The sequence below is a fragment of the Babylonia areolata genome, chromosome 18, assembly GCF_041734735.1.
Source record: "Babylonia areolata isolate BAREFJ2019XMU chromosome 18, ASM4173473v1, whole genome shotgun sequence".
Classification (NCBI taxonomy): domain Eukaryota; kingdom Metazoa; phylum Mollusca; class Gastropoda; order Neogastropoda; family Buccinidae; genus Babylonia; species Babylonia areolata.
Window position 1 is genome coordinate 35,169,681 of NC_134893.1, and position 72,089 is coordinate 35,241,769.

The 72,089-nt window shown below is 41.4% G+C and overlaps 3 protein-coding genes across 3 annotated transcripts in view; 1 reads left to right on the forward strand and 2 right to left on the reverse strand.

Moving 5' to 3' along the window:
* LOC143292710 (uncharacterized) overlaps nt 1-5,790 on the reverse strand; it is a 16,053-nt gene extending 10,263 nt beyond the window's left edge. The window contains exons 1-2 of the mRNA XM_076603229.1: nt 5,634-5,790; nt 1-3,425 (exon numbers count right to left, since the gene is read on the reverse strand). The exon at nt 1-3,425 is cut by the window's left edge and continues 10,263 nt beyond it. Of these exons, the coding sequence (XP_076459344.1) occupies nt 2,775-3,425; nt 5,634-5,657 (675 nt within the window). The 5' untranslated portion in view covers nt 5,658-5,790 and the 3' untranslated portion in view covers nt 1-2,774. The remainder of the gene's footprint in view (nt 3,426-5,633) is intronic.
* A 10,601-nt stretch (nt 5,791-16,391) lies between these two features.
* Nucleotides 16,392-48,472, reverse strand: LOC143292711 (uncharacterized). The gene is made up of 10 exons (XM_076603230.1): nt 48,388-48,472; nt 42,992-43,223; nt 39,908-39,991; nt 39,066-39,154; nt 36,012-36,194; nt 34,293-34,430; nt 32,496-32,551; nt 30,410-30,546; nt 21,149-21,276; nt 16,392-19,786 (listed from the first exon to the last, which is right to left on the reverse strand). The coding sequence occupies exons 2-10, from the start codon at nt 43,215-43,217 to the stop codon at nt 19,619-19,621; spliced, it is 1,209 nt and encodes a 402-aa protein (XP_076459345.1). The 5' UTR covers nt 43,218-43,223; nt 48,388-48,472; the 3' UTR covers nt 16,392-19,618.
* Nucleotides 48,473-62,112: 13,640 nt separating this feature from the next.
* The window catches only part of LOC143292225 (potassium voltage-gated channel protein Shaw-like), a 17,847-nt gene continuing 7,870 nt past the window's right edge, over nt 62,113-72,089 (forward strand). The window contains exons 1-3 of the mRNA XM_076602412.1: nt 62,113-62,592; nt 68,219-68,502; nt 70,631-70,841. Of these exons, the coding sequence (XP_076458527.1) occupies nt 62,113-62,592; nt 68,219-68,502; nt 70,631-70,841 (975 nt within the window). The remainder of the gene's footprint in view (nt 62,593-68,218; nt 68,503-70,630; nt 70,842-72,089) is intronic.

Sequence of the window (72,089 nt, forward strand, 5' to 3'; positions counted from 1 at the left end):
AAAAACCCAAGGAAAGTCCTGTAACTGTTGAGCAGAATCAAGTCTTTCTTTTCCCACCACTGATGGATCTGGCATTCAAAGTTGTAACTTGTATCATTTCTTTTGCTTTTCTTTGTTTCTTTGTTCCTTAAGTGACTGGTGCTGGTGAATCAGCAGACTATGCTCAGAGAATAAAACCCACATTTACTACAATCTGTTAACAAAAAGGGAGACAATAGCTACTGCTTCCTATTCTGCAAATATGTGCACCCCACCCTTCACCCAACACCGAGGGTCATGACTTTCAGCATGCAAGTCACATTACACGGTACTTGCATAACATTTAAAGAGAATCCAGCACATATGCTTGGCATGCAGTTTGCCAACTGTGTACTGTGACTGTAACAGCATGATGCCATGCTGAATGGATTATGGGCAGATACACAATCCCAAGCTTCTCAATGAAACTTTGAGACATTTTACCCTCATAATTGTCTTGGTAATTTTTTTGGTTGAACCACACAACATGGCAAAGCCCTGGCACTCACAAAGACCATGAGAGACTGTTTTTGAAGCTGTATAGATAAAGCTCGATTTGGTTTCAATTTGGTATCATTTTTCCATTCACAAAATTCTAGCAGGAAACATGTTTTACATTCATTAGTCTATGAAGCAGAGTGCACTGTATCATATCATGTTTGCATGCACCAAACTCAACATCACTGCAGAGCTGAAAGCATTTAAACATGTTTTCTTGCTGTGATGGAAAATCTTGTCTGCATCTGAACATCAACTCCCAGTCTTTTGCTGTTGTTCCTTGATGAACGAACCACCAGCTCAGTCTTGATTAGGCACCCATTCATCTGTGTTTCAGTTACGAATAAATAAACCGAACACCCATTACCAAAGCAAAAATGTTCACATGTATAGAACTGCCTGCATCTTTACTTCAACAAAAACACCTCACATAAACTTACACACATTCTAACTTCAACAACAGCAAACCTTCTGATTAATGACCATAACCATGAAACAAGAAATATTCTGATGTATACTCTTCAGAACCTGTGTGAACCTGGTAACACAAGCTTTCAACCTGATACTTTGGGATTGTGAGCTGACCTCTTGTCAGGAGCCTCCGGTCCAGAAATTTTCATTTTGGACTCGTGGAGACACAGCTGCTCTTGACCTTTTTGGTGCCAACTTCATGTGTAAATGGCAGCATAGAAGTACCAATGTTTATGCACCATGTGGTTTCTGGTGAAAATGGCCTTGCAATATCTTGTTTGTCAAAATTCAAAAACTTCACCTGTATTCTGACAGCCATTTCCTTTCTAACAGAGCCATTTTGGGGGATCTGAAACTTGTCTTTTTAAAATTTTTATTTCAAAAATTTATTTATTATTTCTTTTAGCTGCCCTATCATCTGCGCCGTTTCAGTGGTGATACTCCCACACCACTCATTACCAGTCCCCCCCCCCCCCTTACAAGGCCACTCCCGGGTTCGTCTGTCACAGTCACAGCATCAGCAGTCTGCTGGGAACCATTGATTTTAGGTTCCCAGTAGTGCCTGTGTTCAGTAGTGCCTGTTCTGATTTAACATACTAAGGACACCACCTACTAAGCCCCCTACTGACAATAATGGCTTAGTTGCAGAGCCAGACTGAGTGAACGTCCATCCCACAGTGGAGACCGCCACCATGTCCCTCCAACAACAGCCCCCCATCAATCTGCCGACACTGAAGACACTGACAGGACTCAACTCTAGCACGGAAGTGGAGGGGTATGGAAAATGAGGTCACCATGACAGCAGGGCATGAAAGGCCACAAAATATGGAACTTTTTAGTTTATACTGATGATGGAGGAGGAAGAGGAGGATGACGATGCTGCTGCTGCTGCTATGGAGGTCCATTTTGGTGTGGGACTTTGTGACACGGCTGTACTCTATGCTTCCTGTCATAACGATATCCCGGTGTCAACCAGGCCTGAGAGATACAGACACTTGCAGTGTTAGTCAGGTAATTAGAGCTACACTCCCAAAGACACATCTGTGAAAAAGATGATACTTGACTGTGTGGTCCCATTCTCCCCATTTAAGCCCATAGCACACTCAACTCTGGGTAGGAGCCGGCCGTGGGCTGAAAAACCCACCTCCATTGGGATTCAAATCCACGTCATCCGCAATGCTAACCACTTCACCACGGCAGCTGTTTCCTGAAATTTGTTTACCAGCCAATGGGTCTATCACTCCTCTGCTGTCAACATATTTTGCAGATCCCAGCAGCCATTGCTGTTTAAAATGACCAGCACTGTATGGGTTGATCTACCAATAAGTGTTTATAATCATGCCAGTCATCAGCAGGCAAACTTTTTTTCTGGCCTGTAAGCTTATGCGAACAACAAATATAGTAAAGCTTAAGTCCACAGTGCAGGTACAACTGCAAAAAGATAAAATGACAAATTCTGAAGCTGACTAAAAAGCCTGTGAAAGCAAGTCCACACATGTTATGAATGACACCTGAATGTTTTGTCTACAAGTGAATGAAACCATCAACCCACTTTCAAAAATAACACTTGATTTTTCTTCTAGATGTGAATGAAACCATCACCACACCTTTCAAAATTTTATTATGAAGAATCATATTATGTGAAATAACATTTTTATGTGGTGTGTGTGTGTGTGTGTGTGTGTGTGTGTGTGTGTGTTGTGGCATGTGGTGTTGTAGTGTGTTGCGTGGTGTTGTGTGTAGGCATAGCGTCGGCCATATCTGACGAACGACTGCTTAAAAAAAACTCAGGCCAGGAAAGTCCTGACGTCAGCGAGGATGGTCTTGCGGCAGATGGGACAGGCGCGGAACGTCTGGCCGCAGTCGTAGCAGTAGGAGAAGTGGCCGCAGGGGAGAAAGGTGATGGACACGGGGCGGCTGTGGCAGCTCCGGCACTGTTGCCTCGTCTTGAGCAGCTGGTTCTCCTGCCGCAGGGCCCGCAGCTTCTGCTGCAGAGTTGCCGTGTCCTCCGCTTTCTTTTTGACACCCCCCTCCTTCACCTTGTCCGCTGCTGGTGGCAGAACAACTGCCTTCACCTGGGGCAGTGTCAAAACCTGCTCCCCGTCCGTCTGAAGATCATTCTTCTCTGGAGGCATGCTGTCGGTACAGTCACTCTCTGAGTCACTGTTGTTGTCTTCGAGGCTGCCCGACCTCTGACGTTTAGGAGCCTTGCTCCTGTTTACAGACGGCAAAGTTCTGCCCCTTTCTTCCACCTTGAGAAGATGCTCCACTTCCTTCAGGAGCATGCCGCTCTCGAGGATTCCATCCTGGTTCTGGAGCAGCTTTACGGCGTGCACGATCAGGTCAGGTCTGTAGCCCATGAAGGACACCGCTGCTGCATAAGGTTGCTGCAGTATCAGCTTGTCCGCTGCCGACAGTCCCCCACTGCCTAGACTTTCCTGGCAGACAAGAGAGGAGAATTCTCACAATGCTCATTATGTGCACTTGGCCATCGCGACAAACATCACTTTTAAAAACATTTATTCAAAATTTGGAACAACTGTAATTGTAAAGCGCTTAGAGCAAAATCATTTGATTACGAACTAGATAGATAAACATATTATTATCATTATTTCTTATCATTATCAACAACACCAAATACAATAACTTAATGATAACAATAAGAGGTCCAGGGCTATGGCATGGAAAAGTGGCTGGGGAAAGTCCAAAGTCCAAACAAAATCATTTGATAAGTGCTGAATTTCAACATTTATAATTCTAACTTTAAAATACATTCATATATACAGAGAAAGTAATGTTCATGTACCCAAGCATGCACACACACACACACAAACACACACATATCTCACCAAGTCACAACAAGTCGCACAGTCTTTAGCATTATAAGCTACGTAAATAAGAATATTGTCACCATCTGAAAATGGCAGTCTCCTTGCCATCACAAAGTGACACAGCTTCTTATCCTGTCAAGGTGGATCTCATAATGTTTCAATCACAAACACTTTAAATTTCACCCTTGATTACATATTTTTTACTATATGCATATTCAACTATCACTTACATATACAACTTATCAAGTAGAATTCTGTGTATGGTTTGGCAGCCTGAGCTGCTGATGAACAAAAAGTGTAAAGATGATGTTTCAAGTACTATTAATAGTATTATTATTATTTCAAAGTACACTTTCAATTCACATTCCATAACAGTCACCAAGCCTCTTATCATTCTATGCAGAGTGAAATTAGTTCCTAAATCCAAGCCTGCCACACCACCTCCACACAAACCCCCCCCCCCACAAAATAGATAAATGAAAAGGAAACAGGAAACTACCCCCCCCCCCCCCCCGCCCCCCTCCGCCACCCCCCAGACACAAACAAAACCCCAGCCAAGAAAAAAGAAAGCGAGAAGTGCTCAGTGGCAAACAGCAGCAAAATAAAATTTAAAAACACACACCAGCACACACACACACACACACACACACACAGAGGGACAGACTGAATAAAAAATCACACCTCAATTTCCTTTTAAACAGTTAGTGGGATTCAATTTTTATTTTAAAAAAAGGAATCTTTTTACGCTATTCAAAACTTAAGTGGAACCTGTAATTAGCTCTTAGTCTGTTAGTATTCTGCAAGCAGTGGCTGATGTGACACTGTGTGACAAAGAATGCAAAAGTAACTAACATGTAAGCATCATCCCTTCCCCCACCTTCCTTGTTTGAAACATGTAATGAATAATTTATCATATTCATAACCTCTTAAAACTCATTTCTTGTATGTATAACTATAAGATTGAGATAACTTTGAGTGTTGTAAAGAAACCTGATCACCTTTTATCACTATTTCGTACTGCTGTGTCCACAATCTGCATTGTTATTGCATCACAAGGCCTAATCAATGAACTGCTAAATGGGAAGTAATCCAAATCGATACCTCATACTCTGCCTGAGCGAAGATTATTTCCCTTTACTGCTCCCACAGCTCATGTCACGTTTGTTTGTTTTCATGATGTGGAAACAATGTGTGACAAATGCACACAATTTCAAGCAGCAATTCATAAGCAGTTATCAGCAGTTCACATTTGAGGAAGTAACTGTGTAATATCGTTCTGCAGTACACAGATTTTTATTTCTATTTTTTAACTATACAACAGACGCGTATCAACACAAGGAGGAGAGGGGGGAGTCACGGCATTGTGAGTCTGATTAAGTTCCGTATGCCTTGTTTCGAGTTAGCATAACCTAAAATGGGCCACACTCGTGACATAAGTGAAAAAACCTTGGCTGACCCAGTCATAATGACATCGACAAGCACGACAACTCTATAATTAGTAACAATCGAGTAACCGATGACGTCGACAAGCAAAACTGCCACCAGTTTGTACACTAAAGGATAACTGCTATGTTTTCTCGCCTATTGACAAACAAGACTTTAAAAAATGTCACATAAAGACTGCTAGATCGAGTTTTGCTTACATACATCGCTATCACAAGATTTTTTCAGAGAGAGAGGGAGTGGAAAAGGCTCAAAATGGCGACATATTTTACTCGTTTCTTACTCACCCTCTCACAGACCTTAGCGCCCTTCCCCGACATTCATTGAAGGCCAGCTGATGAAGTTATTTTTGTATTTGCATCTTGAACTTACCTCATTTGCTGGTCCAGTTGCCATAACGCTGATAAATTTGAACGTCTCCGTCCAAAACCTTCAGCGAAAAGAATGTGTCTATTCAGATGACTAGTTGTCGGTTGCAGTGGACGCAGTTGTTGGGCACCTCAAACAGCGCAAGGATACACATTTCACGGTCTTGTCATCGGGAATTCCCACTCACTTGTCACCGCAGATCATCTGGGAAAATGCTGATTATCTTCTTCTGTTGGATGGGTAGCCAACATCGACTTGTCGATGAATCTGCTACACGTATTCTTTTCCGGGGGGATGGGGGGTTCCGAGTGGGCTGTTTTAGTTTGTTCTAGGTTTAACAGGATTAGGAGGATTTTGTGGGGAGGGGGCGTGGGGGTAGTTTGCTGTTGTTTGGAGCCCTCAAGGCCTGACTAAGCGCGTTGGGTTACGCTGCTGGTCAGGCATCTGCTTGGCAGATGTGGTGTAGCGTATATGGTTTGTCCGAACGCAGTGACGCCTCCTTGAGCAACTGAAACTGAAACTGAAACTGGAGCTGGTCAGAGGTTTGCCACCCTGCCAGAGATGCCATTATGAATGGACATATTCATCATTAATTGGTGAAGCTGTATGTGGCACCCACACCGGTCTTCCGAGAAAAACGGAACTCGAATCTTAAGCGTGCGCATACACACCGTCACACACACACACACACACACACACACACACAAGCGGTGAGTGGACCTTCATTTCAGCCCTTCTATTTTTACAGTCATTAGTGCTACTACTTTTGGTGCAAAAACTCAGTTTTAATTTTATTTTTTATCATTACTATTCTTCTTCTTTTTTTTCTTTTAAATTTTTATTTTTTACATTCAGTTTAGACTAATATGTCAGGGTCTGGTTTTCCCCTTTTCGTTTCTCTGACGGATGAGTCAGTTCAGTGATCGAGCCGTCAGTAGATTTCCATTCGTTTCAGTTGTTTATTGCCGATTTAGTTTTCAAGTCCTTGCCGGGGATTTTGATAACGCCATTGCCACATAAAAACGCAAGACGAAGGCTAATGATATAGTGTAAAAAGTACAGCCGAAAAAATTGTGCCGATAGTTTGCATGGACAAAGCCGTGAAATCCAGAAATTTAGACAGGTAGAAGGGATTCAAACAACTTAGTACGTCAGTGTTGTGTTAACGTGACTCCATCTCACAGTCCTGGCTTCTCAGTCTACCTCTTTTCTCTTTTTTTTCCTGGCCTCCACTGACATATTTGCAGCAGAACATCATCAGTGAAATCAGTCTTACACTGGTGACAATTCGATTTTGTTTTCAAAATGAAATAGTCGAAATGAATCAGTCAACTCCGTAGCATGGACACGTTTTGTTGTTTGTTGTAAGAAAAAAAAAGACAACAGCACTTTTTCTTGTTGTTAATATCTTCGTAACCAACACACACACACGGTCGATCAGGACTGACACACACACGGCACACACACACACACACACACACACACACACACACACACACACACGTCACCCCGTGAATACAGGCAGAACATTCGGGGTGTAGGCCGGTTTAAAGTGATCAGTTCTATTATCAATCTGTCTGCGACACTGACTTAATCTTTTTTTTCCTTTTTTTTTTTTTTTATCTATGAGGCCGTGGCTGCAGCCTCAGGTGGGTCAGCAGACTTCTTTCTTTCTTTCTTTTGCGTTCACTCGTATGCACACGAGTGGGCTTTTACGCGAATGACCGTTTTTACCCCGCCATGTAGGCAGCCATGCTGTTTTCGGGGGTGTGTATGCTGGGTATGTTCTTGTTTCCGTAACCCACCGAACGCTGACATGGATTACAGGAACTTTAACGTGCGTATTTGATCTTCTGCTTGCATATACACACGAAGGGGGTCCAGGCACTAGCAGGTCTGCACATATGTTAACCTGGGAAATCGTAAAAATCTCCACCCTTTACCCACCAGGCGCCGTCACCGTGATTCGAACGCGGGACCCTCAGATTGACAGTCCAACGCTTTAACCACTCGGCTATTGCGCCCGTCGGTCAGCAGACCGGTCGGTCAGCAGAATTTCCACTCGTGTGCTTTTAAAAAAAAAGTTTACATCCACACAGTCCCCGCCCAGAAGATGGTCCACACTACACAATAAAAAATAAAATCATTAGTATTATGTTCATAAAAATACATAAAAAAAGATACACACACACGAGAGAGAGAGAGAGAGAGAGAGAGAGAGAGAGAGAGAGAGAGAGAGAGAGATGTCGATAACATTCATGGTGCAAACGACAACAGGTTGGACGGAGTGGTGACTAAAGAATAAACTGGCTGTTTTCAATGTCATAGCCGTAACTTACACGACTGCTTTCGCTTGATTAGTTGGAAAACGAAAACTATCTTAAAGAGAGAGAGAGAGAGAGAGAGAGAGAGAGAGAGAGAGAGAGAGAAGACAAGACAAGACAAGACAAGACAAATTCTTTATCATAGAGGATAATAGATAAACACTGGCGCGCCGGCTTTTTTTCACCCCGCAGTCCCCGCCCTGAAACAGGGTCTACACTACACAAAACTACATTATATATGTCATTTCATGCACTACACAATGCTATTTAAAGTCATAGAATGCAAATACTATACTATATGAAGGCATAAGCATGGTAAAAATAAGACACACACACACACTGACACACACACACACACACACACACACACACACGCATACACACAGCAGAGGCACAAGCATGGTATATATATATATATATATATATATATATATATATATATATATATATATATATATATATATAACAAAAAATCAAAACAAACAAACAAAACACCACACATGAAAAAAACAACAGATCACACACATACACACACATACACTCTCTCTGTGTGTCTCTCTCTGTCACGCACACTTACACACACATAAACATAGCCTACATTGTGTATGTTAAAAATACAAAACTAATGTGAATATAAAATAGTAAGTCTACTGAATAAAAAATACACATAGCAATAACGGAGGGGGGGGGGATGCTCGTTGCCACAGGAAGCATAATTCAACATATAAAATAGTATGAGAATAGAAATGTCACAGGTGAACGACAGAGAGAGAGAGAGAGAGAGAGAGAGAGAAGAAGAAGAAGAGGGAGACTGAGCGAGAGAGAGAGAGAGAGAATAAAACAATATCAACTAATGAATTGATAACCTCATATTACATGGAACATGTGATAGAGAATAGCAGGTCAGTAAGGAAGACAAAATAACATGCACTGTATCATCTAATTAACACACACACACACACACATATATATATATATATATATATATGTGTGTGTGTGTGTGTGTGTGTGTGTGTGTGTGTGTGTGTGACGGGGTGGTAAGGTGGTGTTAGAAAAGGTGAAGACAGGTAGAAGGTGTTAGCAGAAGAGAGCTGCAGCCAGGCAAGGTAGACTCGGGAAGGCAGTGCGCTGGTTTTTCTTCTTTTATTCTCTCATTCTTCCAGACCAGGAGAGTTCTCTAATTGTCTGGCACTCGCTCACTCCTTATATTCTGTTCCGTCGAACCGCAAAGCCAGCGCCGCGAAGCGACTCACGAAACCGGCCCTCCGCGAGCCTTGAGGGGCCAAGCTTGTGTTTGTTTGACCAAATTTAGCGGCTTCTGACTTTCGGCTCGGGGAACTAACATAGACATATTATATATCACACAAAACTACAAGAAACGAGCATTTTCTTAAGCTAAACCATTTTCTACAAAAATAATGTAGTTAAAAACTGTAAACAAAAAGAGTCACTGAATGAACGAGCTTTTAACGAGTTCATGTATCATTTTTGCACATTACAACAATTAATACGTCGCGATATGTAATATAATTGCAACAATTAAGTAACTGAACATCCTGAATTTCCAACTATATAAAAATCATCTATAGAATCTGCTTCTAGAGTAAAGATTTTTTTATGTAAAAATTCAAGAGAAAACTCAGCGGACAGCTCCCGTGTCGGCACCGCTTGGCGGTGCTTTTGGCACTTGTGATCGACAATGAAATACTTCGTTTAAACCAACTACAACACAGTTATACATGCACGATACTAATCAGATTAATAACAGAAATGCAAACATCTGCAAGACACGCTATAAAAATGTCTAGGTATTGTAAAAACATATTTTGCTCAAATCGGCACTGACAAATTCCAATGGCTTGAAGAAGAGATAGTTTTGTGGCGCCGAAATGCCGTCAGACATTTCGTACCATCGCATGCCTACTTAGGTGTACACGGAAAGCAGTACACGAGAAGACGCTTAATCATTTACGTTTTAATGCACAATCTAAATTCCACGGCAATTATACCGAGTTACAGAAAACGAAGGTATTTTGTATGTTTCAACTGAGTGGATTTCGAAGATCGCGCCAAAACTCATTCACATAAATATTAGTTTAAAAAAGTTATAGGCTTTCTGGCCAAATGATATCATTACATTTGAGAAGTATGATCGTTCTGAAGTCCCATAACATAAAAACTATAATCTCATCTACAAGGAAGTGTTTATAATTTAACAAATTGATGAAAATCATAATACGGTTCCCTGTAAAGGGAGATAACTTGTGACCGATTTGCAACTTCCTCAGTAACCTTTGGCGAGTCACAAACGTCGTCTGCTAAGCTGGCCCAACGAAGATCGTAGCCAACCCGGCTACATACATACATACATACATACACACACACACACACACACACACACACATATATATATATATATATATAAATAAGGACTATGCGCTTATCGGTACACATACATCAATACATGGAATTGACAATGGAGCAACTGGCAACTTCTGCATGAATATAACTACATTAATGGAAAGAAATGAAAGAACCGAAGAAGCAAAGAGAAGTAATATGCATTACAAACGAATGAAATATTATTAAATAATACTTCAATTCACACACATAAAAAAACAGAGGTACAATATAATATGATGAGGTGGGGGAGTGGGGGGACTTGGGCAACCGTACACACCAAGAGTCAATCGGTATGAACAAAGTGGACAATACGTTACACTGTCATAATGTGGGAAAGGTAATGTTTTTTGAAGGTAGTAGGGCAGTGGTGTTGTTTAAGTAAACCCAACTGGATTTGAACAAACTATTTTTGGGATTGGGATATGGACTTTTGGGGGATTCCTTGATGAATTTACAGAGAATTTGTTTATCAGTATTGGTGATGCATACTGTGACAACAGAGAGAGAGAGAGAGAGAGAGAGAGAGAGAGAGAGAGAGAGAGAGAGAGAGAGAGGGGGGAGATTAAAAAACTTTATTACTCAAGGATAAAGATTTTAGGCATCGCCCAGTCTTCCAATCTGTCCTTGTGACAACAATAACAATAACAACATTAACGATAACGACACAACAATAATAATTTTGTTAACACTGCTACATCTACTGCTACTACAACGAAGAATGATCACCATCATCATTAAAATCGTAAAAATTAATAAAACGAACGCATTCAAACATTCATATCCATACACATGCACACACTCTCTCCATCCAACACACACACACACACACACACACACACACACACACACACACACACACACACACAAATATACGAGTATATATATATATATATATATATATATATATATATATATATATATATATATATATCTTATGTACATACAGAGACATGACCGAAGTGAGAAACATATAGTGGACATAAAGAGAACAGAGAAACACAACTTTAACATTGTACATGTACAAAAGTGATTAATTTGCTGATGCAGATGTTACAGGTAATAACATCCAATCTACAGGTGAACAAGTAAAAACATTAAAGCACAAAGGTAGAAATAAAATAAATTCACTGCATGTAAAGGTATAGATACAAACTTCACAAAAAAACATGATTTTTTGTCTTTTTTAGCTGGTTAAAAAAAAAAAGCTTTGTGGGCCTATTGTTTGAGTGGAGCAGAAGTTCTCGTATGCTTGATTTGAAGGAGCGTATTGAATTGCACGTCTTAATGAACGAAGGAAGAAAGTTCCAAACAGATGGTCCAAAAAAATGCAAAGCTAGATTTGTACAAATCGATGCGCACACGAGGCAGAATATAATTATCTGAATCGTAACGCTCTGATGCCCGTTGAACAAGGTCACTGAGGTATGGTGGTGACATGTTTTTGTGTACTTTGAACATGAGGACCATTTTATTATAGTCGAATTGCTTGTATAGTGGTAATATTTCCAGTTTTGTTACAGGGAGTGGTCTGGTAAGATAAGTTTAGCTGCTCGTCTATGCAATGAGTTAACTTTTTTTAGCTGGTTGTAGCTGGCATTGCTCCAGACTGTAGATGCATAATTGACATGAGAGAGACAGTGTGCCCCGAAGAATAATTTTCTGGTTGGAGCATCGACGTAATATCTAAGTTTATTGAGTAAGAAGAAATTGAGGGCTAATTGTTTGCATCAGTACATGGTTGGTATGAGCTTGCCAGTTCAGTTCTTTATCAATAATTACCCCAAGAACGCGGTGCTCACAAACTTGTTCAATTGAGTTCTTGTTTACCTCGAGCTTTAAAATGAGAGGTTTACGTTGGTGTTTCTGTCTGGATGTCAATGCCATACTTTTTGTTTTGTGTGGGTTAAGTTCCATGTGGTTTTGATAACACCAGTCTGAAATGTCATTTTGAGAGAGAGAGAGAGAGAGAGAGAGAGAGAGAGAGAGAGAGATCCTGTAATGTTCCGAGTGGAAAGGCGTTTTCTTGGAACTTGTGTCAACTGTTGATGTCACACCGCACAGCGTCGCTTACACAATCCATCGATTGTATTCGCATGCACGAGATTATCATTAGTGTCCACGTACTTGCACCAAGCTGCTGACGTTACTATAAATAGGCAAGTGCTTTCCCGATTATAGGAGGAAAGGTTGATCTGAATCTGTCCCTGAACGTCAGTGCAAGCACAAAGAGCCACAAAGTCAGGAATCATTACGTTAGCCTCCAATTAAAAAAAAGAGTGTTTTTCTTTATTTGTAATAAGGAACGACATATGACGTCACGAAAGCGGGATAGTCAGTTTCAGTTTCAGTTACTCAAGGAAGCGTCACTGCGTTCGGACAAATCTAGATACAGATACAGATACAGAATTTGGGACTTTTTTTTTTTTTTTTTTTTTTTTTTTTTTTTACAGCCTTTTTGGCTTTTCAACGCCCCTTCTTAATATAGAATAGTTTAGGGTTGCGTACATGCGTATGAAATTTTTTAAATGTTCATTCATCAAAATCGAATGGTTTTATTAATGATTTAGAGTCATTGTCTAGAAGATTCTTGAACTGGTCAATAGTTTTAGCTGTTTTTGTTGAATTTTTCAGTGCATTCCATCCTTTAACTGCTCTAAAGCTAAAAGAAAACTTACGAATATTTGTTCTGCAAAATTTTGTGAAAAGGTTAGTATTTGAGCTTCTGGTAACATGGAGTTTGTTAGTAGAAAAGAAGGTGCATGGGTCAGTGTCAACCATTTTATTAATTATCTTGAATACTTGTATCATGTCTCCTCTATATTTTCTATATTTTTGTGAATGCAAGTTTAGTTGTCTCAAACGGTTTTGGTAGTCCAAATCTCTTAACTCTGATATCATTTTAGTTGCTCTTTTTTGCACCTGTTCAACTGCTTTAGACAGTCTTATTAGTCTAGGATACCAAATTATATTACCATATTCCAAAATTGGTCGAACAATTGTTTTATAGAGGTTGACAAAAATGTCCTTATCCATAAATGTAAATGTTCTCTTAATAATATTGTGCCATCAAATAATTCTTTTTTTGGATTATTTCTTCCTAAGTGTATCACTTTACATTTAGATACATTAAGATATAGATTCCACATGTTTGACCAATTTTGTAGGTTGTCTAGGTCATTTTGCAATTTGAAGGAATTTTGGGTTTTATCATAAATTTTAGTATCATCGGCAAATATTTTGCAGCAACTACTAACATAGTCTGGGAGGTCATTCATAAATATGGTGAATAAAGTTGGCCCTAAAATACTACCTTGAGGAATTCTGCTCAAGACTTGCACATCTGGTGAAAAACTATTTCGAACCCTTACCTTGACTTCTCCCTACCAAGAAAGCCTTTATCCATTTCATGATATTACCATTTATCCCATAAGCCTCTAACTTAGATAATAACCTATCATGTGGTACAGAGTCGAAAGCTTTTTTAAAGTCTAAATATATAATATCTACAGATTCCTTCTCTTCTATTAACTGAGTTAAGTCTTCCATAACCTCTAACAGTTGAGTAATACATGACCTCTGTTTCCTGAATCCATGCTGACATGGTAAATATAAATTATTTGTACTCATAAAATTAACTAAAACATCTCTGACTAGTGATTCTAGTACTTTACATGCCACACATGTGAGGCTAACTGGTCGGTAGTTACCTGGATCAGATCTAGTACCCTTTTTGAATATTGCTGTGACTATTGCTGTTTTCCAGTCATCTGGTACCTCTCCTAACTCTATTGACTTATTAAATAGTGTACAAAATGGTAATGACAATTCCTCACTGAGTTCCTTCAGTACTCGTGGAGGTATCTGATCTGGGCCCTGTGCTTTACTAGGGTTAAGTGCCTGTAATTTTTCATTTACTGCTGTTGGAGTTATCACACGGTCATAAAGACTGGAATTACATTTCTCCTCTTTTGTCCCAGTAGGAATATTGCTTATATCTTCTTTAGTAAAAACACCAGCGAAGAAATTATTTAGTGTTTTTGCCTCATCCTCGTCACTTACAGCTAATTCTCCATTTTCTGTCTTCAAAGGACTAATGCCTGTATTTGATTTTGTCTTAGCTTGTACATATTTCCAGAAACATTTAGGGTTTGTTTTGCATTCTTTTGAAAGTCTTCTTTCATATTCATGTTTGGCATCTTTTATGATTTTATTACATTTATTTCTAGTTGTGATGTACTGTTGGTGGTCATATATTTTTCTTGTTTTTAGAAACTTCTTATACAAATTATATTTCTTTTTCACACTTTTCTTAACTTTGCCTGTCATCCAAGGTGGTTTTATACTTTTATTTGGTTTTATTGGGATTTTTGGAATGTGTTTCTCCATGCTATCCAATATTTTTATTTTAAGTATAACCAATAATCGTTTACTGATCCATATACGCTACCACATCTGCTAGGCAGATTCCTGACCAGCAGCGAAACCTAACTTGACGTGCTTAGTCAAGTTTTGAGATTGTCAGTTACCCATTTGCAGCCTCCAGCTGTTGATTCGACTATCCCTAAAAGTCGAACATTTCGTAATCTAGATTAGCGATTGTGTGTGTTCCCTTCGCGTTGTTGAAAACTTGCGCGATTCCGAGTCAGTTTAGAATCATTGATGCGTTTTCAGAATTCCAAGTTGTACAGGGCGATTTTAGAATCGTAAGTCTATGTATGTGGGTCTCCGGCTGTGGGTTATGAGTGATTCCTGAATCGCCCATACTGTCCATGACATCATTATGGGATGGAGGTGGGGGGTGGGGGTGGAGGGGTGGAGGGGGGGCGGGATCGGGAATTAGCGGTCTTAGCCGGGTGGGAGGTGGGGGATTCCATAACATTCTCCTTACAGATCTATAATTTGTAGTCTGATCGGTATATATGATAGTCAGTTGTGTCCAACTGTGACCATCAGAACAGCAGAAGAGGCAACTGCTGTCCCGACTATTAATTTTGGTCTACAATTTGATTATAGTGGAGATTGAGTATCTTGCCCAAGTTACACCCCCCCTCTCTCGGCCAAAAGGGTTTTAGGACAGTCAGCATTGGAACTAGCCACCAAGGCTGCAGCACTAAGAGCCAGTGCAATTTTGCCTCCTAGTTTGAGAGTCATAGTCCTTCACAAAAGACTAAGCTGTAAAAGATTTCCCATTGCATTGGAGAAACCATGCATTGATAGGGGGGAGGTAAGAATTAAAAGGCTACAATTCCTTGTTTTTCTTCTTTTTAATTTTCTGAATACTCATCCCCAGTGGCATTGCCCTTTTTGTGCATTTAAAAAACACAGCAACATGATTTCCAAAAATGCATGGGGAGGGAGTGGAGTGGGGTGGTGAGGGTGTGTGTGTGTGTGTGGGGGGGGGTGGGTGGGGGGGGGGGCGGGGGGGGGGGGGGGGGGCAAGAAGAACTGAGGTTGGAGATTTAATTTATGTATGTTCTTTTTTTTCTTTCATAAAATTGCTATTCCATATTTTCACAAAAAATGGAAATGCCAACGTAAAAGCAATATTAAGTAAGGTGACTTCGTGAGAGACAATCTATGTCTGTATGACTGAAGCTGGCAAAGAGTTCCAAGATTACCGGATTATCAGTCCAATGTCCTGACAAATATCATGAAGTATAAGGCATGGCCAGGAATGAATAGTAAGTGCTTTTATCTATGTATCTATTTCTAAAAATTGACAAAACTGCAAGAGAACGAAAGAGAAAGAGAGTGAGGGATAGAGAAAAAGAGATTCAAATTACATAATTATAATTGTGTCTAATTAAAAAAAAAAAAAAAAAAAAAAATCCTGGAAGAGAAAGAGATGAATTCTGTGTAAATGACAAAATTAGTTTATTATCCATGTATGTTATGCTTCTTTTCTTTCTTTCTTTCTTCTTGTTTTTTTTAACAATGTTTACTGCAGCACTGATTATATAAGTAGCATGGGTGGAAATACTTAAATCTGCCATCCCTTAAACCACTCTGACCACAGAGCACATCAGACAATACAAATACAAGCACTTTTATTGTCCACAAAACAGAAAAATTGTCTCTGGAATAGCACAACAATGCAGAAGACATATGACATGTAAGTACACTTCATTTACATGTATGTACACATTCATAAAACAACATTTCTAAACAATAAAAATAATTCACCGCACACATGCATTATGGTTTTGACTCCATGATTAAACTGGGTAACATTCTTTAAAAACAGACCGAAATCGGACTAGCTGAATGAACTTAATTGTAAAGGCCAAGGTTGAGGAGGTAACATCTAATAATTAAAACACAATACATAATAACTGCATACACCTTTAATAATTCTTGCTCCCCCCCCCCCACCCCCCCCATTTTTCCCCTGGTCCCACACACCACTCACTCTCCCCACAAAAAACAACAAACCAACAAAAAAACCCAACACAATTATGTATGGTAGGAGACAACCATGTGCAATATGTAGTTGACAAAATAGATAAATGAATGAATAGACCAATAAACAGATAAATGAATAAATAAATGGATAAACAAATAGGTAAATGACCAGATAATTAACTAGCTAACCAAAAAAAAAAAAAAAAAAAAAGCAGTGATATGTGAACATGAAAATCTTTGTGCACTTACTAAGTAATCAACATAGAAGACAAAAACATATACCATAAAGTACCTGGTAAACGCCCATTACCTGGTAAAATGCCTAGAACCCATTTTAGCTTAAATAAAACACCGTGCATTGGGTAAAATACCTTGTAAATGCCCACCCTCCACTTTGAAATGAAGGGAAGAAAATAATCATGAACTAATACCAGTTCAGTTTTCTTTACTTTTTTAACATTTTTTTATTTATTTTTTTTTTATTAATGACCGAGATCGTTTACAAAGCAGTGCAAATTGAGACTGAGAGATAAAGAATAAAGCATGTGCATGACATGTCAATAACTGGAAAACCAAGTGAGAGCATACTGTTACTCCATGATGCAGTGTCTTGTTTCAGGTGGCCGTTCTGTTCTCACTCCCTGCCCAGACAGTGCTGTCTGGAGAGATGCCAACCCCTGTCAGTTGTTTGTCGGAACAACCAGGAAATTTGGTAGAAACAGTTTGGATTTGGTAGGAACACTCACACTCCGAGCCACATCAGCAAACGCACATTTCATCTACAAGGCATAATAACGCTCGAGCTGACCTGCAGAACAGTGTAACTGCTACAATTAAGCTGACTGGTCAGCTCCACTCAATGCCATTTCAATGTAAACACGCATGCAATTAGCTAAGCATCATCACGAGAGACCAAGGTTAGTAGTGACTGCCCTGGCCTCGTGATTGATGGATCTAGAGCGTCTGGGTAATGTTACGACAGGAAAGCATGTGACCGTGCTATGTAGTCAAAAATGAACTCGTCGGAACAATTTTGATGTTGGCGTAACGTCGGAACAAGCTGCGATTGAGCATAACAAAACATGGCAAACTCGTAACAGCTGGCATCTCCATGTATGGTGAAACTCAGTTAGGGAATGGGATCCCGCATGTGGAGTGATGGCCCAGAGGTAACGCGTCCGCCTAGGAAGCGAGAGAATCTGAGCGCGCTGGTTCGAATCATGGCTCAGCCGCTGATATTTTCTCCCCCTCCACTAGACCTTGAATGGTGGTCTGGACGCTAGTCATTCGGATGAGACGATAAACCGAGGTCCCGTCTGCAGCATGCACCTAGCGGACGTAAAAGAACCCACGGCAACAAAAGGGTTGTTCCTGGCAAAATTCTGTAGAAAAGTCCACTTCGATAGGAAAAACAAATAAAACTGCATGCAAGAAAAAATACAAAAAAATTGCTGGCGCTGTAGTGTAGCGACGCGCTCTCCCTGAGGAGAGCAGCCCGAATTTCACACAGAGAAATCTGTTGTGATAAAAAGAAATACAAATAAAAAGTACCCAGTAAACGCCCACCCCCAATGTTAGGGTGAAATCTGTGCAAATCAGGGGTGGGTGCTTAAAAGATAGTTTACAGTAATACTTCCCCACACTTGACATTGTGTGTATCCAGTCCACTGATAACACACCATTCACCTGAGAAGGAGACATGCATCCTGTGAATACACACACACAAAAAAAGAAAAACAACTGCATACACAAATCTTCAATGTGTGAAATTCTCCAGGAATGCACAGTGAGACAAAGTTTGCAAATAATTATAGTAAATTATACTTTGCAGGAAAAATACTGAGAGTACTGGCTGGATGCATGACACCACACTGTATGTGTGTGTGACACAAAACAGTAAACTCAGAATGAGACAGAATTAATACTTTTGTTACCCAAAATGTAAAACACTAGCAAATGGAGCTTTGTTCAATCAGTTAAGCTCCAAAGCAACTACAAATGATGTAATCACCATTAATGAACAGGTTCCATAAAATACAAACACTATTGCTGAAAAATGTTTAGACGACACAGGCAAACTGATTTTTGTATCTACTTTTCTTCTTTTTGTCACAGATTACAGATTATGAGATGACTGATTATTCAACATGAAAAGTTGGTCTAGTATGCTGAAGTCAGCTCATCTGAACTTATCCCATTCCAAGTACCTACTTTAAATCAACCGTGTGATTTTCTTTCTCTATTTTTGTTTGTTTGTTTTGTTTTGTTTTGTTTTTTGACTCTGATTATAGATTGTGATCTGATTACTCAATGAGAAAAGTTGAATGATACATTTTTATATCTGATTTAATGCATGTTCTCAATCTTCCAGTCTGCCGCTGTTTCTCTCTCTCTCTCTCACACACACAAACACACACATTCATTCCCTTTCTCAGATGGGTGAATTCGCAGAGAAATTCCACAACATCATGGCCAGATGCCCTGAGACCTGGACGACAGGATTACTGTCACTGCCTGTGTGTTCACTACTGACTGACGACAGATGTTAAAAATAGAATGGGCAAGACGTTGGATTGCTCTGCCCCTTTCCCCTTGACTAACAGCATAAATTTCATATTCATATATAGCACGGTTATTTTCTGAAACTTGCACAAGTGCAGATTTTTAGTGTCAAATTTTGGTTAATATGAAAAAAAATGTTCTGGTGCAAAAATCATAGCTGTATTCATAGTCTATCCGTGTCTTTATTCAAGTGATGAAGAAAAACTGATGTGAATTTGTCTTTTTGCCAACAAGAACGTACGTGAAAACGAAAAGCTCAAGACACAACGCATACGTCTTTTAAAAATCAGTGGCTCTTTAAAGGGAAGCCATTTCTTTGAGAACATACTGAATTTTTCGAATGGATTTCTCCACATCCTCATCTGTGATGCTGTAATAGGTCACCAGTCGAAGGGTGGTCTTGGAGAAAGGCCCTGTCAAGACTGTGATTGGTTCACCCAGCTCCTGCAGCTCTGCTTCAGTCACCTGGACAACAAGAGATGCGTCAAGTCACACATGTATGCATTCTGTGATTCCCAGTGATATTCCCCCCTAAAATACATTCATATACTGGTGAGCGCATCCAAAACGACAAGATTGAAGACTTGTTCAGATGCAAAGCCTTGTGAACTCGGTTTTTATTATTATCTAATTTTTTTTTTTATTTAAAAATTTTTTTTTTACAAGACCTCAACCCTGAGCAAAGGCTGTTGGCCAACAGGTTGTTCAACCCAACTCTTAAGTGGTGTTTCCTGGTGGCATCACTTTGAGGGTAAAAAAAAAATGGTGTCTCCTCTGAAAAGTTGTCTGTCTACCTCTTAAAAACAACAACAACAACATATGTTACTAGTAATTCAGTTTAAAAAAAAAAAAAATTAAGTCAGCAAAACCTTTTTCCTCATTACATGTATCAGCTCTCACTGATGTAGCTGTACACGATCCTGTGACTTACACTGCAGGTGAGAATGACGCTATGTACATGAAGGGAAAGGGGAAAAAAATGGTGCAATGTATATTAATAATGATGAGAATACAGAGGAAAAGGAAAGAAGAAACCCTCACCAAAATGTACCAGAATAACACAGAGAATATGATAAAGGAAAATAAAAAGACACAATGTATGAGAACAAAACTGAAAACACTAAGAAAGAAAAAACAAAATAACACAATGTATAAGAATAATAATAAGAACATACAAAAAGAAAAAAACGCAAAACGACACAATGTATGTGAACAAAAATACAAAAAACACTGAAAATGAAAAAACCTAAAATGACACAATGTATAAGAATAATAATGAGAACATACAAAAAAAAAAGAAGAAAAAAAAATGACACAATGTATGACAACAAAAATGAAAAAAAACACTGAAAAAGAAAAAGAAAATGACACAACGTATAAGAATAACAATGATAACATACAAAAAGAAAAAAACCAAAACGACACAATGTATGAGAATAACATAAAAATAAAGCATGAGGAAAGAAACTGACTCAAAGTACAGGCATACTAAGAACTTGAAAAAAAAGAAAAAAAAAAGATGCAATATGAAAATATAATGAAAACACAAAGGAAAAAAACAAAATACAACTACAAGCATAGCAAAAATGACAGATGAAAAGAAAAAACAATTAAACAGGCAACACATTAAAGAAAGCAACATTCACTCAAGTTTGACATCATACAAAGCATAGTTTAAAATGTTTTTCTTCACATTCATTCTTAAGCTGCTGTTTCTGGCCCTTATTGTGAACAAATCAATAAAAGACAAACAAACAAACAAAAAACAACAACAACCACAAAAAAAACACACAAACCCCCCAAAAAAAACACAACAGGATGGCATACCTGAGCAAGCCTCTCACAAACTTGGTCTGCGGAGATATCCTTTCGAGTGGTCTGCAGCATGAGGATATTTGTCTGTACGCTGGCCACATCCACTGTCAGCACAGTCTCTGTCCCCAGATCTGCCACAGCTTTAATCAAAGGAATGACATTAAAAAAAAAGAAAAAAAAAAAAGAAGAAAAAAAAAAAAAAGATTGCAAATGAAATATCAGCGGAGTGTAGTGGCAACTTAGTGGTAACATGTCCACCAAGGAAGCAAGAAAAATCTGAGCGCACAGGTTCGATTCTCACACCAGTCAGTATTTTCTTCCCCCTCCACTAGGCCTTGAGCGGCACTCAGGATGCTAGTTATACAGTTGAGATGATAAGTGCAGGCGTGCACTTAGTGCACATAAAAGAACCCACAGGGCACCAAAAAGGTTGTCCCTGGCAAAACTCCACTGTAATATATGTGTGTGTGTGTGTGTGTGTGTGTGTGTGTGTGTGTGTGTGTGTGTGACTGGAAAGCTGGACTGAATGACACAAGAAACGAATGATGAGCAACTGAAGGCAGCAGTCAGTTGGCAGTCAAGTAGGCATCCTGTCAAGCAAATGACTCTGCGTTCAGAAAGCGTTTAGAGTTTGGTCTCTCATCAAAGGTAGGAGCTCATCAAAGGCAGGAGCTATATAAGTATATGAGTATCAACTTTTCTGTGTGAAATTCAGTCCACTCAATCTCTCCAGGTGCCAGTTGCATTGCTTGGTTCTAACTTTCTTACATGACTAAATGCCTACGTTGACCGAACTATGCCACTGGTCAGTTCCATACCGCACACAGTTAGTAGCGGGTTACGACCATACTAGGCTTATCCATCCGAGCAATGCTACTGGCTCCAGAAGAGTAATGTTGTTGCAATGCTGTGTAAGCTCTACTTCTTTTTCTCTCCAACTGTATATAACATAGGTCATCAATGTATCAATCAAAGCTGCATGTATCTGTAAGTATACATATCAATGTATCAATCAAAGTGATTTGTATTTGTAAAAAAATAAATATGTCATTGCATCATTCAAAGTTGTGATTATATGTAAATACACATATCAATGCATCAATCACTTGTTGTGTTTCTTTGAAAACATGCATCAATATACACAATATTTGTAAAAATATCTGTGTCAATGTATCTTTCGAAGTTGTGATTATATGTAAATATGCATACCAATGAATCAATCAAATGTTGTGTTTATTTGTAAACACACATAAATATACATATCAATGCATCAATCAATATTATGTTTATTTGTAAACACATGTATCAATGTATCAGTCAATGATGTATTTTACTCAACATAATTTTGCCAGAATCTGCTCCTCTGCTTTTGCTTTGTTTGTTATGATGACTAAGCCCACAAGCAACAGGAGAACTTATTTGCCTCACTAACAGGCCACTAATAAATTGCTGTAATGCCTGAAAGATCCTTATCCACCCAAAACATGAATAAGTATCAGTCCGTAGATAACTTTTCCTTTTTCCAACCATGAAAGAGAGTGGACACGGGTTACTGACCTGGACTTACAGTGAAGAAAAACATTACACTCCTAGACAGTTACAAGAAAAAACACCCCACACAACACAAAACAAAAACCCAACTAAACCGCAATTCATGTGTGACGGGGTGGTAAGGTGGTGTTGGAGAAGGTGAAGACAGGTAGAAGGTGTTTGCAGAAGAGAGCCGCAGCCAGGCAAGGTAGACTCGGGAAGGCAGTGCGCTGGTTTTCTTCTTTTATTCTTTCATTCTTCCAGACCAGGAGAGTTCTCTCTATGTCTGGCACTCGCTCACTCCTTATATTCTGTTCCGCCGAACCGCAAAGCCAGCGCCGCGAAGCGACTCACGAAACCGGCCCTCCGCGAGCCTTGAGGGGCCAAGCTTGTGTTTGTTTGACCAAATTTAGCGGCTTCTGACTTTCGGCTCGGGGAACTAACATAGACATATTATATATCACACAAAACTACAAGAGACGAGCATTTTCTTAAGCTAAACCATTTTCTACAAAAATAATGTAGTTAAAAACTGTAAATAAAAAGAGTCACTGAATGAACGAGCTTTTAACGAGTTCATGTATCATTTTTGTACATTACAACAATTAATACGTCGCGATATGTAATATAATTGTAACAATTAAGTAACTGAACATCCTGAATTTCCAACTATATAAAAATCATCTATAAAATCTGCTTCTAGAGTAAAGATTTTTTATGTAAAAATTCAAGAGAAAACTCAGCGGATAGCTCCCGTGTCGGCACCGCTTGGCGGTGCTTTTGGCACTTGTGATCGACAATGAAATACTTCGTTTAAACCAACTACAACACAATTATACATGCACGATACTAATCAGATTGATAACAGAAATGCAAACATCTGCAAGACACGATATAAAAATGTGTAGGTATTGTAAAAACGTATTTTGCTCAAATCGGCACTGACGAATTCCAATGGCTTGAAGAAGAGATAGTTTTGTGGCGCTGAAATGCCGTCAGACATTTCGTACCATCGCATGCCTATAACTTAGGTGTACACGGAAAGCAGTACACGAGAAGAAGGCTTAATCATTTACATTTTAATGCACATTCTAAATTCCACGGCAACTATATCGATTTATAGAAAACGAAGGTATTTTGTATGTTTCAACTGAGTGGATTTCGAAGATCGCGCCAAAACTCATTCACATAAATATTAGTTTTAAAAAGTTATAGGCTTTCTGGCCAAATGATATCATTACAGTTGAGAAGTATGATCGTTCTGAAGTTCCATAACACAAAACTATAATCTCATCTATAAGGAAGTGTTTATAATTTAACAAATTGATGAAAATCATCATACGGTTCCCTGTAAAGGGAGATAACTTGTGACCGATTTACAACTTCCTTGGTAACCTTCGGCGAGTCACAAAAATCGTCTGCTAAGCTGGCCCAACGAAGATCGTAGCCAACCCGGCTACATCCCCCCCTACTCTGTTACAACCAGCGTCCTCGCTGGCACTTTTCATGACTACATAAAAGGGGGCCTAAATCATGCACTAATACATCCATTCAAACCAACGAACACACAAAACATTATCTTAAGTGCAAATCCCAAGACACTGAGTTCCAAAAATCGGAAAAATGCAAAATCCATTAAAATCTCAAACAATAATCAGTAACCCTCGAGGAACGTTATCTTGAGCGTGAACCCTCAGAGTCAGATTTTCACAAAATGTATAACCCACGTCAGGGCAAAACGGTTTGCCCACACTGAATTCTTAAAGGGGCATCATTTTAAATGTAGCCCTTAAAGTTCAGTATATACTTAAAATGCACACGGCAATCCAGTGGGTAGACTCTAGTCAAATGCTCTTGAGGGGCGTTATTTAAAATGCAAACCCCCAAAGCCAAAACCAGTACAGGTTATAAGGGGAGCTGTTGTATTAACAGTGTTCCCAATATAACAAAATAAGCCCCAACAATGTTAATTGTCTGAAATGTATATCGGCATGTTATACACTGACTGTGGGAAAATAGTTGTATAAACATATAATTCCTTTTCATCAGCTTCACATCCGTATTGACTAGAGAGAACCTGAAACAAAATTCCTCAAGATGAAGTACCTGAAGCGCGGGCCCAACGAAGACTAGAAAGGAGTTGTCATTTTTTAACAAACGTTCCCTCTGAGTCATTTTTTCTCTGTCTCTCTCTTCTTTTTGACCAACTCATTAGCACCAATAAAACATATTTGCAATTCAGTGGACAATTTCAACAATACAATTTGATGCAATTATCAACCAAAAATGAGTGAGCATTCAACAGCTTTGCTTGGGGGAAAAATCAATCTTTGATCAAACAAAATGAGTGAGCATTCAACAGCTTTGCTTGGGGGGAAAAGTCAATCTTTGAAAAATTTCAACTGCTCAATGACAAAAAAAAACACAAAAAAAAAACCAAGAGAACAATCAGTCCCACACATTGTCCATCATTAACCTATCTTGTCTCCTCAAATTTCAAGTGAGACAGCAACTAAGCAAAGTCACTGACCAACGTAAGGAACACCAGATGTGTACCATGTTACTGGCTTCGTCGTCAGGCGTAGAGATCGCCTAGGGGTGGGAGCTGGTGGTAGTGGAGGCGGCTCTGGTGCTGCCTGCTGGGCTGATGTCCTGGGCCCTGGCATGGGACTGAACAGCCACACCCCACTGTCAGTGTCAGTGTCAGTGTCAGAGTCTGACACTTTGTTGACATGGCAGGACCGTTGGGATGGGTCAGTCGGCGTGACAGCAGGCGGTGGTCGTTGGCTGCCTCTCAGCTGTGTGAGGCTGAGTAAAGGTGAAGGTGACACCTGTGGGATCACAGGATCAGGTGTGGTGCTGTGGCGCTTCCGTCTGCGTCGGCGTCTCCTGCGTCGCTGGTTTGGAGCTGGAGCAGCTGGCATGGACCCAGATTGCTCAGTGTGTTTGATGACAACACACTGGTTGTTGACTGCCATTGGAGTCTGGTGGTCAGCTTTCTGTCGCCTGGCATTCTTCATATAGCGCTGCTTGTGCCGGCACTGGTCTTCAGTGTGGCCAGACCGCTGACACCAGACACAGTGTGGAGGGTCTGGGGCCCGGTCAGCAGCACAGCGGCGAGGATGATGTGCTGGTCCTGGAGGATGTGGGCGGTGTGCTGGCATGGGGAACTGCTGCTGCTGTTGTCGCAAACTGTTGACTTCAGCCGTCAATGTAGCCAGCTGGGCCTGTAGGCAGGCAACAGTGGCGTTGTGACTGTCGTCAGCGTCGCTGTCCTCCCTCAGCCATCGCTGGGCCTCCTTCTTCGCCGCCTCGAAGGTGGTGTCAGGGTGGTCTCTGATGAAGCGCCTGACATCGCGCCTGAGTGCAGCTGGCTGAAGACCTCTGGCGAAGGCGTCGCGGAGAATGGTCGCTGGCACCTGCATCATCCCATCTTCAGCCTTGTTGACCTTGGTCCAGAGGTACCGAAGATGGGACGCGTACACTGCAATCGTCTCCTTGGACTGCTGCTGCCTAGTGAAGAAGGCAGTGGCAAGGTCTGTGGTGTCACGCTGCTCTCCCCAGTTCTCCTCGAGTAGTGTTAGGATTTTGGCTGGCGTGTCCACTTCTGTCGCCGGCAGCCTGACAATCTGCTGGCGAGCTCTGCCTGCAAGGGCTGAGATCAGCCAGAGAGAGGCTGTCGCGTCATCCAGGGGCTGCAGATGGAGGATCATACGGGCCTCCCAGATGAAGTCATCAACTTCCCTGCCGGTTTCCTCACCGGAGAATGTCGGGAGTTTGGGCAGGAAGTCGGATTGGGCCATGTTGATGGGCGACGTTACTCAGTCTGCGTGGACTTGAAGTACCTGCTGCACTCTCTTCTCTCTGTCTTCTCCTAATCCTGCTCGCAAGCGCCAGTTGTGACGGGGTGGTAAGGTGGTGTTGGAGAAGGTGAAGACAGGTAGAAGGTGTTTGCAGAAGAGAGCCGCAGCCAGGCAAGGTAGACTCGGGAAGGCAGTGCGCTGGTTTTCTTCTTTTATTCTTTCATTCTTCCAGACCAGGAGAGTTCTCTCTATGTCTGGCACTCGCTCACTCCTTATATTCTGTTCCGCCGAACCGCAAAGCCAGCGCCGCGAAGCGACTCACGAAACCGGCCCTCCGCGAGCCTTGAGGGGCCAAGCTTGTGTTTGTTTGACCAAATTTAGCGGCTTCTGACTTTCGGCTCGGGGAACTAACATAGACATATTATATATCACACAAAACTACAAGAGACGAGCATTTTCTTAAGCTAAACCATTTTCTACAAAAATAATGTAGTTAAAAACTGTAAATAAAAAGAGTCACTGAATGAACGAGCTTTTAACGAGTTCATGTATCATTTTTGTACATTACAACAATTAATACGTCGCGATATGTAATATAATTGTAACAATTAAGTAACTGAACATCCTGAATTTCCAACTATATAAAAATCATCTATAAAATCTGCTTCTAGAGTAAAGATTTTTTATGTAAAAATTCAAGAGAAAACTCAGCGGATAGCTCCCGTGTCGGCACCGCTTGGCGGTGCTTTTGGCACTTGTGATCGACAATGAAATACTTCGTTTAAACCAACTACAACACAATTATACATGCACGATACTAATCAGATTGATAACAGAAATGCAAACATCTGCAAGACACGATATAAAAATGTGTAGGTATTGTAAAAACGTATTTTGCTCAAATCGGCACTGACGAATTCCAATGGCTTGAAGAAGAGATAGTTTTGTGGCGCTGAAATGCCGTCAGACATTTCGTACCATCGCATGCCTATAACTTAGGTGTACACGGAAAGCAGTACACGAGAAGAAGGCTTAATCATTTACATTTTAATGCACATTCTAAATTCCACGGCAACTATATCGATTTATAGAAAACGAAGGTATTTTGTATGTTTCAACTGAGTGGATTTCGAAGATCGCGCCAAAACTCATTCACATAAATATTAGTTTTAAAAAGTTATAGGCTTTCTGGCCAAATGATATCATTACAGTTGAGAAGTATGATCGTTCTGAAGTTCCATAACACAAAACTATAATCTCATCTATAAGGAAGTGTTTATAATTTAACAAATTGATGAAAATCATCATACGGTTCCCTGTAAAGGGAGATAACTTGTGACCGATTTACAACTTCCTTGGTAACCTTCGGCGAGTCACAAAAATCGTCTGCTAAGCTGGCCCAACGAAGATCGTAGCCAACCCGGCTACACATGTTTTGTGATGTGAATAAAAATTTGGGTACAACTTAGGATGCGCCCTCATGGTTTCTTCAAAGACCCCATTATGAAAGTGTACATTATAGGAACTTTCGTTTAATTCCAAGTTACAGTTAATGCAACAGTCAAGTTGTCCGGTTGTCTGGTTATGGTGTAAGGGAAGTAACTCTACATTGCTGACAATTAATTTTGGCCACTCTTCAGTTGTAGCACAAGACTTATCCAGTTCCATACATGTTTAAGGCATGTAACATAGCGAAGAAGAGGAGGTCTTGATAAATAATGTTCAGCTATGAAGAAAGACCTGCAGCAGTTAGACAAGCACAACAACAGAACACCCCTAGGTACCATCAAGTAATGTTCATGAATCATTAATGCAGTGCCACTTCTGGCTTTGAAAAACTAGAAAAGGGAGGAGTAAGAATTAATAATTCTTGATGTGATTATCAAAGAATGATAACGAAAGTCAATGGAAAGATCCGAGTTCTTTTTAAAACCCAATAACATTTGCGTAAGAAGTATCAGTTCTTAATTTTCCTTTGGAATGCACTTTGCTATAGCATATGTATTTAGTGCCTTGTTTTGTGAAGCTAGCTGAGAAAGACCAGTCACTTTATTTTGGCAAATTTTCATTTTACGTTTCAGGATGTAGTTGTACTTCCATGAATAATGTTGCTTTTGTATTCAGGTATTCAGTTATGTGATTTAAAAAAAACCCAATGACATTGTGTCTGTACATACATACACTTTTACCACTGCCCATCGATTTTCAGCTTTTCAGTTTTTTGATCACGATTCTTTTTCAGATTCTGAAGTCTATCCACTCTCGGTAATAACACATTCATTTTCAGCATAGTATTATTGTATTGTATTGTATTGTATTGTATTGTATTTCTCTTTTTGTCTCAACAGATTTCCCTGTGTGAAATTCAGGCTGCTCTCCCCAAGGAGAGCCCGTTGCTACATTACTGCGTCACCCATTTTTTTTTTATAATGTTTTCCTGCGTGCAGTTTTATTTGTTTTTCCTATCGAAGTGGATTTTTCTACAGAATTTTGCCAGGAATAACCCTTTTGTTGCCATGGGTTCCTTTACGTGTGCTAAGTGTATGCTGCACATGGGACCTCGGTTTATCATCTCATCCGATTGACTAGTGTCCAGATCACCACTCATAGTCTAGTGGAGGGGGAGAAAATATTGGAGGCCAAGCCGTGATTTGAACCAGCGTGCTCAGATTCTCTCGCTTCCTAGGCGGACGCGCTACCTCTAGGCCATCACTCCATTATACAGACTTTACAGGAAAAGATATAAATTATGCAAGGTGTTTAAAGTCTCTACCACTGGCCTTTCACTGATTACACTGACATCTGTTTCAGATGCACATGTGCCATGAACAGCTTGAAAAATTAAAGTTTCAGCCAAAAATGGACAGTTATTCAGTGGTTTATAAACAACAGTTGTGTTTTTTTCATTATTTGAAAAAAAAGGGGAAAAAATGAGAAGTGGAAGAAAACACTTCTTTTTGTATTTGTGTTTCTTTTTATCACAACAGATTTCTCTGTGTGAAATTTGGGCTGCTCTCCCCAGGGAGAGTGCGTTACTACACTGCAGTGCCGCCCCCCCCCCCCTTTTTTTTCCCTGCGTGCAGTTTTATTTGTTTTTTTCTATCGCAGTGGATTTTTGTACAGAATTTTGCCAGGAAGAACCCTTTTGTTGCCGTGGGTTCTTTTATGTGCGCTAAGTGCATGCCGCACACGGGACCTTGGTTTATCGTCTCATCTGAATGACTAGCATCCAGACCACCACTCAAGGTCTAGTGGAGGGGGAGAAAATATCAATGGCTGAGCCGTGATTTGAAATAGCGCGCTCATATTCTCTTGCTTCCTAGGCGGACGCGTTAGCTCTAGGCCATCACTCCACTCCACTCTTGTTATGATCAATGTTCATTACACTGTCTGCATACACTGCTGTTTGCCAGAAATTCAGCATCATTTCATCCCATCCCCTAGAAACTGAACGCCCAAGTGTGAATCCCGTATAACCAGTGGAATAGAAATGCTGTTGTTTGTGCCCATGCCCACAAGGAGAAAATTCACAGGTCGTTTTTAGCTTTTAATGAATCCTGTATAGACAACTGGATGCAAAAACTGCTCTTTGTATGAGAAATTCACCATCATTTCACCGTGGCCACGCCTCGAAGAAGAAAATTCTCAAGCAGTCCTTAATTTATTATGAATCCTGTATAAAGAACAAATCCTAAGCTAAAAATTCACCATCATTACACCATGCCCCTGAGAAGAAAATTCCTGGGTCTTCCTTAACTTTTTGTGAATCTTGTATGAAGAACAAACCTTAAGCTAGTAATTCACCATCATTACATCGCAATCCCAAGAAGAAAAATTCCCAAGTGGTCTATAATCTTTTTGTGAATCCCGTTTTAAGAACAAACCTTATGTGGTTCTTTGAGGTCCTTAACATTTAGTGACTCCTGTATAGAGAACAAACCTTGTGCAATTCTACGAGCCCTTGCGTGGTCCTCCTTCAGGAGAGGGACAATGTCTTTCAAAGCCACCAGCATAGGAGCTGCGATCACACCTGCCTGCCTCATACCCCCTCCCAGGGCTTTGCGGGCCTTCCTGGCTCTGTAACACAGGCATAAACAAATAATAACAATAATGATAGTGATAATAATAATAATAATAATATCAATAATCTATGGCACTTATGTGGTGCAGACTCCCCATATAATGAGCTCTGAGCATCTCACATGGAACATCACATATACGATAGCGCAAAATACAGATACAGATACAGAATACTTTATCATATCGACAAGAGAAATTAATTTGTAGTGTAAAACACATAAACAATTCATGAAAATCACAGTCATTAAATATATATACATAAAAGACATAAAATGTTCAGATGCCGTCCTGGGGCAACCCATGTGTACAATCAATACTCACAGTATACAACCACAGAAACCCTTAAAAGTTAACTTAGAGTAAATTATACGTACATCGTCACAGTCATACATGTGCAATACAAAATCACAGTGAAATGATAGGCATAAAACAGTACACTAAAAGTAGACATGAGACAAATTATAACAATATGCAATTCAATAGTATTTAAGTTAAGATGTCACATTCCACATGCATACACTCTGGCATAGATTTTTAGTCACAGATCTGATCATTATTTATTGTTGTTTAAAAGCTGAATTGAGGCTGGAATAAAGCTGCATTTGCATACAACAACACATGTAGACACACAAGAGAAGAAACAACAACAACAACAACAACAACAAAGCATACATATCAATCTCTATACAACAAGACAAAATTACCAATAGCTAATAGGAACAATCATGTAAAAAAAAAAAAAAACCCACAAAATATGCCCGACACATGCACATACACACGCACACACACACACACTTGCATGCACACACACGCACAAAAACACACACAGTAAACATCCATCCACAAGCACACAGACACATAAAACCAAACACACACACACACACACTCACACACACACACACACAAGAGGGAGGCATAGAGGTGTGGAGTTGGGTGAAGACAAACAGATGACCATGCTTCATCACATACAAAATTCTGAACAGGCAGGTTTCAAATTTCAAAATGACAAGTAAACAAAATTAACCAGTTAATGTGTGGAAGAACACATTCTGGATTCCGGTTATTCATGATAAAAGTCTTGCAGATTATTAACTATCTCTAGATCTTCAGCAGACTTAATTGGTAATCATATGTTTGATGAGCCATTTAAAAAATATATTTTTATTGTTCTGTGTTCACACGGTTCAAAATGAAATCTTCAAAAGTGTTGTTACATTTGCAGATCATCTGTGTTGAGTTTTTGCTTTTTTTTTTTCACTGTGCAGATCATGCGCCTCTGAAAGAACAAAAAAGCTTGCATGCATACAACAATGCCATGCTTTTGTGAATACACTGGCAGGGTATAGGTTTCATATCAGTCATCGGTTATTGACACATACAAGTTTGAAAAGACCCACTGATCTGGCAGCCAGTCGATCACTTGACATTGAATTTTCTTAAAATAAGTCGTGTGAAAGGGCTTTTTGTAGATTTCTCTTATTCTCCTGCAAAACAATTGCAATTGCAGTTTCAGACTTTGAAATATATAAATATAATTGATACTGTTGTTGCTCTGCAGTTCGACATCAAGCAGACAAACATTGTAAAAAAAAAAAAGAAAAAAAAGGGGGGGTGGGGGGGGGGGGGAGAGCAAGAAGGAAGGAGGGCGATGCTGTGAATGAGGAAAGTATCAATGAATGACAGAACGAAGAGACAGAGAGAGATAGAGAGAGAGAAAGAGAGAGAGAGATGAAGAGAGACAGGTTGTCCAGTCTACTGTATCGGGGAAACGCAATTCTCATTCGGCAGTAATGACTTCTGAATATGTGTGTGTGTGTGTGTGTGTGTGTGTGTGTGTGTGTAGTTTGGTGTGGGTAAGTATTCACAAAAAACTGCTCAGACAACAAAATTAAAATGATCACAGGTTGCAATAACAGCAGGTGATCATTAATGAAACCTACACTCACCGGCTAATGAACTCTCTCGATCCTGCCAATACGCTGCCCACCGGACAGGCCAGACCCTGTCATGTACACACACGACTGCTGGTTACATGGGCCCTGCCCAGTACACGCATCACTCTGCTAGCTAAAAATGGCTGCAGAGTAATGGTCCTTGACCTTTGTCACATGACTATGTAAATGAGCCTGGCTCTGGTTCCTATGGGTAATGAGAGCCAATCAGAAACGACAGACGTTACTGGCTGCTGGACAAGACCCCAACATCTACAGACAAGCTTCCACAGTTGCTCTGCCCAACAAAAGTAATGGTTACTAATATACAACAAATCCTACAATGGCTACAGATGAAATGTTATGTACAGACTATGTGGTTTCACTGATCCACTAATGAAAACGAAGTTAAAAAATGACAAAGAACAGCATACAAGAACTCCACCGCCCTCCGCCAAAACACAAAACAAAAACAAAAACAAGCAAAATCTTCACCAAACAAAAAGGATAAGCTGGGGGTTATAGCCAAAGTAATGTTCAGTGACAAGCAAGAAAAAAAAACCCACATAAAAAACAATATAAATAAACATTTTCCTTCTTGGCTAGAAAAGGTATCCCCCCACCCCAACACACACACCCCACCAAATGAAACACTGTCTTTGAAAAAAAACAAAGATTAATGAATATCAATGCAAAAAAATACTGCAACAACAACAACAAAAAAAAAGACAAAAACCAACAAATGAACAAACAGAACAGGTACACAAACACCTAGTCTCATACACCAACACGAGCAGACGATATAATATATTAGTGCAAAAGATCACATACACATGCAGTCTTTCAACAATGGGGGCACTGCATCTGTGTTTCCAATTATAAAATATACAAATGATGATGATAATAATCACTGAAGCATAAAAACAGCACTAAGCAAAAAATTACTGTAAACTACCTTGTAGGCGCCCACCCCTCTTTGCAAAAAAAAAAAATTCACCCTAAAGTTAAAGATGGGCATTTACTGGGTACTTTACCATCCACAGGAGTCCAATCCCTTACTTAGTTTCACCACTAAGTAGCCCCCCCCCCTCTTCCCTCCCCACCACACCCCACCCCCTACCCCATGCATGAGATGTCTCTCATTAAACTTGTGATAACACTGGGTTAATTCAGTACAAAGATTTTTAGTACAACTGTGTAAGATTTGTTTCACAGCATACTGGTGACTGACACTGACCTAGATAACTGAATGTCCAGGGGTGGGGACAGACTTACGTTCTCAGCAAACTCTTTAAAGCAAAAACACTAGCTACTGGAAGAAGACAGTAGGTCCGTTCTCAGCAAACTCTTTAAAGCAAAAACACTAGCTACTGGAACAAGACACTAGGTCCGTTCTCAGCAAACTCTTTAAAGCAAAAATGCCAGCTACTGGAACAAGATGCTGCATCATGCAGTGATGTTATGACTGCACTTGGGTTTTTTCAATGACACATCGATATCTCAAACAGACATTCTGTTCTTCTAGATTTCATGTTTTTTTTTTTTTTTTTTTTTTTTAACGAGGTATTTTGCCCAGTGCACAAATCTTTAATCTAAAAATAAGGGGGTGGACATTTACTACATATTGGGCAATTTACAGGGTAGTTTACACTACGCTGTTTTGACGAAACAGAGGGCAAACCTTAAGGTAAAGACTGGGCTGGATGTTTACTAGGTACTGGGCAATTCACAAGGTGGTTTACGGTTATGTGACGCAATCATGATGAAGCAGAGGGCAAGCTTTGAAGCAGTAAAGGCTGAAGGTGACGTTACCTTAGAGAAGCACATGCTGATGGAGTGGAAATACTGTGCAATGTGGGAAGCAGGCACCTGCAGGGCTGTGGCGGCATTCATCAGCCTGGCTCCATCCAGGTGCATCACCAGATTGTTTGCATCTGCCACCTCCCTCACCTGGGTCAATAATCATGACGGTCAATAATCACCGTTCGCTGCCAGAGGCGACTTCAGCAGACCGTACAGTTCACTGCCGTTAAGCGATTTCAGTCAACATCATGGGGTAGTATTAACAGGCTCATTTATCACATTGCAACAAAGGTTGACGACAGCTGCAGCCAGTTTCCCCTTCACCCCATGACCTTCACCCCCTGACCAAGTTTGAAGTGAACGAGTCCATTGTTGCTGTCTGGACATGCACCAAATTGTGTGACTGAGAGCATTTGTGTCTAGAATATTTGGCGCTGGGGAGTGTTTTTCACACAGAAACTTGGCGATGAAAGAGTTGAATAATCTTTAATTGATAAAAGTACAAGTGAATTACAAAAATACAAAGAAAGACAAAACAGCACCATCAAGCTTAAAGTTCACACACCGCATTTCAATTTCAATGTGATGGCTGATGCGTCATATCATTACTAACATCAAATACTTTATTCACAAACAGCGGATGAAGATATGAAAAAAGTCAATAAAAAACTAAATGAGATAATACTACTATCAATCACAGCAATGACATTAAATTCATTGTCATCACAGGTATCATCTTTTGAAAGAGAAAGAGAAAGAAAAGAATATACTCACCATTCAATCATTTGCCCTCTGTCTTTCTTTTACTTGATTGTATTTTCATGTATTTACTTCTTTGTTGATTTCGTTTAATTATTCTATTGACTCATGAGTGTGTTTAGACACAATATGAGTCGATGTAGTAACTTTGTGTTTCTGATATGCGTGTGTGTGTGTGTAGCTTTGTGTGTGTGTGTGTGTGTGTGTGTGGTGTGAATGTGTGTGTGGTGTGTGTGTGTGTGTGTGTGTGTGTGTGCGCGCGCGCGCGCGCGTGCGTGTGTGTGTGCGTGCGTGTGTGCATGCGAGCGTGCGTGCGTGTGTGTTAGTGCGTGTATGTGAGAGTGTGCCCATACTTATGCATTTGATTGTTCTTTTTATCAGTAGCTTTGTACAAAAAAAGAGGAAAAAAAAAGAAACACAATTCTTTTTATCAGTAGCTTTGTACAAAAAAAGAGGAAAAAAAAGAAACACAATTCTTTTTATCAGTAGCTTTGTACAAATAAAGAGAGAGAAAAAGAAACACAAACACATGATCAAACCTTGAACAGAAAAAAAACAAACACATATGGGATGGTGGGGATGGGTGGGAGGATAATGATAAAAATAACATGTAACCTATACAGCACTGCACTTGGTGCTTTACAAAACATGCGATATTATGCATAGCACATTTCATCTAAGTCGTATATACACACCAAAATATGGCATCAGCACCTTATATATACATAACACATAACATCAAAGTTATGTATACACACCAAAATATGGCACCGGCATCTTATATAATCATAGCACATTACACCAAAGTTACATATACACGCCAAAATATGGCACCAGCACCTTATATATACATAACAAATCACATCAAAGTTACATACACACACCAAAATATGGCACCAGCACTTTATATATACATAACACCTCACATCAAAGTTTCATACACACACCCACTAAAATACAGCACAGCACCTTTTTGATGTAGTCCAAGGGTAAGACCTTGCCGCCACACTTGTTATGGGTGTTCTCCAGACAGATGGCTGTTGTGAAAGGATAGTGCGTGTCGCTGCGATCACGGATCTTTCCCACAAGGTCAGCCAGGTCCAGTGTTCCATCAGGGTTGGTTTGAACCGCACGTGGCTGTACTCCGGCCAACTGTTATGAAAAGTAAAAGGTTAGCCTTTTTCGCCACCGAGTTTCTCTGTGAAAAACACTCTCAACACTCTCAGTCATACAATGCAGTTTGTGTCAGAGCATCAAAGTGGATTTGTTCATTTCATATTTGGTCAAGGGGGTGGGATGGGAGTGGTGGGGGGGTTGGGGAAGGTTAGTCAATCTCCTTTTGTGCAGGAGAGCTGGATACAGCTGTCAAGTTTTTGTTACAATGTGAAGAACTGTCCTTTCAACATGACCCCTCAATGTTGACTAAAATCATCCATAGTGGTGAACTGCCCAGCCGACTAAAGTTGCCAATGGTGGTGAAAGAGTTAAAGGTCCTGCAGCCTTCAAGGGCAGTGAATTCATACCCACTACTTCTAGAGCTTGGCACTATTCTATTCTATCCTTCCCCAGCTGAAGTCAAGTACCCATTCACACCTTGGTGAAGTGAAGAAAACGGTAGTAGAGTGCCTTTTTCAAGGAAGCATCCCAAGGCTGAAACAGGGTCTTAAACCCTGATCACCAGTGAAAAACTGTTATAAAAACAACAAACAAAAACCCTCTGTAGTTTGTGTTTTCCATCAGTGACAGAACAATATCAGTGCCTAAAAAATTGAGTATGAAATTAAAAACTTTCTATAAATTAATGGTTTATTATTTGAAACTTATCAATGTCCATAAATCTGAATGCAAAATAAAAGATATAATTTCTTTTAAATGATCCATTATTATAATTGGTATAATTGATACTTATCACTATACAGTATTCAACTGGTGATCCATTCAGTGAGACTGACAGATATATTTCCCCCTCTCTCTCTATATATATATATCTAGCACTTTAATCAGTGAATCAAAACTGAAATTGATCAATGAAAATGACTGAGTAAATTTTCAATGGTCTATGCAAAGACTGAAAAAAAAAAAAAAAAAATCACCAATCTGCACAGTCTGATCTGTACACTGGATTGAATATCTCAGCAGTGATATATCTGGCAACAAATCAATATGACAGATTCAACGCCTTGTGATACATTAACAGAGACTGACCTGTCAATGTGCTTTACATAGACAGATGAACTTATAGATGGACAGTTATAGTGACAGATACACAGTCAAAAAGATAGATACATAAATAGACAGACAGATACATAGATAGAGGGATAGGGACTGACAAGAAATAAACACACAGATATACACATACATAAATACATATATGGATTATGATGCCTAATCTATCAAAATTTTCATAGCTTAATCTATGTTTATCAACTTATGATCTACTAAAATATGTCAGTAGTTAAATTATGACAGAGACTAATTACCACTGCTCCAGATGGCTTAATGGATTGTGACGTTTTTCTGGGACCTTGCTGGTGCCATTCAGTAATTTTAGAATCTGCAGGGCATCATATAGACATGATTGGGATTCACCCATCCACACCCTCTCACAATGCTCACAAAGTCTGTATCCTCTAGTGTGAATATAAGCAAGCTCCTTTGATGAGGTTAAAAACTTTCAGTTATGTCATGTGTGCACCAGTTCCACAACACCTTCCAATAACAGTTTCTAACTGATAACTCATGAGTGTACATGTACACACACACACCCACTACCCAACCATGCATCCATCCCTCAACACCCACAAAGACACACACTCATATTATACATCTAATATGACTGAAAGTGAAAAGACTTTGAATTAAAGGAAGAAGAACACACACACACACACACACACACACACACACACACACACCCACACTCACACTCACACACATGTACATGCACACGGACACGCACAGTCACAGAGAGAGAGAAATATACTAGTTGCCCTTAAACAAAATCAGAGCACAAGAATGTGATTATAGTGGAGTGAGACAGAGAGAGCAGACAAACAAGGATTGTACAGTGGAATCTGAGAGAGTGAGAACACAGAGCCACAAGATTCACACTGCATGGCAGAATAAATGACAGCTAAAGAATTATACTGCATGGCAGAATAAATGACAGCCACAAGAATCATACTGCATGACAGAATAAATGACAGCCACAAGAATCACACTGCATTACAGAATAAATGACAGCCACAAGATTCACACTGCATGACAGAATAAATGACAGCCACAAGATTCACACTGCATGACAGAATAAATGACAGCCACAAGAACCACACTGCATGGCAGAATAAATGACAGCCACAAGATTCACACTGCATGACAGAATAAATGACAGCCACAAGATTCAAACTGCATTACAGAATAAATGACAGCCACAAGATTCACACTGCATGGCAGAATAAATGACAGCCACAAGATTCACACTGCATGACAGAATAAATGACAGCCACAAGATTCACACTGCATGACAGAATAAATGACAGCCACAAGATTCACACTGCATGGCAGAATAAATGACAGCCACAAGATTCACACTGCATGGCAGAATAAATGACAGCCACAAGAACCACACTGCATGGCAGAATAAATTTCACTTGGAAATTGTAGGTGGTTGCTGGTGGGCATGCTCTCTCCATTTATAGTTAGTTAAAGATTCCATAATCAAAAGTTATCATCAAGATTCAAGGCTGGTTTATTGTCCATACACAGATACATAAATTCACTGTTTGACATATACAAACATGAAAGAAAGTGTAAATGAGATAAAACTGGTCATAAAGAACACAAACAAAATCTAAACCTGAGATAAGAATTAAAAGACACACACACACACGCACACACACACACACACACACACACACAAAATAATGACAGCAAAACAACATCAACAGATTATCAACTGCACACATTTACACAAAACGTACATCAAGATACTGAACAAAGTTATTTCAAAATTCTTGCAATACTCACAGCAGAGATTCCTCCAACTTCGTACAGATAGATATGAGACTGGTCTCCAAGAAGAACTTCTTCAAATCGCCCAGTGCAGTGGGACAAAACTGGCAATAATAACAATTATGAAAAGAAAAGTATTTATAATAAAGCACTGAATCTTGTGCAGAAGAAATCAAAATGCTTTCACACACAGCTTTCACACACATGCATAACTCTGAATTAAATGGATGAAAGACAAAACTTACAAATACACGTAGGTAGATAGAGGGCTGAAGAAACTATGGATGAAATCCTTTAGATGGTGGTGTTATAAACTATGATACATGAAAGTAGAATGCATACATTAACAGGATTTAAATTCATAAGTATATCAGTCCTTTTCTTCTTATGTTCTAAATCTGAGGTTCTTACCTGGAACATATCTACACTTAATTTGCTTTTAATCAGCTAGCTTTCATTTTTTTATGTAACAACTAAATGCTACAGGGTATCTTGGTAATGTGATGTGTGTAGTAAGATCAAAGCCAAGCAAAAACAAGTGTAAAAGATAACAAAGAAGTGGACATATATACAAATGAATAAATGAATGAATGAGTAAATGGATGGATGAGTGAATGAATTAAGAAAAGTAATACTGAGAAAAAAGATATGAAAGGTACTGAAATCAATGTCCAAATCATATGAAAAGTTTGGTTCTTGTGATGTTACTCCCCACCCCCACACAAACGTGTAAATATATGCATGAACGTGCGCGCACACACAGATGCACACACACACACACACACACACACAGATAGACGGACAGATTGAATCTGGAACAACACAAACCACAACAAAGAACCTGAATTAGCACTCACTGGCAGCAAGGTTGCCCATGGTCCCAGTTGGCACCAGTAAAGCCGCTTCCTTCCCGAGCAGTGCGGCACACTCCTCCTGCAGCTCTGCACACAAAGCACACACTCCTCCTGCAGCTCTGCACACAACGCACACAGTATTCCGGCAGGTCTGCACACAATGCACACAGTATTCCTGCAGCTCTGCACACAATGCACACAGTATTCCTGCAGCTCTGCACACAATGCACACAGTATTCCGGCAGGTCTGCACACAATGCACACAGTATTCCTGCAGCTCTGCACACAATGCACACAGTATTCCTGCAGCTCTGCACACAAGGCACACAGTATTCCTGCAGCTCTGCACACAATGCACACAGTATTCCTGCAGCTCTGCACACAATGCACACAGTATTCCTGCAGCTCTGCACACAAAGCACACACTCCTCCTGCAGCTCTGCACACAAAGCACACACTCCTCCTGCAGCTCTGCTCAAACTCTTCCTGTAGCTCTGCACACAATGCACACACTATTCCTGCAGCTCTGCTCAAACTCTTCCTGTAGCTCTGCACACAAAGCACACACTCCTCCTCCTGCAGCTCTGCACACAAAGCACACTCCTGCTGCAGCTCTTCACACAAAGCACACACTCTTGCTGCAGCTCTGCACACAAAGCACACACTCCTCCTGCAGCTCTGCACACAAAGCACACACTCCTCCTGCAGCTCTGCACACAAAGCACACTCTTGCTGCAGCTCTGCACACAAAGCACACACTCCTCCTGCAGCCCTGCACACAGAGCACACACTCCTGCTGCAGCTCTGCACACAAAGCATACACTCCTCCTGCAGCTCTGCACACAAAGCATACACTCCTCCTGCAGCTCTGCACACAAAGCACACACTCTTGCTGCAGCTCTGCACACAAAGCACACACTCCTCCTGCAGCCCTGCACACAGAGCACACACTCCTGCTGCAGCTCTGCACACAAAGCATACACTCCTCCTGCAGCTCTGCACACAAAGCACACACTACTCCTGCAGCTTTGCACACAAAGCACACACTCCTCCTGCAGCTCTGCACACACTCCTCCTGCAGCTCTGCACACAAGGTCATTTCAAACTGAAATACTGATCAGTTCAGCTTCAGTAATAACTGACAAAGTTTTGAATGAGTTCACAACCTTTGAGGAGCATCAGTTGCTTTGTGTGTCTCTGTTGGTGTTGTTTTCTGTGTGTGTGTGTGTGTGTGTGTGTGTGTACTGTGTCATTTGTGTGTGTGTGTGTGTGTGTACTGTGTCATTTGTGTGTGTGTGTGTGTGTGTGTACTGTGTCATTTGTGTGTGTGTGTGTGTGTGTGTGTGTGTGTGTGTGTGTGTGTGTGTGTACTGTGTCATTTTATTTGTGTGTAAGTGTACTGTGTCATTTGTGTGTGTGTGTGTGTGTACTGTGTCATTTGTGTGCGTGTGTGTGTGTACCGTGCCATTTGTGTGTGTGTGTGTGTGTGTGTGTGTGTGTGTACTGTGTGTGTGTGTGTACTGTGTCATTTGTGTGTGTGCGTGTGTGTGTGTGTGTGTGTGTGTGTGTGTGTGTTTATTGTTATCATTCGTATGTAGATCTGTATGATGTAAAAATGTGTTTGTCTGTATTTTTATAAGCTTGTTAATATCTTTGCAGGCATGCATCTATATATGTTATATCAGAAATATATGTGCTTGCTCAAGTATATATATATTTGTTCATGGCTGTGTGGTTTTTGCTTTTTAAACCTGAAATGTATTCATGCATCTGTTATTTGTCAGTAACAAACATGAAATAATAACACTACCATCTAAAGGATTTGGTTAAAAGATTGTGTCACAAGATGCTACAAGTGTCCTTAAAGAAAAGATGAAGTTTTCAAAAAGGGCTGAGGAACATTATCTGTCGCACCCCCAACCAACCCCTCATGTTCCCCTGTCTATGATGTACACAGTAAAATTATTATTTTGAAAGGCATTGCCCTGGTGCAGTGACAAACATGAACAGTGCAAATGTACAGACAGATCCGAGTTAAATCTACACAATGAGATAGATGTGCAACATCCGTACACAAGAGGCAGACAACCAGACAGGTATTACAAGAGAAGACAAGACAGAGCCTTTATCAGCAAGGGTTAAACATTAGCCTATGTAGACTTTTTATGCATACTGCTCTCATTCGTAAGAGGGCAAAGAAGAAAAAGGAAGAAAAAAAGAGAGGGGGAAAAGGTCATACACTTCATATATGAAAAATTGAATACATCGTTCACATCCTTCAAAAGGTTTGGAGCATCAAAACGAAGATTTGAACATTAAAGAGGGGTGTGCATGACAGAGCAAGAGGGCAAGAGGGAAGGGAGGAGAATGAAAAAGCAAGAGAATTAGGAGGGAGGGGAGGGACCGGAGATAAAGAGACAGAAAAAAACATGAGCAGGGGTGTACATCAGGATGGACAAAGAACACTGACCGATAAAATGCTGTAACTGTCCTCTCCAAATGACCAGTTTGATCAGAACAAGGCCAGCAGTTTCATGCATGCAACCTACCTCAAGGCAGCTTCAGCCAATGTCTGAGTGTTTGATAAACCAAAGCGTCATTTTCATATTCTTCATTTAAGGCTTCATTTTCATTAACATCCAGTGAAATGTCTTCAAAGTACAGGAGCGTTTTAATGGTAGCACACTGATGCAGAGTGGTCATTTTTTGTTAATATTTATCACAGCTGCTTATCAACACTATCAGACTTGACCTGAAAAATTCGGGCTGATCTCCCCTGGGAGCATGCATTGCTAAAGAGCAGCACCACCAACCTTTTTTTTTTTTTTTAACTGCATGCAAATGTATTTGTTATTCCAATCAAAGTGGATTTTTTCTGCAGAATTTTGCCAGGGAAAACCCTTTTGCTGCCATTGGTTCTTTTATGTGCACTAAGTGCATGCTACACACAGGACCTCGAATTATAATCTCATCCGAATGACCAATGCCCAGACTACCTATCACTCAAGGTCTAGTGGAGAGGGGGAGAAAATACAGGTGAGTGTCCATGTGGACGTACACCCCTGCAAGGGGTCTGCATGCACTGACTGTTGACTGTAGGGTCCTCTCCAAACACGTCATCCCCCAGCGGTGCAGTGATCATGGCTTCCTTCATGGCTGCAGTGGGCAGGGTGAAGGTGTCGCTTCGCAGGTTGATCACGCCAACGTCGGCCCTGATCTCCCCACCAGCGCCCCCGTGGTACTTTGCCATTGCTATTGCTCTTCCCACAACTGAAGGCGCTGCCCGTGCAATACCTATGGTTGTTGAAAACATCTGAATCTGTAAAGAGAAAGTACATTTATGTTGGTGTGATGGATAAAATGTCTGCGCAAAAGCTATGCTTGATGAAAACATTCTGTACAAAAAAAGAAGATTTACAATAATCAAGATGTTGAGTTATGTGTGTATGTAGAAAAAAACATAACAAGAGAGGCAAGGCCTTCAAGACTCACTTGTGATACACTTAAAAAAAAAAAAAAAAAAATCTAACCGTTAAAATGTGTTCTGTATTTGTTATTATAAAGCTTCGGGTTAAATAAAAAAAAAGAAAGTCCTAACCAGATTCGAACCCCGTGTGTTCAGGTGAGAAGAAACTGTCTTACCCATTACACTATCGTGGCTCCTTAACTGACGTTCTAAAATTTAATATTTGAACATATTTTTTTAAAGGGCGATAAATCAATTGCGGTATTCGCAGTAAGAACGCTGTTTAAATCATATTATTCTGGTGTATCTTGGGCATTAAAAAAATCTTTAAGGGCAATAAAAAAAAATCTTTTTAAGTCCGCGGTAAAGGAGACGTGGCTAGCGGTAAAGGAGACGTGGCTATCGCTGCAATCACACTGCAACATTTAGCCGTTTTCTCTAGATTCAGATAGATGTACAAGTTTAGTTACACCCGCCGGGAATGTAGTACGACACGGTCGATTCAATTTCTGTTTTATGTTCATTCTAGTTTTATAGTTTTAAAGTTGATATGAAAATTGAGTATTTTGTTAAACTAATAACATGTAGAGCCAAGTACAAGTACTTCTAAACGTTGTAAGAAGTGAAAAGGACTTCATTTTGAGAAAAGTCAAGACTAGAAATTTTTTCGTTTCATTGTGATCAATTCAAGGGTATTAACTCGCATGGTTTACAATTTTTAACTGTGAATTCCAACTGATTCTGTGGATATTTTTATGGCAGTTTGGGGCATAATCCAGTAAGTGATGAGGCGTTCACAAATCTTTCTATGTATAAACATTTAACGGTCTCCTTCTCCAACTTTCCATCACATGTTATCGTGTATTGTCCACTGAATATAGGATTGAATGGGCAGGTTAACAACTTGAAACAAAATGGCGTCGTTCGCGTTCGCGAAGAATATGAGCATGCGCTTTGAATGTGTATAAATGTGTACGCAACTGATTTTTGCCCCATGACCTTCAGGGCTCAGCCAATAGATCTATAAAGTCCACTCGTATTGATTTTAGTATTTTCCGAAAAAGACCACTTGGGCGAATGAACATAGTGAAAGCCCTGTACACTGAGAGTAAAACACACAAGCTTTTTATGTATTGAGTATAATTTCAAAATGTAATGTTTAAGATGAGAAAGATCAGTTTAAAGGAAATTAAGTCCCTAGCATTAATTACAGAGTAATTTCCCTTTTTTTTACTATCTGCACCAAAACGTTTGCAAAATAAATAAAACTTCCATGCTTAGCAAAAGAAGTTCCTGTTTGAACAAAAAATTATAATAATGACTGCTCTTGTTGTTGTGTCAGAATATCAGATCAAAGTGCCAAGTTTAGAGAATACAAAAAATATAACAGTAAATGCAGATTGCATATAATTTGGCTTCTTTTTTATATTTTTTTGTGCCCATCCCAGAGGTGCAATATTGTTTTAAACAAGATGACTGGAATGAACTGAATTTTTCCTATTTTTATGCCTAATTTGGTGTCAGCTGACAAAGTATTTGCAGAGAAAATGTCAATGTTAAAGTTTACCATGGACACACAGACACACACACACACACAGACACACACACACACTGACAACCGAACACCGGGTTAAAACAAAGACTCACTTTGTTTACACAAGTGAGTCAAAAATGAAACAGTTCAAGTAATAAACTCATCTCCTGAATCTGGTCCTGTAACAGTCACAAACTATCAGCTTCGTGTTTGTGTCAGTTCAGCCAGCTCTTTGAAAGTCATTGAGAAACAGGGAAAACAGTGAACAAGGAAGTGAATAATGTGAATGGAAATCATAGCATTATAATGACTTGATCTGGGGGGGAAACTAAGTTTAACTGATGAAGGCAAGGATGCTCATCCTCCCTCTAAGTCATCCACAAGGAAGGCAGTGTCTGATTGCAACCAAATCAAGTGTTGGTTCAGAGTTGTCCTTTGGGGAACTCATCCAGTTCTGTGACAGCAGGTTGCCACATGAACTTATATCATATCAATATGAAGGCCTTTTGCCCACTTGAAATGGGGGGAAGTGAGAGCCCCCATAAATGTATAGAGAGATTTTTATAATCTAATACTGCGCAATGCTTATTGAAGAATATTTTAATGAGTTTTGTATTTTAATTTGTGAAAGTAAGTGTCAACAAGATTTTTAAAAGTATTCACTGTGCGTGCGGAGACATCTTGTGGCAAATTATTCCAAACATTTGTTAGTTAGTAAAAAAAAATTTCCAAATCCGGAAGTTTTAACAGAAACTTTTAACAGTGTGTAGGAATGTCCTCTTGTAACATTTTGTCGTTTAAGGTGAACAAAGAATATATAGTTTTACTGTCATAAAAACCATGAGTCATTTTATATATCTATTAAATCACTGCACAGTCTTCTATATTCTAAACTAGGTAACTTAAGTAAGTGCAATTTTTTTTTCATAGTCCATATCAGTAAAGCCATAAATCTTTTCGTAAATCTTCTTTCTGCATTTTCAGTAATGTCTGTATGCTTAACTAATCCTGTGCTCCAGACTGCATTCCCATATTCCAAGACTGGCTTAACTAATGACTTAAATAATGGTATCATTATGTTCTTACTTTTACACTGTATATTCCCAACTAACATTCCAGTCAGTCTATTGGCTTTTTTTATGGTTTCATGAATATGAGTATCAAAAGAGAGATTGGGGTCAACAATAACCCCAAGATCTCTTTCAGATGAAGTTTCCTGCAGTTCAGTACAGTCCATGTAATACTTATCATGTGGATTATTCTTTCCAACATGTAAAATTTTACATTTATTGTTATCAAATTGAATTTGCCATTTAACAGTCCAGTCAATTAATCTATCTATATTAGCTTGTAACTTTAACCTACCTGTATCAGAGTCTACTTCCTCATAGATCTTTGTATCATCAGCAAAGATTTTCACTAAACGCTCAAGAATATCAGGCATATCATTTATATAATACATCAAAGAGAGTGGGCCCCAAGACACTGCCCTGACGAACACCACTACTAACTTTGACACAACATGACGAGTCAGACCCTATTGATACATATTGTGTTCTTTCATACAAGTCTTTTATCCATTCCAACAAATTACCACCTATACCATACCCTTGCAATTTTACAATTAACCTATTGTGAGGAACTTTGCTGAAGGCTTTCTGTAAATGCAGATAAATTGCATCTATTGGTTTATTGTTTTCAAGGGATATCAACCAGTCATGTAAAGTGCTCAGTAACTGAGTCACACAGGATCTACCTCTGGTAAAGCCAAACTGACAATCTGATATCAGATCATTATCAATCAGATGCTCATTTAAAGTGTCATGTATAAAGCTTTCAAAGACTTTACAAACCACTGACGTCAAACTTACTGGATGATAATTACCAGGGTCTTGTTTATTACGTTTTTTAAATATTGGTTTTACCTCTGCTACCTTCCATGCTTGTGGCATTTTACCATGTGATAGTGTTTTCTCAAACAGAAGCTTTATGGGAATGGCTAAGCTGCTATGTAACCCTTTTAACAAATAAGGGTGAAATCCATCAGGACCAATGGCTTTATTTACATTTGCATGTAAAAGTTTGTCACTTATCATCCTTTCTGAAACCTCAACATATGTCTTGAAACCTTACACTTTGGTTCAAAAGAAGGGACATTGTTAACATCTTCCATTGTAAAAACACTAGAGAAAAACAAATTTAGGACCTCTGCCTTTTCTCTGTCATTTGTAGTTAAAAGTCCATCAGGTGTGTTTAAGTTTGGAATTATTTCTTCAGGTTTAGTTTGCGAAGCAATGTAATTAAAAAAAATTCTTTGGGTCACTTTTAATATTTTTTGCAATAGACAGTTCTTTCCCTTTAGTGACTTGCATAATGCCCATTTAACCTGATTTCGTGCACATGCATTAGCATTATAATTCTCTGTCACCCTGTACTTATTATACCAGATGTATGTCTTTCTTTTCAATTTGATCTTTTCCAGAACAGAAGATGGGACAGTCTTTTTGTATTTTTGTTCCCCCCCCCCCCCCCCCCCCAAATTTCTTAGTACACACTTTTCTGTAATTCCTTTGATTTATTAGTCATACAAGACCAACTCTCATCCACAGATTTGGATTCCAAAGTCTCTTTCTAGTTTTTTTCATCAAGTTCATATCTGTCCAATACAAGCAAAAAACTTCAAAATCATACCTAATAATCTACATTATGCATAACGTGGAGATGGAAAGAACTTAAGAAAAAAATAATAAAAAGTTTTTACATACAGTTTATGAACAATGAATACGACACAAAAACGTTATTGGTTTGTAAACTATAATGAAAAATTATGCCCCCTTCGTGTGTAAACGCATGCAGAAGATCAAATGCACACGTTAAAGATCCTGTAATCCATGTCAGCATCCGGTGGGTTATGGAAGCAAGAACATACCCAGCATGCACACCCCCGAAATCGGTGTATGGCTGCCTACATGGCGGGGTAAAAACGGTCATGCACGTAAAAGCCCACTCGTATACATGCGAGTGAACGTGGAAGTTGCTGCCCACGAACGCAGAAGAAGAAGAAGAAAAAAAATTATGCCCCCCCCCTTTTTTTTTTTTTTTTTTTTAAAGTGTGTATACAAAGGCACTGGATAACTCTGCCAAAGCTTCCTTAAAAGTTTTAAAGTGTGACTAGAACCCATGCATTTCGCCAATGATGCGATCAGCGGCTCACAGAGTGAATAGAAATTCAGTTTGATGAAAAAACACCCAACCAAAGTTAGAATAAGACATCAGCTGTAAAAACGCAACACGTCAAGAAAGTCCAGTTTGCACGTTGACCAGTATATCGACCCAGCTGGTGCATGTCTTGACGAGATGAATCACGAAGAATGACATATGAAAGAAGACATTTTAAACAGATTGCGGTAGCAATGTCGCTATATAATATCGTATATCAAAAGATAAAATGAAAAGCATCGTTGGCTGTTCGTATACTGTTACCGTCTTGTGCTTGATCTGACGGGAGTGAGTTGTCTGCTTCGGGACAAGGGAAACAAATCAATGAAGGGACATGCAAAGGGCCGTCACTGTGCTTTTCAGTTTTAGTTTCACCAGATAACAGTGGCGTTTCAATAAATCTCCGTCAGTGCGTGAGTTCGCTTTATATACATATATATTCTTTATTTTCTCCCTTTTTTTTATAGACCCAGTATCTCGAAACTTCATTCGGAAACAAAATAGAGCTTTCACTGTCTGGTGTCAGTACTGCATCTGTTTGTCCAAGACAGTTTCAGTTTCAGTTTCAGTAGCTCAAGGAGGCGTCACTGCGTTCGGACAAAACCATATACGCTACACCACATCTGTCAAGCAGATGCCTGACCAGCAGCGTAACCCAACGCGCTTAGTCAGGCCTTTGAAAAAAAAAAAAAACCAAAAAAAAAAAAAAAACCCCACCACACACACACAAAAAAAACAACAAAAAAAAACAAAAAAAACCGGGGGAATAAATAATAGATAAGCTTGCATAAATAAATAAATAAATAAATAAATAATACTTATAATATAGAAAAAGGTAGTAGTAATAATGTTAGTAATACTAATAAAATGATAATAATAAAACATAAATAAATAAATAAATAAGACAACAATGGTGATAAATAAGCAAATAAATGTAAAATATGAAGACACACATTCACACATACACCCACACATGCATAACAGAAACGCACCAGACATGCAGTTTCACATATATGAAAGCACAGTCAAATACATATAACACACACACACACACACGCATTACCGTGCACCTCCTCTACCCCCCTCCTCCACACACTCATTTCTAGTCTAAGTATCGCAGCTTCCACGGCACACACACACACACACACGCACACACAAACACACACTCACAGAGATGAACACTTGCTTGTACAAGCACATATGAAAGCACAGTCAAATACATATAAACGTACATGAGCTCCAACACACACACACACACACACATTACCTTGCACCTCCTCTACCCCCTCCTCCACACACTCATTTCTAGTCTACGTATCGCAGCTTCCACGGCACAAACACACACTCACAGAGATGAACACTTACTTGTACAAGCACACACACATACGCCCGTATCTCCCACCCCCAACCCCACACACGTACATACAAAGATATATATATATATATATATATATATATACATACACGTTCCAATATCCTGTTGCTCCCACAGTGTAGGCATGCATACACTCACATACCTCATCCTCTACCCCACCTCCCCCCGCACTCCCACCTCCCCTGACACTTGTGTACAATTTCACTCTCGCGCATTCACAAACGCACTCAAGAGCACAGACCCACACATACACACAAACACACACAGCCGCCACTGACTGGCCGCAAGAGGGATGGGAAAAGATCTCTGATGCCAAGAACGTGGCGTCTAGTGTGTTGCTCGGTCTATTGTATTTGGAAAGGCCCACAGAGACTCTGTTCCGTTTTGAAGAAATTTGCGCAATGTTGGTTTGGAAATGATGCCGATATTTGTTTGATTTGCAAAGCATCGTGCTCTACCTTTCATGTTAGATTTGCGGCCGCTCCCTCTCTCTGCTTCTATTTCTTTGAGGCGATCGATGGTGTGATGGCCTTGTACCTGTTCTTTTTGGTATTCTTTGACTTTTCTGAGGATTTCCAAGACAGCTTTTTGTCAATCACAACAATCGCGCACATTGACAAACACATGCTATCTTTAGGTGTAAAAGAAATAACTTTGCAAGGTACGTAAGTGCCAAAATCGCACGTGGTTAGAGGCAACACCGCGCGCGCGGTGCCGGCGGGCGCAAAGTGCGTGCCACTGTGAGAGCCAGAGAGCAGCACATTGCCAGCGGCTGCCTATGGATCGATCGACTTCGTCGGCAGTGGACAATGCAGCTTCCAGCCCGAGGTCAGTTGCGGATGATGAGTGTTTCTTTGTTGTTAACTTTCCAAATAGGTATACCTCATAACTGAGCGAAAGTGGCACAATTTTGCTGCACAGCTCTGTTCCACCATGCACTGAGTGTTAAGACATCTGGAGGTTGCGCGTGTGTTCACGGGTTTTGCTTTTCATGAAAAGATGCAACAGTCTCAGTAAACTGTGTTAATTATGTTTTGTCAAGTCCATATATGCTTTTTCAAACAGTCTCTGCTCTGTCGAATGCTACGTATCCTACGCTGTAGATTTGAAACGCTTTTCCAATTCGTTTTCATCCACTTCAAGTTAAATTTTGGTCGTGAGTTATACATAGTGTTTTGCTGGAAATGCACCCCCCCCCCTTCCCACCCGCGCTCCCATCCGCCTCGCTATAACCCCCCCCCCCCCCCCCCCCACACACACACCCTCCTCAGTTTCATCTGTCCACGGCACCATCACAAAGCCATGCCAATGTAAAAAAAAATATTTGTAACGTGGTCTTCTTCCTCCGTGAGTAAATGCATTGTTGTGCTTGTTTCTTCCCTCCTTTAAGAGTAGGGCTGATCGACAATGTGCCTGAACAATTTCCATGCAAGGCTGTTCTTTGCTAATGTTTACGTCAGAGTCATGTTCAAAGAAATCTTCCTCTTAGAGACTGTAAAAAAACCGTCGGAACTATTTTCTTTCGCCGACTAATAAAAGCAGTGATAGGCCAACGTGCTGAACTATTTTCGGGAATTCCAGGCTTACTTGGGCAGGTCTTGTGCGTCGTGGATTACTCGATTTCTGAGATATATTTTGTGCATGTGTGGGTGTAGGTGTGTCTGTGCGTGTGGCATGCATATGAATGTGCATATGTATCATGTTCACACATATGATTACGTGTACGCTTAGGGGGAAAAAAAGGCCGTGTGTTCATATGCAGAGAAGCCCTTTATTCGAGAGGTTCCTTGTCAACTGCAAACACACGCACACTCATTGTGCGCATGAGTCGCACGGCATTTCAGTCTCAGTTCCATAACGTTTATTAATAAATGAACGCACTTACACTGAAAAAGGACACACGCACCTAACATTGCAAAGTAAATCAAAGTGCAGTGGTTTGGCTTAAAAATTTAAAAAAAAAAAAAGCCAAAGAGGGAGAGAGAGAGAGAGAGAGAGAGAGAGAGAGAGAGTTCAACTGAAGAAAAACTTGCTGCTTCTTAACTTTATTATCAAGCCGATGTCAGGTTCACGAACGCAAGTATCTGGGAAAAAAGTACACATTTAACAGCAAACACATAAGTGGCGAAACGGGAAAACATGAGTGTATATATGAGGATGATCTTAAATATGATTATGCAGTAATCCATAGTCCGGCAGAAAAAAGGCGGTGGCCGGGGTGGTGGACTGAGGTTGTGAGTGCCAGATAGAGATGGAGACGGACAACAACAACAACAACTATAATAATAATAATAATACTACTAATACTAATGCTTCCCGTCTTTAGTATATGGGCCCAGAGCGAATGAGAAAGAGGACACTAAACTCAGTCATCTGGTCTTGCTCTCTCTCTCTCTCTTAAAGTTTATTTTCGAGTGTCAGGTCGTTATCGCCCGTGATAGTTATCTGCTGGTAAATATCCACCGTTCAGTGAACCCAAGGCAATGAACCTGCACACATAAAGGTTCGACTGTCAGCCATAAACCGGACGCTTCCAGAGATGCATTGTCGTATGATGAAAATGGTGAGTCCAGTCTCAACTGATAAGGTGTGATTATCAGTTTTGACCTTGCCACCGCCACCGGTCCCTACCCTCAACAGGGTCTACACTACACAGCATGAAATCAAGTCGTATGCATACATGGTGATGATAACTTGGAGCTTCATAGAAAAAGAACAACATCAACATACGCACACACACACACAAACAAAGAGGCACCCCCCCACGCACACACACAGAGGCACAAGCATGGTGTTATTAAAATACACTGGAGAAAGAACACACACACACACACACACACACACACACACACACGAACACACACACACTATAGAGAGAGAAGAAGAAGACTGAAGACAGACAGACAGACAGAGACAGAGAGACAGAGAGAGAGAACATCACTTCCCAACAACAACAGCGAAAATAAAATCTAACCAGAAAAAGAAATAAACCAGAAAAACAAAACAAAACAACACAAAAACAAACAAAAAAAAGAACAAAAAAACAACAACAAAACAACACACACAAAAAACCCAACAAAAAACAGCACGACAAAATAAACAAATAACTAATTAAATAACAAAGGAGCAAACACACACACACACACACACACACACACACACACACACACACACACACACACACACACAGCTTGGTTTCAGGACTGATGAGGCTGAATTTGTTTGGAAGAAAAATAGAGGTTTGTGTATTTAAAGATACTACTTGTTGCCTCAGTGTTTGAAAGAAATCAAATCAAATCAAATCAAAAACACTTTATTAATCCACATGGAAATTAAGTTGTGCAATCACAGGCTCATTGTAAACACTGGCATAAAATCATGCGCAACATAAGAAGAGATTAAAACTAGTCGAATAAGAATTCCCAATAGCTGACGATATACTAACCCCCCCCCCCCCCACACACACACATACTCATGTTAAGACAATAGGGTATTGCACAACAATATTAACAAATGAAAACATCCAACAAAAAAGGGTATAAATTACTAAAAATGACATGCGCGCACGCACGCACACACACACACACACATGCACACACATGCACACACACATACACACCCACACACATACACACCCACACACACGCACACACACACGTTAAGACCATAAGGTACTGTACAACAATACATAAATAAAAACATCAAGGGAATAAATCGTATATATAAGTAAAATGCACACACACACACACACACACACACACACACACACTCACACACACATACAACGTATGCATTCACATAACATATGACATGAAATCCAAGTAAAATCATCACTTCCGATCACACACAGAATGCTTGCCCGTGATCACCCGCTCAGTCCCACATGCACGCATGTCTGCTCCCATACACTCGTCTGCTGGTGAAGTTCCGGTGTTGCTGTGGCGAGGGGGCTTGGGGGGTGGGAGGGTTCACTTTGTGTATTGGATGTTTTGATTGTGTGCGCGAATGGCTGTAGGAATAAATGAATTAAAGTGTATCTAGGTGTTCTTGCGCGTGGAGCTCTAAACCTACCACTTATGTCTGACCTTCTGCTATTAATGTCATCATGTAGTGGGTGTCTTTCGTTGGTCAAAATTGTTATTAGTCTGTCAGTCAGTTTTCTTTTGTGCATGTCGCTAAAGGTGTCTTGTCTTATACCCACCACCCCACCCGCTTTCCTAGTGACTTTTTCCAACCTGTCTTTGTCCTGTTTGGTCAGGTTCCCCCCCTCCCCCCCCAGCACACGGCTCCGTATGTTAAAACACTTAAAGGAGTGAAATCAATACCAATGCATCGTGAGATAATCTGTACTGATGATGTTGTTGTTTTCTGAGGAGGGGGTCATGATAAATGACATCAAAAGCTTTTGCGAAATCTACAAAAAGAATGTCAGTAAATCATTAAGTGTTAATATTGGAATACCGTTCATCTGTTTGTAAGAGCTGTGTGACAAGAGTGCATTCCCCCAGAGTCCTGATTGGTTTAAATGTATAGGATCATATTTGTTTAAATGGGAAAGAAAGCATCATTAATATGCTGTTCTAATGGTTTTCAGTGATCCTAATGGGTTTATAATTAGATCAGTGGACCACTGATTGTAAACGCCCACCTCCCACTTTGGAAAAAAAAAAGAAAAAAAAAGGAAAGAAAACAAGAAAACTTCTTGAAAGATAGCGGGTTATTTTTATCAGGAAAACTAACTGACACTATTGATAAGTACATAGAAAGTAGTAACAGCACTGCAAACGTGTGCCACACTCAGTGATCTCTCTTCACCAAAGCTTAGCAGTCGAGGGGTGAACTAATTCTTCGCTTGTGCTGTTCGTTGGACAAGATTGTAACATTCGTATTGTATGGTCAGTATCATTGTCTCTCAGTTGTATGGCCCTACACGTAACATGACTAATCAAATGATATTGCTTTCTTCCAGTGTCACCTTTCAGTTTCGCGAACTATTTGTCGCTGTCACTGCAGGCGAGTCCGCGGATGGACTTCGCGGTAAAGCGGTCAAGGCATTCTGGGCTCAGGCCTGCACTGTGGGCTTGAGCTGGAAAGTGGTGTGGGTTTTACCCAGCAACCGAAAATCTATTTTTAAAACCAGCTCAAAACTTATCCACAAAACGGATGAAACCTCGCACCGAAAATCTGTTGTGATAAAAAGCAAATACAAATACAAAATATAGAGATTCAAATATAGAAAACTTTAACAAACTAACAAATAAAAACAACAACAAAAAACACAACAACAAGAACAACAACCATTTCCACGATCTGCATCATTATGAATAATGAAAAGGCATTCCTCTTATTTTCACTCGTCTTCAATTTATTCAATGTATATTCAAGTTAACAATATTGATTAGACACCGCTCGCAAGAAAACACTGAACAACAACAAAACAAACAAACAACAAGAACAACAACAACAACAACAAAAAACAGCAACAGTAGGTCAAATTAATCAAACCAGTTCAGAGTTTTAAAATGAAACGAACAAACAATTAACGTGACATGAATTTGATTACAGATTTAGATGAACAACTTAGCGACTCGGTGTATCCCAAATGCTTCAATAGGGAATTTCTTCAGACTGTCAAGTTGTTCAAAGACTGACATCGTCATCAGTGTATTATCAATTGATTTGTAGAACATATTGATCCATTATTGGTTTCATGATACTGAATTTCATTCAGGCAAAGTAAAACAAAACTAAACGACATTACAGTCGAGGCCAGGAACTGAGTGACCTCGGTGTACTTCAGTGACAAATTCAATCTGTAATTGCAATACAAGAGTTTGCAAGCAAAACAACCGGGTTGTTTGAAGCGGTGAATATATTGTGTGATGATGGGGAGAGGGAAGAGGGGAGGAACGACATTGTCCAGACACTCTCCCCCACCCTCCCCCTCCTTCCACACCCGCCTGGCACTCATCGCTTATTAGAGAGTGCAAAAACAGATCACCTTATTTGACAACCATCGAAGCGTAAAAAACAACACCCCCTTATCCCCCCCTGGCCCCACACAAGTGTGTGTGTGTGTGTGTGTGTGTGTGTGTGTGTGTGTGTGTGTGTGTGTGTGTGTGTGTGCGTGCGCGCGCGCGCGTTGTATACATCAGCACTCACAGTAAACTATAATGATTCATTCGTAAGTCTTTCGTATCATATGATTCTGACAATGAAGATGATCACAGTAGAATATCAAGAGAAACAGTAAGGATCATTTGACGAAACATCACCATCAAGTTATGATACGATCATTATCACCAACATTATCGTCATCATTTGTATCATTATCAATATGATTATAATTATCAACAGCATTATCATCAATTTATTTATTCTATTCTACTAGTTTTATTTCCCCTCAAGGCCCCGACTAAGCGCGTTGGGCCATGCTCCTGGTCAGGCATCTGCTCGGCAGATGTCAGTGGTGTAGCATGTATGGATTTGCTCGAACGCAGTGACGCTTCCTTGAGCAACTCATGAACTGAATCCATCATCATGACCATGTTCATTTAATGTAGCGGTTATAGCGGGAGGTGAAAGTGGTGAGAATAACATTATTTTCCTGATTGGTTAGTGGGCACTATGTCCTGGTTCACGCGGGGACTTTCTTTCCTTTTTCTACACAAGTGACTGACTAATTTCATGAAACTAACATAACTAAGACCGGACACACACACACACACACACACACACACACACACACAGATGATATGATGATTTATTGTTAAAAGCATTTACAGCCATTTTGACAAGGGTCACTGATTACTAAAACTAAATAAACAAAATTTAATACAACGAAACACACACGTCAACAAACTGTAGGCAAGAAAGGGGTAGGGAAAAAGAACATCAAAAAAGCAACATAATTAGGACCATCTATGTTCATAATTCATTTGCTTACGTAATAATTAGTGAACCCATTCATTCATTAGCATTAACTCACTCAGTACGGCCTGTCCTCTCTTCTCCTCTACACAGACCCCTCGGATGTCCAGTGGGTGTCTGAATGACCCAACCTTTAGCTTCCGTCGTAAGAATTGTGGTATTCTTTGTCAACATTCACGTCTTCAGTATAAGAGCCTTCCGCTTGCAATATTTTGATGATGGTAACCGGGGTGAAACGCTGTTTACATCGTCTCTTTCGCCGTTCGTATGGAGAGAGTTAAGGAGTCGTCGGTATATAATCACGTACATTTCACTTGATTCTGTATACTGCCTTCCCATTTTCCAGTGCTTTCTGCCTACAGTTAAGTGCTACAGTAGGAAATTTTGACAAAGCTGTTTCCAATACTTCGTTCTCGTGTTTTATGCAGTCTGTATTCGGTGTCCTCCATGTATTCTTCAGGCGTGATGAATTATTTCCGCTACACATGGCGCTATCTGGGTCCTGTGAAGGCCTGCATTCTGCACTGCGGTGGTACCACAGTGGACATGTTTGTCCAAGCACTGGCTAGTGTTTTTGGAACTGTTTAAACAGCACAAAGTAACCGCATCGGATAAATATACTTTACTAAAGTCAGTATTGTGTGTGTGTGTGTGTGTGTGTGTGTGTGTGTGTGTGTTTGTGTGTGTGTACATGCGTGTGTGTGTGTGTGTGTGTGTGTGTGTGTGTGTGTGTGTGTGAGTGCCGAGAGAGAACGAGAGAGCGAGAGAAAGGCTAACACTGAATTAATCATCATGCACCTCTGAAACGTCCTTTGTTTCGTACCGCTCGGGTAAAAACACTAACACAAGCGCGCGCCCATTCCTGACACGAGCGATACAGTAAAGCCAAGCCTTACGACATACAAGTGTGACGTAAACTACTTAGTACACATCAGTGACTGAACCAGTCATATCATTGACGTAGGCACCTGCAGAGACCAAAAAGACCGCAAATGTAAAGGTTTCACAGTTCAGTGCAAGCCGAAAAGCACACATGCAGTAGCAAACTGCCACGGTTGTATCCATCCGATGGCCGGTCTCAATAGCACTGGGTTAAGTAAGATCGGGTAACGCGGAGCAGGGGGTGGGGGGGTCGGGGGAGTGTGGCGTGGGGGGGCAGGAGGGGGGGGGAGTATGATACTGGCCAGTGTTGTATGCACCTGGATTCTTTCCCGACCAATGCGGCGCGCGTGTTAAATTAATGCCAGGTCGCCATACCACTGTGATATCCAAAGATCAAGCACTCAAAAAACCATTAGCTGCTGAATCTATGTGGAGTGTGACATGCGTGATGTTCAAACAAGTCCCCATTAGGTTAAGTAGTGACCACACTGCATACTGGATTTTTTTTTTTTAAAGCAGCACAAAGGTTTTGTCACCAATGGGTGTGAGGGAAAACAGCACTGGTGGTGTGGCCTGCTCTGGTCGCTATGAAATCCTGTCGCGTTATGTTTAGTGTTATGTAGTGTAGTGTAGTGTAGTGTAGTTCTTGGGGACTTCAATGCTAGAGTTGGCTCTGACTACATCTCCTGGGATGGAGTGATTGGAAAGCATGGCGTGGGCCACTGCAACCCAAATGGATTGCTTTTGCTTCAGACCTGTGCAGAGCACGAACTGCTGATAACCAACACAGTTTACTGCTTCCCTACCCTTAACAGGACGTCATGGATGCACCCTCGCTCAAAGCATTGGCATCTCATCGATTACGTCATCGTCAGGGAAAAGGGACAGGCAAGATGTACGTGTGACAAAGACCATGTGCGGCGCCGAGTGTTGGACAGACCATCGCCTTGTAGTCTCGAAGCTGAATATTCGAATCCAGCCCAAGAGACGCCCCCAAGGCCAGAAGGCTCCAAAACGGCTTTACATCGCTAAGCTGAAAAACATCACCATCAAACAGACGTTTGTGGAGCTGCTGGAAGATCGTTTTGAATCCGCCTCTCTGGACAACCAGAATGTGGAGTCTGACTGGAGGACCCTGCGCGAGCTGATCTATAGTACAGCTTCAGAGACCCTGGGACCCATGACCAGAAAGCACAAAGACTGGTTTGATGAAAACTGTGATGAAATCAAGCAGCTTCTGGATGAGAAACGCCGTCTGCATCTAGCCTACCTGAGCAACCCAAAGTCCACATCAAAAAAGGATGCGTACAATGCCATCCGCAGGACTGTTCAGCAAAAGTTACGTCAGATGCAGGATAAGTGGCTGAGTGACAAAGCTGATGAGATCCAGGGATATGCTGACAGGCACGATATGATGAGGTTCTATGATGCCTTAAAAGAAGTCTATGGCCCCACATCCTCAGGATCATCCCCCTTCCTCAGTGCAGATGGGAATATCTTGATCACAGAGAAGGAGAAAATTCTCAAACGCTGGGCTGAGCACTTCAACAGTGTCTTAAATCGCCCTTCCTTCATAAATGATGAAGCCATAGACCGTCTCCCACAAGTCCCCATCAACGAAGCACTGGACGATCTGCCAACACTTCTTGAGACCCAGAAAGCAATCCGTCTGCTATCCAGTGGCAAAGCACCTGGCTCAGACTCCATACCAGCAGAGGTCTACAAGGATGGAGGCACTGTGCTGACTGAGAAGCTCCATCAGCTGTACTCACTCATGTGGAAAGAAGAGACGATCCCCCAGGATTTCAAAGATGCATCTATCATTCACTTGTACAAGCGAAAGGGGAACCGGCAAGCCTGTGATAACCATCGGGGCATTTCCTTGCTCTCCATCGCAGGCAAGATACTTGCCAGGATCCTACTAAACCGCCTCACAGCACACCTTGACCAAGGTCTTTTGCCTGAGAGCCAATGTGGATTCCGGAAAGAGCACGGAACCACCGACATGGTGTTTGCTGCAAGGCAGCTGCAAGAGAAATGTCTGGAGCAAAATGCTGATCTGTTCTCCACCTATGTCGACCTCACTAAAGCCTTCGACACCGTGAGTAGAGAGGGACTGTGGAAGATCATGGCCAAGTACGGGTGCCCTCGGAAATTTATTTCCTTGGTCAGCCAATTCCATGAAGGCAGGCAGGCTCGAGTCCAGGACAATGGCGAAACATCTGCTCCTTTTCCTGTCACAAATGGTGTCAAGCAAGGCTGCGTCCTGGCTCCAACACTGTTCAGCCTCATGTTCTCTGCAATGCTTACTGATGCCTTCAGAGATGGCGATGTTGGAATCGACCTAAAGTACCGAACAGATGGCAAGCTGCTTAACCTCAGAAGGCTTCAAGCAAAAACGATCATGACAGACATCATCAGAGACTTTTTGTTTGCTGATGATTGTGCCCTCAACGCTGGATCTGAAGCTGACATGCAACTCAGCGTCGACAAGTTTGCCACTGCCAGCAGGAACTTCGGCCTTACCATCAGCACGAGGAAAACTGAAGTTCTCCATCAGCCAGCCCCAGGGAAACCCCACGTTGAGCCCAATATCACAGTCAACGGTCAGAAACTCAGTGCAGTGGAGCGGTTCACATACCCTGGCAGCACACTGTCACGAAATGCGACCATCGACGATGAAGTGAATGTCAGGATTACAAGAGCAAGCGCAACTTTTGGTAGACTCTATGCAAATGTCTGGAACAGAAGAGGCATTGGTCTTGAGACCAAACTAAAGGTCTACAGAGCAGTAGTTCTCCCCACACTACTGTACGCCTGCGAAACTTGGACAGTGTACCAACGACATGCCAAGAAGCTGAACCACTTCCACACAACATGCCTAAGGAAGCTACTGAACATCAAGTGGCAAGACAGGACCCCAGACACGGAGGTTCTTGCAAAAGCCACCCTTCCCAGCATCTTCACCATCCTGATGCAGTTCCAGCTTCGCTGGGCTGGACACGTGGCGCGCATGCCAGACCATCGGCTGCCCAAAAGGCTCTTCTATGGCGAGCTGCAACAAGGGAAGAGATCACGCGCAGGTCAGAAGAAGCGCTTCAGAGATACTCTGAAAGTCTCTCTGAAAGCGTTTGATATCAACCCTGACTCCTGGGAGGAATCTGCAGTGGACCGTGACAAATGGCGCGCTGCTGTGCACAAAGGCGCCAGGTTGTGCGAGGCCAACAGGACTGCTGCAGCTGTTCAGAAGAGGCACGCCAGAAAGTCACGGGCAAACAAGCTCCCTGACAATGGTATGCCTGTCTTTGTCTGCCCCAACTGTCAGCGAACATTTCGTGGGCAGATTGGACTATGCAGCCATCTGCGCACTCACAGATAGATTCATGAGCATCCCCCCCCACCACCATCATCCCCCATCCCCCAGCTGGATGACAATGATGGTCATCATCGATCTCGATGGACACACACCACCACGTAGTGTAGTGCGGTGAGTGCAACGTGGGGTGGTGGTGGTGGTGGTTGTGTGTGTGTGTGTGTGTGTGTGTGTGTGTGTGTGTGTGTGTGTGTGTGTGTGTGAGTGAAACAGAGACATAGACAGAGACAGAGAGACCCAGAGCTACAGATACATATTAATCTTTGATTGTGGTTTGTATTTCTTTATTGATCCTACATTATGTAAGGCAAAATCAGTAACAAAATCCCATATTTTGAAATTGATGCTCTTACAGTCAGGTTATCTATTCACTATAATACAGCATGCAACTTTCTTTACTACATTCCATAAATAATTACGGTATCGGGTTGATTCTAAACCCACACATTTGACAATTATTTTTCTCACTATTTCATGCCTTGTAATAAAAGATTTTTTACAACTTGAATCAGCAGTGTGAAAAGAATTGTGTCCGAAATACTCTGAAACATGTACTTACAGCTGTAAACTTAAACTTTAGACAGACACGCACCCCTACTCCACCCGCTCCCCACCATCCCCACCTTTTTTTTTCTTTCATACCGTAGACAATATTTCACGTCCATGCGATTATGTCCTGATTTACAGAGAGACAGTGTAACATTTACACCGTGTGTGCGTGTGCGTGTGTGTGTGTGACTGAGAGAGAGTGAGGGAGGGAGAGAGAGAGAGAGAGGAGAACGCGTGAGCCGGTAACATCAACAATTCATGCACGTGTGCTTCCAGTCCGGTTTGTTGGTTCACTGCAGGGTAAGTTAGCGGGCTTGGTTTTAGCGTTGTACTGCGCTTGGTCCTTTGTATCCTGCCAGCAGTGCCGTGTCGTTTTGTCGTTCACCGGTGAGGGAGGAAGACTTTAGTTTGTCCCGTCACACGGAGTGCTGACTGGAGGCCTGACAGTGGCACTGGTGATGATATCCAGGCGACACTTACACGTTTGAATTCCTCTCCATTGAAACAGAAACAATCTTGTTGTTGACTGGGCAGTGTACCGAGTTAGAAACAACACAGAATGAACGTCTCCTGCGGTTATGCCTCGGAGTATGGTGGTGTCGTGGTGACGTGGATGTTTTACTTACATATCATTGATTGAAGAAGACAACGTGAAGCAATTTTGAATAGTTTCATGAACGTTCTGTAGGTTGAGAAGTCGTCTTGGATGATAGAAATCTGATACCGTCCCTCCACGGAGACAGCCGCAGCATGTGACACGACCATACCTCAGCCGAACAATGCGGATCGGAGACAACTTTTGACACCGAGAAAAAATCCAACCCCGATAAAACAACAACAACAAAACGCAAAACAACAAATCGAACAAACAAACAGAGGCATGACGCTGTCGCATCCAGCAGAAAAAGCGGAAGGCATACCTGTGTTCTTAGATGTGGGGGGAAAACAATTCCGCACGGTTACTAGCACTCTGAGATCCATGCCATCTACAAAACTGGGCGCCATCGCCCAGGAAGCGGAAAAGACCCAGGCAAAGAGCGTGGAGCTCTTTTTTGACAGAAACCCACGGATCATGAACTGTTTACTGGATCTATACCGTACTCGGAAACTACACCTTCCTGGGCACATGTGCATCGCAGCCGCTGTTGAAGAACTCCGGTTCTGGGAAGTGTCATTGAAACTACTTCAAGACTGCTGCTGGAAACGTCTGGAAAGTCACGAGAACGACGAAGAGGTGGTGGCGGAGATAGACAAGTTTCTAGCGGACCCGTATGCCCATTTTTTCACGAAGGACGTGGTGTCATGGCGGATGAAGATCTGGTCCATGATGGAGCGCCCCGAACATACCATGGTGTCAAAGGTGACTCATCTGAGGCCTTCGCTTTTTCAGCAACCCTACGCTTTCTCGCACATTGAGAAAAATCTTGGAAACGGTGGGGGTTGGGGGGCGAGGGTGGGTGAGGGGGGCACGCTTTATCTCACTTTATGAGAAAGCGTGAGATTGCGGAAAAGTGTGGTCGTTCCCCTTTCACGCTTTTCCGCAATGTGTGAGAAAGCGTTGTAAGTCCCGCTTAGTTTGATAAAAATTGGAAAAAAAAAGTCATCGGGTTATTTTCCCTGTCTTTCTCCAATACGAGTCTTAGAGAACAATTTGAGAAGAGAGAGAGAGAGAGAGAGAGAGAGAGAGAGAGAGAGAGAGAGAGTTGGGGGACGACGACAACGGTGATTTTTTTTTTTTTTCTGGGAGAAAGCGTCGGATAACACTCCCTTATGTCGTACCTATTTAACAATGGCTTCTGTATTTTTTTGCCTTTCCCCTTGATTCCTCTATTACTTTGTTGGGCAGGTGTTGATGTTTTATTGTGATCACCCGTTTGTTTTTTTGCTTTTTGTTTTATCTACTTCCAGCGTGTTGTTAGTGGAGGTAGTTCAAACCTCCCCCCCGGCCCCCCGTTCCTTTCGGGTGCTGTGTCAGATTCAGGAGACTGACTACACATGTGGCAGTTTCATTTCGTCTGCAGCACCTCTTAATATTATAATAATGTACATTTATATAGCGCCCTTTCTCTCTAAGAGCTCAGGGCGCTTTGTATGAAAGCAAATTATTACAATTTACATAAATAATTCATGGCCACCTTTCTCAAAACCCCTCTCCCCCCTGACCCCTCTCACACTCCCCCTTTCCCATTCTTCATACATCCAAAGTGATCTGACATGGGTGGTGTTGGAAAACAAGGAAGCTGAGAGTGCTAAAAGACAGGTTTTGAAAAGATGAGTTTTTATTGATGAGCGAAGAGCAGAAATATAATCAGATGCATGGATATAGTGAGGAAGGTTGTTCCAGATGTGAGGAGCAGCAAAGAAGAAAGAACGTTCACCATAGGTTCTTGTACTGACACGAGGAAGTTTCGAAAGGTAACAGTCAGAGGAAGAGCGGAGATTTCTTGCGGTAGTGTAAACACTGATAAGGTCAGAAAGATATATATAGGTCATGCGTAGTGGAAAACAGAATAGCAGAGAGTCTGGGGAATGTGTGTTTGTTTTCTCTCTCCTGTCATCTCGTGTGTACCTCTTTCTTACAAGTTAAGACGATCGCAACAGCACTTTTTTTTCTTTTTTTTTTTTTACATCAATTGCAGCTGTCCGTTTTTGTTTCAGTCATGAGATGGTGCATTTCACTCTCATTGAACAACAGCTCTCTCATACACTGGTACACAGACACACAGACGCACACAGACACATAGACACAGACATACATACAGACACACACACACACACACACACACACACAGACACACACACACACACACACACACAGACACACACACACACACACGCATTTTCCAGTCTACAGGGCTAGGGATACAATTGTGGGTAGGGGTGCATGGAATGGGGGGTGGGGTTGGGGGGGATGGGGATGGATGGTGGGCAGGAAAGGAGGGGAAGGAACAAGTATCAGCTCCAAAGAGATTCCAGGTATTCCCAGAACTACAGTCACTATCACCCACCACCAACGTCATCATCATTATTGTCAAATATTTCCCCGAATTTTACACCATACTCAACACCATCATCACCACCACCACCGTCAATGTTATCAGCTTTATTATCATAATTTCCTCGAAATCGTCGTCATCACCATTATCATGATTATCATTATCACCACCACTACTACTACCACGGCGACCACAACCATCACTACCACCACCACCATCATCATCATCAAAATCATCATCATTAATACTACCACCACCACTACCACGATCGCCACCACCACCATCACCACTACTACGATCATCATCATCATCATCACCAACACTACCACCACCACTACCACGATCACCACCACCACCACCATCACCACTACCACGATCATCAACATCATCATCATCACCAACACTACCACCACCACTACCACGATCACCACCAACACCACCATCACCACTACCACGATCATCATCATCATCGTCACCAACACTACCACCACCACTACCACGATCACCACCACCACCATCACTACTACCACGATCATCATCATCATCATCATCATCATCATCATCAACACTACCACCACCACTACCACGATCACCACCACCACCATCACCACTCCCACGATCATCATCATCATTATCATCATCACCAACATTACCACCACCACTACCACGATCACCACCATCACCATCACCACTACCACGATCATCATCATCATCATCAACACTTCCACCACCACTACCACGATCACCACCATCACCATCACCACTACCACGATCATCATCATCATCATCATCATCATCATCATCACCAATACTACCACCACCACTACCACGATCACCACCATCACCATCACCACTACCACGTTCATCATCATCATCATCATCATCACACACCACGATCACCACCGCCACCACCACCACCACTTCTAGTACCACGACGACGACCACCACCACTACCACCACCACCATCATCATTACCATCATCATCATCAACACTACCACCACCACCACCACCACCATCACCACTACCACGATCATCATCATCATCATCATCATCATCATCATCACCATCATCATCATAATCATCACCAACACTACCACCACCACTACCACGATCACCACCACTACCACGATCACCACTACCACTACCACGATCACCACCACCACAACTACTAGTACCACGACGACGACCACCACCACTACCACCACCACCATCATCATCACCATCATCGTCATCAACACCACCACCACCACCACCACCACCATCACCACTACCACGATCATCATCATCATCATCATAATCATCACCAACACTACCACCACCACTACCACGATCACCACCACCACCACCATCACCACTACCACTACCACGATCACTACCACCACCACCATCACCACTACCACGATCATCATCAGCATCATCATCATCACCACCATCACCACCACCACCACCACCACCACCACCATCACCACTACCACGATCATCATCATCATCATCATCATCATCGTCACCAACACTACCACCACCACTACCACGATAACCACCACCACCATCACCACTACCACGATCATCATCATCATCATCATCACACACCACCATCACCACCACCACTACCACGATTACCACCACCACCACCATCACCACTACCACGATCATCATCATTATCATCATCATCATCATCATAAACACTACCACCACCACCACTACCACGATCACCACCACCACCATCATCACTACCACGATCATCATCATTATCATCATCATCATCACCAACACTACCACCACCACTACCACGATCACCACCACCACCATCACCACTATCACGATCATCATCATCACCAACACTACCACCACCACCACCACCACCATCACTACTACCACGATCATCATCATCATCATCATCACCAACACTACCACCACCACTAACCACGATCACAACCACCACCATCACCACTACCACGATCATCATCATCATCATCATCATCATCATCATCACCAACACTACCACCACCACTACCACGATAGCCACCACCACCATCACCAGTACCACGATCATCATCATCATCATCACCAACACTACCACCACCACTACCACGATCACCACCACCACCATCACCACTCCCACGATCATCATCATCATCATCACCAACACTACCACCACCACTACCACGATCACCACCATCACCATCACCACTACCACGATCACCACCACCACCACCAGCACCACCACTACTAGTACCACGACGACGACCACCACCACTACCACCACCACCATCATCATCATCAACACTACCACCACCACCACCACCACCATCACCACTACCACGATCATTATCATCATCATCATCATAATCATAATCACCAACACCACTACCACGTTGACCACCACTACCACCATCACCACTACCACCATCACCACTACCACGATCACCACCACCACCACCACCACTACTAGTACGACGACGACGACCACCACCACTACCACCACCACCATCATCATCACCATCATCGTCATCAACACTACCACCACCACCACCACCACCATCACCACTACCACGATCATCATCATCATCATCATCATCATCATCATCATCATCATCATCACCAACACTACCACCACCACTACTACGATCACCACCACTACCACCATCACCACTACCACTACCACGATCACTACCACCACCATCATCACCACCACCACGATCATCATCATCATCATCATCACCACCATCACTACCGCGATCACCACCACCACCAGCACCAGCACCATCACCACTACCACGATCATCATCATCATCATCATCATCACTACCACCACCACTACCACGATAACCACCACCACCATCACCACTACCACGATCATCATCATCATTATCATCACCACCATCACCACCACCACTACCACGATCACCACAACCACGATCACCACCACCACCACCATCACTATCACCACTACCACGATCATCATCATCATCATCATCATCACCACCAACACTACCACCACCACTACCACGATTACCACCACCACCATCACCACTACCACGATCATCATCATCATCATCATCATCACTACCACCACCACTACCACGATAACCACCACCACCATCACCACTACCACGATCATCATCATCATTATCATCACCACCATCACCACCACCACTACCACGATCACCACAACCACGATCACCACCACCACCACCATCACTATCACCACTACCACGATCATCATCATCATCATCATCATCATCACCAACACTACCACCACCACTACCACGATTACCACCACCACCACCATCACCACTACCACGATCATCATCATCATTATCATCACCACCATCACCACCACCACTACCACGATCACCACAACCACGATCACCACCACCACCACCACCACCATCACCACTACCACGATCATCATCATTATCATCCTCCTCCTCCTCATCATCAACACTACCACCACCACCACAACCACGATCACCACCACCACCATCATCACTACCACGATCATTATCATTATCATCATCATCATCATCATCACCAACACTACCACCACCACTACCACCATCACCACTACCACCACCACCACTACCACGATCATCATCATCATCACCAACACTACCACCACCACTACCACGATCACCACCATCACCATCGCCACTACCACCACCACTAGTACCACGACGACCACCATCACCACTACCACCACCACCACCATCATCATCATCATCAACGCTACCACCACCACCACCATCATCATCATCAACAATGCTAACACCACCACCACCACCATCACCACTACCACGATCATCATTATCATCATCATCATCATTACCACCAACACTAACATCCACCACTACCACGATTACCACCACCACCATCACCACTACCACGATCATCATCATCACCACCACCACCACTACCACGATCACCACCACCACTATCACCACTACCACGATGATCAACAACATCATCATCAACGTCATGAATTCCAGATTTGGCGTCTGGTTTTCTCCTTCTTCATCTTCCTGGCGGTCCTGGTGTTCGCCTTCCAGACCATCCCCAAGTTCCGGAGCTTCTCGGAGGCCATGAAGAACACGTACCCGCTGCTGTCCAACTGGAGCATATCGGACGTGCAGCAGACCCTGGACTTACCTCCCATGGACATGCTGGCCATCACGACGCCCGACGCCTGGATCACCTGTCTGGAATATGTCACCTCCTTCTTCTTCCTGGTAGACCTCGTCGCCAGACTGGTCCTGTGTCCCCTGAAGAAGAGGTTTTGGTGTTGTTGTTGTTGTTGTTGTTGTTGGCAGATGTGGTGTAGCGTATATGGATTTGTCCCAACGCAGTGACGCCTCCTTGAGCTACTGAAACTAAAACTGTCGTTGATGTTCCACGGCGTTGCTATCCGCCGTTTTTTTGTTGTTGTTGTTAAATCAGTGCATATGTGTCGTTTGAATCAATACAATCAATACATTTGTGTTGTCGGTAAGTGCTGTGTTTGAATCAATACATTTGTGTCGTTGTCGGTAAATGCTGTGTTGGAATCAATACATCTGTGTTGTTTGTCGGTAAAGGCTATGTTTGAATCAATACAATCAATACATTTGTGTTGTCGGTAAATGCTGTGTTTGAATCAGTACATTTGTGTCGTTGTCGGTAAATGCTGTGTTGGAATCAATACATTTGTGTTGTTTGTCGGTAAATGCTGTGTTTGAATTAATACATTTGTGTTGTTTGTCGGTAAATGCTAATAGATTTGTGATGTTTGTCGATAAATGCTATGTTTGAATCAGTTAAACGCTGTCTTGTGGTCCGAGCTGAACCAAAACACCTGTTAAATCCTGTCTTCCACCTTTTCTCTTTTATTTGGAATCTCTCGATTGTACGACGAATGAACACACTGATACCTACAAGCAACCAGTCTGAAAAGATGTAAATCGAGAAACTGGAAAAAGGGCATTGATAACCCAGTTGTGGTTTGTTGGTTTGTTTTTCCGAGCAGCAAATTAACTCTACAAGTCGTCGTGGTAGCGTCGGTTGGGTGTTGACTTTCTAATCCAGTGTTCATCAGTGATCAGGGATCAATGCCCCGTTCCGGCATGATGTTGTGTCCTAGGGAAAGGCACTTTACTCTTCAATTTTCTCCATTCCACTCAGGTGTGAATGGGTACCTGACTTCAATTAGGGAGGGTTGATTTAAAACGACGGAAGGAGAGTATTGGGCCACGCCTTCCAATACCGAGCTGTAGACACAGTGGATAGGAATTCACTGCCCCGATGGCCGTGAAAGGGCAGTGGGACCTTAAACTTTAAAAATATATTCACAAATAGTAAAGAGTAGTAACTCTCTCCACACACAGGGTACATAACTTCAAGCCAATGCTGCTTACGCTACCAATTCAGCTAGCACACAGGTAAATAAAAGGTATATTGGAACAAACCCGGACACTTCCCCCAAAAAAGGAAGCGCCGGGCTTGTCCTTATACCGATCATTTGACATGTGCACACAGCAGCAATGACAGAAGAAATGTGCGAACACACAAATTAGCTTTTATTCAAGACTGGCATAGCCTTTTAATCCTGAACAAGCCACACAGAACACACGGACAATACAGAACAAAGACATGGTTGCCTCGGTGGTTTTTCAACTTGAAATTAATAAACAATGAGGCCAGGAGATCAAAGTGATTAACAAATAATAAAGAGTAGTACCTCTCTCCACACACAAGGTACATTAAAAAATATATTGTTTCCCATAGCTCACTATTAAGCTCACTTCCCACCAACTTTTATTCCGACATTCAAAGGAGAAAATTACATTAGACAAAACTCACCCTCCTTCTCCTTTGAATTAAGTCTCCGAAACACAAATTATGCCTCTGACATACCGCACATCATATACTAACTTGCCATAATGTTAAAGTTTCACATCCCTGACCTGAAATCATATTCAGCGTTGACAGTCTTCAGCAGTCCGTTGCTTATTGTATGACTTTTTCAAACTTTTGTTAAATACTCCAGTTGGTTCGCTGTTATAGTCGTTAGTTTTCAGTTATGAAGATGTTAATTTGTTATGTTTCTAAAAATATTTCTTTAAACAAAACTTCACCTATATATATTTTTTTAAAAGCAAAACTACAATCAATCATTTTTTGTATGTAACACATGTATACACACACATACGCGCGCGCGCGTGCACATGCGCACGCACGCTCGCACACACGCACACATACATACATTCACATACTCGCATGCGTACACAGTAATTTCTTTCCCCTCCCTCGATGTTTTCTTCCCCCTTTTCCTTTGTCAAACATCACTTATAGCGAAAAGACCTTAAACAAAAGAACACACCGCACAGTTTTCTAGAGAGCGCTTGTGTGGCGGACCCTGTTTGCAGGTTCTTCCAGCAGGCACGGAACTGGCTGGAGATGTTCATCTTTGCCCAGACCGTGGCCCTCCTTGTCATGGAGAACAAGGTGATCCCTGACAAGGTAGAAAGCAGGAGCATCAGTAAAGTGGAGCATAACCTCTTCATCTTCCTCGGGGCTCTGACGGCATTCAGAGCTCTGCGTATCTTCTACATGGCCAGGAACTTCGACTACATGCAGGTCTGTAAGAGTATCAGTAGCTCAAGGAGGCGTCACTGCGTTCGGTCAAATCCATATACGCTACACCACATCTGCCAAGCAGATGCCTGACCAGCAGCGTAACCCCCCCACCCAAGAAAAAGAAAAGAGATAAATACATAAAAATACTACTACTAATAATGATAATATTTATAAGGCGCAAAATCTTGATGAAGTCAACTCTATGCGCACAAAAAAAAAAAAAAAAAAAAAAAAGTAAGAGAGGAAGGGAAGATACGAAGTTAGGAAAGAATGAAGGAATAACTCACAACTCAAAGAATTTGTTCTTCTTTTTTTTTCTTTTTTTTTGTGTTTTGTTTTGTTGAAGAAGGCCTTCTGACCCATTATATTATCGAATATTAACCACGCATACTTCATCGTACAAACACACTACTGCGTTCATACACACACACACACACACACACACACACACACACACACACACACACACACACACACATATATATATATATATATATATATTAAACGCCCGCCTTCACTCATCGCTATAAATCCGTGCGCGATAGTGCACAGTACCTGAAATCCCCAAAGTAAACGTCTTCCATTAGTGACAAAATTAACGACTCTGATCATATACGATCAGTTTTTGAAGTTTTTGGACGTCAGCTTGAATCGCAGACGCTATTTATGATCATAGTAAAATAGGACGACGTTTATTGTAATGATAAATAGAACATAAAACGTACTGAAGATTTTCCGAGTGAACATTTTTTTATATACAGAGATGGAACAAATTCATGTCGAGGTCCATGAGACGTATACAGCAAATTAAAACATTACCTCGTATTCAACAAGGGAGTTACACGGTACACATTCCAGATGCGTATCTCATCTCGTGTGTACGTGTATCTGAGGCTCCAATTCTAAACCTAATAATATCTCTTACCTGTTTATTCATTTATTCAGTACAATTCTTGTGATATGGATGATTCGAAATTACCGATGAGCATTAGGTCTGCTGCAGTTTTAAATATGCTCACACCAGTTTTGATAACTTATCACTTTGATTGAAATCAGATAATAGTTCTCTTATTGTTTTAAATCTATCTATCTATCTATCGATCGATCTGTCTATCTATCTATCTATCCTGTAGTCTCGTAGACCGTGGGAGGACCACACATTTGGCAACCAGTCTTCTCCATCTCAAGCGGCGGTTGTCTGTCCTGACTGTATCATTCAGGGTCAGACCTGTCCACTGAGATGTTGTC

Bases quoted from the DNA above. Each gene is read 5' to 3' on its own strand.
- LOC143292711 (XM_076603230.1), bottom strand. From the start codon at position 43,217: ATGTTTTCAACAACCATAGGTATTGCACGGGCAGCGCCTTCAGTTGTG. The intron at 30,547-32,495 runs GTGAGTGTAGGT...CCTGTGTTACAG, and splicing joins TCGAGAGAGTTCATTAGCCG to AGCCAGGAAGGCCCGCAAAG. The intron at 19,787-21,148 runs GTATGCCATCCT...CTTGTTGTCCAG, and splicing joins TTTGTGAGAGGCTTGCTCAG to GTGACTGAAGCAGAGCTGCA.